General features: G+C 38.7%; 2 protein-coding genes across 6 annotated transcripts; one reads left to right on the top strand and one right to left on the bottom strand.

The window, feature by feature from the left end:
* The first annotated feature begins 22,881 nt into the window (after nt 1-22,881).
* Nucleotides 22,882-51,105, top strand: mark4a (MAP/microtubule affinity-regulating kinase 4a). 5 transcript variants are annotated; one of them, XM_048186986.1, is made up of 18 exons: nt 22,882-23,558; nt 27,136-27,333; nt 29,649-29,702; nt 34,319-34,367; nt 34,510-34,575; nt 34,815-34,885; nt 35,016-35,072; nt 35,487-35,723; nt 36,902-37,021; nt 38,646-38,745; nt 38,896-39,005; nt 39,093-39,264; nt 39,349-39,560; nt 40,115-40,218; nt 40,325-40,609; nt 45,826-45,908; nt 46,338-46,406; nt 47,169-51,105. In XM_048186986.1, the coding sequence occupies exons 1-18, from the start codon at nt 23,508-23,510 to the stop codon at nt 47,540-47,542; spliced, it is 2,412 nt and encodes an 803-aa protein (XP_048042943.1). In that variant the 5' UTR covers nt 22,882-23,507; the 3' UTR covers nt 47,543-51,105. The 5 variants fall into 5 exon arrangements, with proteins under 5 accessions (XP_048042943.1, XP_048042942.1, XP_048042941.1 ...); XM_048186985.1 differs by having other exon boundaries at nt 46,338-46,382; nt 47,200-47,399; XM_048186984.1 differs by having other exon boundaries at nt 39,337-39,560; nt 46,338-46,382; nt 47,200-47,399.
* Nucleotides 51,106-51,338: 233 nt separating this feature from the next.
* Nucleotides 51,339-55,595, bottom strand: ckma (creatine kinase, muscle a). Its single transcript, XM_048186987.1, has 8 exons — nt 55,444-55,595; nt 53,925-54,133; nt 53,642-53,796; nt 53,260-53,392; nt 52,946-53,117; nt 52,256-52,379; nt 51,979-52,168; nt 51,339-51,862 (listed from the first exon to the last, which is right to left on the bottom strand). Exons 2-8 carry the CDS (start codon nt 54,115-54,117, stop codon nt 51,684-51,686), a joined length of 1,146 nt encoding a protein of 381 aa, XP_048042944.1. The 5' UTR covers nt 54,118-54,133; nt 55,444-55,595; the 3' UTR covers nt 51,339-51,683.
* Between the last annotated feature and the right edge of the window lie 9,895 nt (nt 55,596-65,490).

Below are 65,490 nucleotides of genomic sequence, written 5' to 3'. Positions count from 1 at the left end.
TATATGCAGTTTACATTTATATGCACCTTTGCACTCGTGTAGGCTATACCAGGCTTGAACAAACTTTCCTTGAAAGGGACTGTTTTATATGGATAATGTTTTCAAAACACTTACTTACGTGCAATAGAGAGTGGGTGTTGATACGGTTTCCTGTGCCTTGTTACCGACAAGCCCTAAAGGATAATAAAAAATAAATGTAAATTAATATAAATGTAAATACAATTTAAAAGTTCATGTAAACAAAATATAACCCTGCTCCTGGGGCCCCACTGTCCTGCAGAATTTAGCTCCAAATCTATTCAAACACACCTGAAGTTAATCAAGCTCTTCTTTGCAGGGCAGTGGGTCCCCAGAAGAGAGAAAATCGGGTCAGTGTATATTAAAACTACTTGAACACTAACAGACCTTAATATAATTTCTACAGAATCACACGACAACATTTCAGGAATTATGCTGCCGGCTGGCCATTATCGTAAAATAAGGTGAGATCAGGATTTAGGACCTTGACACAAACTGGCCAACACATTAGTTGAAATTCAGAATGTATACAAGAACAGATACAATACAGATCATTTTATATGGTTTAAATCAATATAAATGCTATTACCTGAAGTAAAGCATTGGTTCTTCATCATGATTTGAAAGTCTTTGTAATTTATGATTTACTGGTTAAGGATAGTACTGTAGATTTTAAAAATATTTTTACTCAAAATTTCTAATCAATAAAATACACTGAACAAAATTATAAACGCAACACTTTTGTTTTTGCCCCCATTTTTCATGAGCTGAACTCAAAGATCTAAGACTTTTTCTATGTACACAAAAGGCCTATTTCTCTCAAATATTGTTCTCAAATTTGTCTAAATCTGTGTTAGTGAGCACTTCTCCTTTGCCGAGATAATCCATCCACCTCACAGGTGTGGCATATCATGATGCTGATTAGACAGCATGATTATTGCACAGGTGTTCCTTAGGCTGGCCACAATAAAAGGCCACTCTAAAATGTGCAGTTTTACTGTATTGGGGGGGTCTGAAAACCATTTGCCTCACGCAGTGCAACACATCTCCTTCGCATAGAGTTGATCAGGTTGTTGATTGTGGCCTGTGGAATGTTGGTCCACTCCTCTTCAATGGCTGTGCGAAGTTGCTGGATATTGGCAGGAACTGGAACGCGCTGTCGTATACGCTGATTCAGAGCATCCCAAACATGCTCAATGGGTGACATGTCTGGTGAGTATGCTGGCCATGCAAGAACTGGGATGTTTTCAGCTTCCAGGAATTGTGTACAGATCCTTGCAACATGGGGCCGTGCATTAACATGCTGCAACATGAGGTGATGGTCGTGGGTGAATGGCACAACAATGGGCCTCAGGATCTCATCACGGTGTCTCTATGCACTCAAAATGCCATCAATACAATGCACCTGTGTTCCTTGTCCATACATACGCCTGCCCATACCATAACCCCACCGCCACCATGGGCCACTCGATCCACAACGTTGACATCAGCAAACCGCTCACCCACACAACACCATACACGCTGTCTACCATCTGCTCTGTACAGTGAAAACTGGGATTCATCCGTGAAGAGAACACCTCTCCAGAGTGACAGACGCCATTGAATGTGAGCATTTGCCCACTCAAGTCGGTTACGACGACAAACTGCAGTCAGGTCGAGACCCCGATGAAGATGAGGAGCATGCAGATGAGCTTCCCTGAGACGGTTTCTGACGGTTTGTGCAGAAATTCTTTGGTTATACAAACCGATCATTTCAGCAGCTGTCCGGGTGGCTTGTCTCAGACGATCTTGGAGGTGAAGATGCTGGATGTGGAGATCCTGGGCTGGTGTGGTTACACCTGGTCTGCGGTTGTGAGGCTGGTTGGATTTACTGCCAAATTCTCTGAAACGCCTTTGGAGACGGTTTATGGTAGAGAAATTAACATTCAGTTCATGGGAAACAGCTCTGGTGGATATTCCTGCAGTCAGCATGCCAATTGCACGCTCCCTCAAAACTTGCGACATCTGTGGCATTGTGCGGTGTGATAAAACTGCACATTTTAGAGTGGCCTTTTATTGTGGCCAGCCTAAGGCACACCTGTGCAATAATCATGCTGTCTAATCAGCATCTTGATATGCCACACCTGTGAGGTGGATGGATTATCTCGGCAAAGGAGGTGCTCGCTAACACTGGCCTTTAGTGTGCATAGAAAAAGTCTTAGATCTTTGAGTTCAGCTCATGAAAAATGGGGGCAAAAACAAAAGTGTCGCGTTTATAATTTTGTTCAGTGTATATTAGGATTAAGGTTGAAGAACTCTGATCTAGTCTATCCAACCTCACGGGTACATTTTTTGTTGTTACGTGATGCTGTTTAAACTATAGAAACCTTTCGTCCCTAAAGTGTTAAGCCCCGCCCTGTATGAATCCCTGCCTTTGGTTCCAGCTGACAACAAGTTAATTAGCCTACTTCATCTGACATTTTAATCAGTGGCTGTTAGCGGCAACGGAATATAGGCATATTACAATGGATTTCCCAGAAGCAGCGTTCCTTTCATTACGAATGGCTTTGGAGGAACTGTCAGTACCTAACATGTGTTTGTTTTGGGAGTGCTGCTCACCTTCAGGCTTGGTCATGAACTCTCCTTCCCTTCTACCCAAAGGTACACACACATATTTAGCTGTTTGTTTGAGTGTTTTGGAAAGATCTGTATCAGAGTCTTAAAAGCACACATGCATACATGCAGGCACACAGGAACACCCAAACAAGCTTGTTGAATAACATGACATGATATAACCAATTGCACATGCATGCATGCATGCGCGCACACACACACACATACACACACACATACACGTGCATTCCACTCTCCTGAGGATAAAAAGTCAGTCAGTTGTTCGCCTCTGTGCCACCACTTATGTTGAACAATGGAGGTGTGTATTCAAGCAAACAGGACATCCTTATTTATCAGAAAAAAATTCACTTGCACACACACATACACATGTTGTGTATTATGTACGGCCTCCTGCTGTACAAAGTATTTAAAAAAAAAAATGCTTTTTACATTTGCACATACATCAGACAGCAAATATTTTACTACAATTAAGAAGTCCCAGTCATATATTGTCTAATATTTTGCTTTATCAGCACTGATTCTACATCTATGTTTCATACAGTTTATCTTGATATTACTGGATTATATAACCAAGTAAATGTGTAAAGGATGTACTCATACCTCATTATTATAGTAAATAATATAATTAGAGATGCACCGATACTAAATTTCTCTACCGATAGCCAAATATTCAGAGTGATATCTGCTGATACCGATAGTTTGGGGTTCTGCCTTTTATACCTTCTTTTAAATTAATGATAATTTCATTCTAATTATTAATCATTATATTTGTAATTATTATATTTTGAAAGAAATGCAAATAAAAACTTTATTCTCTCCATTTCATCAACTTGTATCAGAGTAACTGGTGTCAGTTATAAACAAACACATTACTCAAATTAATATTAACACACATTAACTAAATTCTGAGGAGTAAATTAATATTTCTTAACTTTCTGAATGTTATTAATTAATATAATTATTATTAATATTGAACATTAAACTGTTTTCTTAACATTTTTTTCACACAAAGCACAAATTCAGTGCATTTTCCTGGCCTTGTTTGATTGACAGGATATATTGGCCATGGCTGTTTTTAAACTATTGGCTGTCGGCTGAAAATTTGCTTTTATCAGCCAATACCGATTATTGGCCGATATATCGGTGCATCTCTAATAATAATCATAATAAACAACTATTACTGTTTAATTAGAAAATACATATTGTATTATAAATAAATAAATATAACAAGGAAATAATGGCTTTTGAATTAGTTTGTTGTTAATTATTTTGTTTTGTTTTGTGATTTGGAATCTGATTCATTCTCCAGGACTTCCTTTATTTTTCATCTAATATATGAGACGCGCATCCCTTTCTGATGCATTAGAATTGAAAGACAGGAATAATAGTGACTAACGCAGGCACATGCTGTCTGGGCGTACAACAGACAAGAGCTCCATAAATAATGATGGTGATGTCAGAGACACCATAAACAGACGGTGAGGTGGCTGATGTGTCTCTTCCTTTGAATAAACAGTGGTGACATCTGAATAACCATGGGAATACAGCACACAAATGGTTTATGTCTCTGTGTGCGCACAAAGAGCTTTATTTATGACAACACATCCCCTAAGCCAACCTGGCGGGCAACAAACTTATATACACACAGGACGTAAAACACCCGCATCTGAAATATGCCACGTACTATTTTAATAAACACACCAACTGTACAACAATGAACAAACACTATTGGTATAGGATGTCAGAGTGTATGACTTACTGCAAAACAACTCAAGAGCTCCAAGAAAAATGACTTGAAGATCCTATAAATAGGTGATGTAGCTGCAGAAAGAAGGTGAGGGTGTGTGTGTGTGTGTGTGTGTGTGTTTGGTGGGTATAACAGTGGACAGAAATTCCCACTGTAGAGATTTCTTAGAACAGACAAATGGGAGAATGCCAAATGGCATAATCTCTCTCTTCCTTTTAAGAGTGAATACTCTTAATATTATATAACTGTGTAATAGGTCATCTTAAATGTATTGCCCTAAAGTCAGTTTCACATTAGTTTAAGTCAACAGGAAATTATAGAGGTCAGTTGTGTGAGGACAGTTCTGTTTTCTCAAACTCTATCTATATCACTCTTTCTCTTTGTCTCTCACACACAGAGCACCGATACAACTTCCCTTCTTTTCTCTCAGTCTCAAGACAACATACACCTCTCTTATCTCCCTTTCCTTTCTGTGCTCTGACCTTTGCCCCTTTTACACCTGTAGGCAGATGAATGTGTGTAGTGTTTGTCTTAGGCTGTCAATCTACAGGAAGACAGACCGCGTCATCAGCACATCTCGAAAACACAGAAAACACCCAAACCCACTGAACTCCTGCAAAAAGTGAGACAGTGTATATACTTGAACGCTAGCAGACCCTGATATAATTTTTACAGAATTATACAACATGTCAGAAATGCTGTCAGCTGGTCATTTTTGTAAAATCAGGTGTGATCAGGATTCAGAACTTTGACACAAACTGGTGCACACGCTATATATATTTAGAGTTTTTCAAGACTGTGGGCAACCTGGTTCTTCAAAGACAAAACACATTATTTTTTCATTATTGAGGGGGTAAATTAAAATGAGAAATATCTTGATTTTTTATTCATCTTGGTTTATTGTTTGTTTTATCATATTTTAAATAATTTGAAGCTATATTGAGGTCCCTTTGAAAGTTTGGCCCTCAAATTGGCCCCAGTGTGCTGGTTGAGGCAGATAAATTCCAAGGAATAAAATATAATGCAATTAAATGTTATTAAGGTTTGAAGATTGGGCTAACAGACTAAAGTCAATTACTTCAGTACATAAACATGAATCTTTACAGGAAACTAATGGTAAGAAGATACTGAGTAAGAAGATACTAATGGTAACTGATACTGATACAATAAGCTTGTTAAGCCCTTATGGAGCTTAATGAAGCAATATGATTGGTTAATATGGTTTATTTTGATGTGATTTTATATAGTTGGTCATTAAGAAGAGTGAGGTTAGCTGGAGGTTTGTGTTTTGGGTGGTTCTTTTTTACTGTCCTTAGAACATTCTAGGACCTATTATTTAAATATACAAGAATAAACTCGGAAGAGCTCTTATCCTGACAAAGACCTTTTGTTTAGTTGCATTGAATTCAAGAGCCTGAAAAATTGCAAGTAAACAGACACTAATTCAAACACATATGCCATTTTCATGACCTTTGACAGTCCACCTGAGAGCTGAGCACAGCCAAAAACATGTCTGTGACTTAGAGTCATGTATTAATTTATAGTGTCTCAAGGGTAGAAGGAGAAGGAAAGCCTTCCTGAAAAGAAGTGAGGGGAGAGGGGAACAGGGAGGACAGGGGAGAATGAGACAGAGTAAACGAGAAAAAGAAACAATAGCATGCATTCTGAAATATTGCATTGGGCGGTTGACCTCTGCCCCCTTCACACAGGACTTCATGGATATTTACGCAAATGGGCCCTTGCTTCATCATCCAGCCAGTCAGGAGGACGTCCCGCAGGAAACGTGGGTCTGAAACAGGACAAAACTCAAGACATTAGGCACACACACCCAAACATACACTCATTTACACATCACCTCATTACACTTAGCAATATACAATAAATAAACTGCCACTACACACATAATAACTACAAAAGGACATGCCATGCACACATGTAAAGAGATTACACAAAAGTAGGGCGGACACAATTACACACGTCATTCTCTCATTCTTTAACTAGTCTAACACACTCTCTGTTAACCTCAAAGCATACAGTTCACAGCACAGGTTACTAGTTCGAGTCCCAAATGAGCACTCTGAGGATGTTGACATTGTGTGCCCATAAAGATGTGGGATCTGCAGGCGAGAACGGCTGGTTCTCTAATGTCACTGGCCTTCCTTTGTTCACTGTCATCGTGACCTAGAGCAAGGCACTTAACAGAGGGCTTCCTGCAGGCTAGTCCTGCCATTACTCATGCAAGGAGCCTATCAAGGCAAGTGGATCAAAATATGTTTGTTACTGAGCACAAACAAATAGGTTTACAGTTTTCTCCTCTTTTTACATTTATTGTGAAGATATGGAGTTTAGATTGTCTCAAAACTGTACTTGCTAATGTTTTGGTCCAATTTAAAGTACCCCTATGAAGTGTTCACTATACACAGTGAACACATGATAGATAAGTTTACTTAATTTGATCAAAATTGTTCAGTTGTAATTCCTTGCAATAATATCAAACACAGGCAATAAGACAAGAGTAGAGGTTTTGAGTATGATACCAATACACCAATAACAATGAGTGTGTGTGTGTGTGTGTGTGTGTGTGTGTGTGTGTGTGTGTGTGTGTGTGTGTGTGTGTATATATATATATATATATATATATATATATATATATATATATATATACAGTACAGTCCAAAAGTTTGGAACCACTAAGATTTTTAATGTTTTTAAAAGAAGTTTCGTCTGCTCACCAAGGCTACATTTATTTAATTAAAAATACAGTAAAAAACAGTAATATTGTGAAATATTATTACAATTTAAAATAACTGTTTTCTATTTGAATATATTTCACAAAGTAATTTATTCCTGTGATGGCAAAGCTGAATTTTCAGCATCATTACTCCAGTCTTCAGTGTCACATGATCCTTCAGAAATCATTCTAATATGCTGATCTGCTGCTCAAGAAACATTTAATGTGTACAATTGTACAAAATATTTGTGTACAATATTTTTTTTCAGGATTATTTGATGAATAGAAAGTTCAAAAGAACAGTGTTTATCTGAAATCTAATCTTTTGTAACATTATAAATGTCTTTACTGCCACTTTTGATTGATTTAATGCATCCTTGCTGAATAAAAGTATTCATTTCTTTAATTTCGTTTCAAAAAAATAAAAATAAAAATTCTTACTGACCCCAAACTTTTGAACGGTAGTGTATAATGCTACAGAAGCTTTGTATTTCAGATAAATGCTGTTCTTTTGAACTTTCTATTCATCAAGGAATCCTGAAAAAAAAGTACACAACTGTTTTCAACATTGAAAATAATCATAAATGTTTCTTGAGCAGCAAATCAGCATATTAGAATGATTTCTGAAGGATCATGTGACACTGAAGACTGGAGTAACGATGCTGAAAATTCAGCTTTGCATCACAGGAATAAATTACTTTGTCAAATATATTTAAATAGTACACAGTTATTTTAAATTGTAATAATATTTCACAATATTACTGTTTTTTACTGTATTTTTAATTAAATAAATGTAGCCTTGGTGAGCAGACAAAACTTCTTTTAAAAACATTAAAAATCTTAGTCATCCCTTCTGACAACGTGGCTCCCCAACATTGAGTACTAGTGATGGATTTGCGCTTGGACATCGGACAACATCGGCACCTGCCCACAGTCCAGCCCATATCAAATGGTGGAAACTCCCAAGATACAAAGGACATCTCAAGGCACGACTCGACCAGCTGGACATCGACCTCAGTCAGCCAGCGAAGACGATTTGGGATAACATCACCGAACAGATTCAAACAACCGCCAATGACGTACTAGGACAGACCAAACCGGGTACACGCTTTATCGAGAAACAAGTTTGGTGGTGGGACAAAGAAGTGCAGAAGATCGTCAAGGAAAAGAAGGCCGCGTTCAAGAACTGGCGATAGTCGCTTGCAGACACCTATTACCAACATTACAAACTCTGCAAGTCAGCGGTGAAGAGAGCAGCTGCAACAGCGAAATTAGCACATTACGATCAGCTTTACACCGACCTCAACACACCAGAAGGGGCAAATAAGATCTACCACCTCGCGAATGCACGCCACCATTCAACGCAAGATATTGGCCAGATCAAAAGCATCAAGGACGACGACCACCAGGTCCTACGAGATCCGCCTGCCATCCTACGGCGTTGGAGCGAATACTTCTCGGTGATCAGCAACCAAGAATTCTCACACCCGCCAATCGAGAGCGCTGCCCCTGTGTTTGGACCTGTACCACCTATTACACTGGCCGAAGTAGAACTGGCCATGAAGAAAATGAAGAATTGTAAAGCAGCTGGACCGGACGACATCCCAGTTGAAATCTGGAGGCTTCTTGGCCGCCAGGGAACCGACATCTTGGCAGTATTGTTCAACAAAATCGTCGACACTGGAGAAGTCCCCTCGGCTTGGTCAACCAGCGTCACAGTACCCATTTGGAAAAACAAGGGAGACGTGACTGAATGTTCCAACTACCGCCCTATCCGCCTCCTATGCCACGTGATGAAGATATTGAGCGAACTATCAATGCCCGACTTCGGGAAAATCATCACGATCACCCCAAACCAATGCGGCTTCGTCCAAGGAAGTGGAACAACCGATGCTATCCATGCCGCCCGCATCCTCCTGGAGAAGCACAGGGAGAAGAACCAGACCGTCCACATGGCATTTCGCAATCTCGAAAAGGCGTTCGACAGAGTTCCCCACGACCTCATCTGGCATTCCCTCTGTTCCCATGGAGTCCCTGAGGCCTATGTCGAGTGGATCAAACTTCTCTACAAAGGCGTCACCAGTGCAGTTAGGTGCGCAGCCGGACTGTCACCGCCCTTTCCAATCAACGTCGGAGTCCACCAAGGATCGGCTTTGTCACCCCTCCTTTTCATCCTCTGTATGGACACCATCACAGCCGACCTGCAATCGCCCCACCCCTGGTCACTCCTCTTCGCCGATGATGTTTTCCTCGCTAGCGAGACTAGGGCAGTGACTGGGACAGTGGAAAGACCGGTTAGACGAATATGGCCTACGACTTAACATCAAGAAGACAGAGTACCTGGAGGGTGGCCCCCAAACCGATGGTACCATCAGCATCGACAACGAAGAACTGAAGAAGATCGAAGAATTCCGATACTTGGGCTCAGTCATCAGCTATGACGGAAGTGTCACTGCCGATGTTCGAGCAAGGATACAAGCAGCCTGGATGAAATGGCGCCAAGTGACCGGTGTCCTTTGTGACTGACAGATGCCGGACAAGCTCAAGGGGAAGATCTACAAAACGGTGATCCGCCCAGTAGCCCTGTATGGTTCTGACTGCTGGCCTGCTTCGACCATTCATGAACAGGCCCTCAACACCATGGAGATGCGTATGCTCCGATGGAGCTTGGGAATCACACGATGGGATCACATTATGAACGAAGACATACGGAAGCGGCTAGGCATAGCCCCTATCAAAGAAAAAATGCTCGAATCGCATCTTCGGTGGTATGGTCACGTGGTCCGAAGTGCCGAGGACTCAGTAGCCAAGATAGCCATGCGGATCAACCCTGTAGGCCATTGCCCCTGAGGTCGACCAAAGAAACGGTGGATGGACAGAATTAAGGAAGACTTGAAGATCGTCAATGCATCCCCAGAAGACGCCTTGGACAGACCCAAATGGAGACGACTTTGCCAAAGTGCGGACCCTGCAATAGCGGGAGCAATGCCAGGATGAAGATATATATATATTGTATAAGGTGCAATTTGCTGGGCCTAAATATCTAAATGTTCCCCCTACGGTCTAAATATCCCTGCCTCTGCTGAATTATTTTTGTTCCCCCCCTCAACAGTGATCAATGCTGCTTCACCAATAGACCATATAAAAAATATCTAAAATAAAGAGGATGTGCAGCTTTGGACAGAGATTTGCAGGGAGGGTGGGATTGTATGCTTTCAATAGAGTATGCACGTGACGTCACTGTCAGCCGGAGTGACTGCGGGTACTCCCACCGAGTAGCAAAAGTCTGAGTTGCAGCATTGGTTCTCAGCGTGAATGCCGCAAAAAACACACAAAATACATATAAAACAGGAAAGAGCTTTGCGATTGATTGTACAAATAGATTTGACAAAAAACTCACAAATTTGCCTGTTACCGCTTTATATAAATACAATATAGGTAGGTCTAAATCCAGGTGATATATATATCATCCAGTCCTAAAACTTGTATAGTTTTTGTAAGTGTTTATTTAAAAACGCCCAATTATGCAGAATATCAATACAATATATAACAATACAATATATAGGGTGTGATTTTACCTCAAAATTCAACATACTGACAAAATGATAACTGTAAATCCACATTTCTGTGGACGACTGTGATGTTATGTGCATACCCTAACAGCAAGGCTAAAGTTAGCATTTCCTAGATCACCTACTACACCTTTAATAAAAATGTGCTTTTCACTAGGCTACTCCCATAGTATGATTGCATAAAAAAAAAAAAATAATAAATATATATATATATATATATATATATATATATATATGTTTTTATTGAACATTGATGGAGCAACATATTTTAAGTTAAAATAAATCATAAAAATGATTTGTTCTTCATAAATCATATAAGTGATTCGAAATCTTATAAATGTAGAGGTGGCAAGGTGGACCTTTGCCTTTTATCCCACACACAGAGTAAAAGGCTCACCAGCATGGGGCAAAAGGCACAAATTTTTTATACAAATACATTATCTAAAATAAAGTTATTTTTTTATAATGTCTAATACTTCAAAACAATCACTTTAGCAAAGTTTGCTTTCTGTTTATTTTGATAAATAAAATAATTTATTTTTGTTCAGAATTTATATTTTTGTTAATTAAAATATGTAAATATAAAAAATATATTTAAAAAATACAGAAACAAAGTTTTTTTTTTTTTTTTTAAAGTAAAGACTCTGAAAGCATTGAAGGAAATCCCACACCAATTTAATATATATTTACAGTAGCAACAATAAATTATATTTTATTATATGATATTATTATGGGGTTTCAGGGTTTCATTATAAATATGGTGATTATCTCTAAGATGGACACTCAACTTAATATATGATATTACCATCTGAATCTAACCATGTCATGTCAACAAATGGAAAATTCAGCCAGCTTTTTAATATCATGCTAATTATTGTGCCTTTAGCTTCAACAGTAGGGGCACTTTTTACCCCAAATACCATACTGTTACATATTCTTCTGTTAGAAAAACTGTTGTTTAATCACCTTGAACAAAAATCTTGAAAATCTTGAAAGACCTTTGTCTCAAAGTATGTTTGAGAATTTTAGCGAATCTCATTAGCCTACATAAATCTAATGAGTCACAAAAAACTAAAAACCCATCAAATATTAAATCAAATTAGCACAGAATCAACTTTGTGCTGTTGTCTGCAATCCGTCAGCGATCGGCCAATTTTCCATATGCATCTTAAAAAGCGGATGTTTGGGAAAGTGCTGCATCAAGTTTTTGTGCCATCTAGTGGTTTAGAGAAAAATAAAATCAACTGCCCCTTTTACCCCGGTGCGCCTTTAGCCCCGTTGTACACTATAATTGGGAAAATTATTTGTAAACGACAAGGAAAGACAGCTAAAACTTTGAAATTATTAGTAATACCTAGTTACAACTAATAGCTTTGTTTCTGCTCATGATGAGAGTGTTTTCATCATTATGTGAATTGTTTGTTTATTTGTTTTTAATATACTTATGTAAAGCAAATATAAAAATGGTCCAGACTTCATAAGTTTTATACACTTTAAGACTACAACATCACGGAAGCATATAGGCTATGACTTCCACAAAGATTTAATTAAATGTATTAAACTTTTTCATACTTTTATTTCACTTTATTTCTACCTTTTAAGTTTATCACTGTTTTATTTTATGTATTTGTCTTATTTTTGTTTATTCAATGTGGGGTACATTGCCAAGGAATAATAACCTGAGAGAGAGAGATATTTAATTAAATGTATTGCATGCATTTTTTTAATCTTTATATGTGCTTTAGACAGTTCACTGGGGCTTTTGTGTGGTCACGCAATCAGAATCACTCTTCATATGTCAGAAATTTGCTGAATGTAATTTGAGTTTAGCACAATGAGCACTGCTGATTCTACAAACATAAAGTGACAGTATTTAGCTCTTATTTCTCTATGAACATGAGCCATAAAGAGCCTCCATGGACAAAACTCACCTGGTGGGATTAATGACATGATATTAGAACTCCATCTAGTGGTGTTTTGATGGTCTAAACCTACTATCAAAACTAATGGAACATTCAGTAGCCTATAAATAAAAAATAATCTCACATTCATGTTGATTATCTCTGGTGTTAAGAACCAGATAGGAAGCTGATATTTTCACAGATATAAATCCTCTATGGCTGCATTAATGTAAAAAGTATGCTTACAGATCTAGGGATAGTAGAAGACTGGGGAAAAGCCTACCTAATTCATGTCAATTCAGTTCATACATTCAAAGATGTACTGTACTATGAACCTAACAAATAAAGATGAATAGTGTATTTTACAGTTATTATGTTTATCAATGAGGTCTAGAAGTGTTTTTTTAAAACTAGGAACTAGGTGGATGGTGCCCACTAGGGGGCCCCGGCAAACTTCCAATGGGTACTTAATGGCCCATTTTCAAAGACAGGGCTTAGCCTAAACCAGGATTAGGCCTTAGTTCAATTAGGGCTTTTAAGTAACTTTTATAAACGTGTCTTAGAAAAAAATATTACTGATGTGCATCTTGAGACAAAACAGTTTCACTGACATATATTTTGAGATATCTCAGAGCAAGTTTCTTTCAGTCTTTCAGTCTAGGACTAGCTTAAGCCTTGTTTGTGAAACCGGGGGATTATGTCTTAAAATGACATAGCAAGTGGAACACTTGCAGTGGACCGACTCTTGTGTAAGTAAGTTTAAAATTTCAAAGACATAAATGTGCAAAAACTGTACGAATTAGCATTGAATTATGTTAAAAAGATATTGGGGATAATTGTGTTAAATATATTGGATTGAATGTGCTTATAAATTTTGTTGCAGGATCCTCATTAAACTCCTGAGCCACTCTGAGGTGATTTTAGTGCAGCAGTGAAGAGACCTTGTTTGGATAGTTTAGGTCCTTAGTGATTTTCCTGGTTCTTGTCCTGGACCTCTTGAATTATATGCCATATAAGGTGGGAGAACATCCCTGATGATTCACTCAGTGAAGCGTTTCAATCTCTGTAGGGCCTTGCAGTCCTGAGATGTGCTGTTTCTAACATAGGCTGTGATGCTGCTGTGTAAGAGAGTGCTTGTGGTGTAAAAATAACCTTTCTGAAGGGGAATCCTGAACTTCCTCAGAAGTCTGAGGTGGTGGAGGTGCTGCTGTGGTGGATACGATGTGTGGCTGTGATGTGAATAGAGGTCAGGGTTGGGTTGTGTGGCTTGATGACGCATTCAGGGTAGTGAAGGTCAAGGCTTTTGGCAGCTGTGTAAGCAGTGTCTTAAACTTGAACTTAATTCTAAAGAAATCACAGCAAATGCATAAAACTGGAGTAATAATTTGACATAAGATATTTAAAAAAAAAACGTAAAAAAAAAACTTTAAAAAGGCTATTTTCCTTTTTAGGAACTAAGGAGGCTTTTCTACTTTAGTGCTCAAAGTGGATTTTCCTGTCTGTATTACCTTTGTGGGCTTTCTAATGGCTGTGATCTGCTCTTTGCTCTCCATACTGTCCTGTAAAAATAAAATAAAGAAAAACCTACATATAAAAAAGGCAATATTTACTTTTTAGCAGCACATATTACTAGTCTTGTGGTGAACAGTTAATCAAAATATCCTTAACCACCCGACTGCCAGTTTGCTGTGAGGCAGAGATGCTGAGGAGGTGCATTAAAATCAAGCTGTGGCTTTTTTCAATATTCCGTTTCACCTGTAATACTGAAGTAAAGTTGGTCATAACTTTTGTTTCATATGGACATAATGGCTTAACAGGAAGTGTATTTGTCTTAAGGAAAAAGACTAGGTGTCTTTCTGTCATTCCACCTCAGGATGTACCTGATAAGGTTTCAGACATAATCATGCCTCAGACAGCATACCCATGTTTGGTGTAGGGGAGAGCGGGGCTGGTTGGGTCAAGGGTTGGTTGGCACGCAGTTAAATCCCAGTACACTATAGGGCGCTGCCACAAAAATCTAACATTAAAATGACTGCCCTCTTGACCAGACCACACCCATTTACTGAAATCATTCAACTGTCACTAACTATTGAGATGAGGACAACTTTTCTATTTTAGAGTCTCAAAACAAAAAAAAGTTCTCCCCACTAAATATATTGTAGAACGGTGATAGATAGAGATATAAAATGTAAGGATTTCAGTTAATAGAGATAGGAATCATCTATATTTTGACAGGAAATTTACAAGTTTCTGATGAGCTATGCAATGTGGCTAACATCATGTCAGTAAAGAGGTGTATAGTGGGGAGAACTTTTTTTTTGTTTTGAGACTGCATTATTTCTGTTACTCCTAATACTACACATGCATACACACACACCCCACACATAGCCTACAAACTGCTGTTTAGTTCAAATAAATATACGATCTGGTTTGTTATGAGTTTTATAGGAATAGCCGGCCTGGGGAAGTTTGTCTTCAGTGCCACGCATACACACACACACACACACACACACACACACACACACACACACACACACGTACAAACTGTTGTTTAGTTCAATTAAATATGGAGAAAATGGGCTGAAATTCTGTTGAATGTTTTTCTGTTTTGAATTAAATTCTCAAGTTTTTCACATTTGTCACCTCATTCTTTGTAACTATAGCATCTGTGCCAACCAACCCCATACTGGGGGCTGGTTGGCACAAGTGCACAACATGAATTAATGATGAATTTTAAAGGAAATAGGAATCATTCGAGAATATTAAATATATCTGTTGATTAGTTGAGATCATAACCTTTCAGTTGATACTGGTTAGACTATTTTCACATATAACATGACTGAGAAATATGACAGAGAGTGAAAAGTGTGCCAACCAACCCCGCTCTCCCTTATATTGCTCACAAAAATAGCAAAAGGTTTTCCAAATCACCAGGTCCTACAGATATGATTGAATTTATGCAATTTCCATGTGCACAGGTTTTATGCTGGGGAAATGTGGTTGTTTAAGCTCCTACAGTGAGGGCACTGAAAAATTAATTGGACTTGACAAAAGTTGGTTATGATTGCGTCATCGGATTTAAATGAAATCCATGCTTAATAGCAAGCCAATGGAATATCCTGAGCACAGCTGTGTATTCCTCTTTGTTATGTCTGTGACATAATCACTACTTTTAACTTTTGGGTGGACTGTAATTCTGGCCACAAAGTTTACAAATATTTTTCACACATTTCTTTACTGTTGTTTGTGCAATAGTTCCCTGGACCTGTTACATTATTTGAGTTATCAGTTAAATTTTTGACAATATAGTACATTAATTTCATCCAGTTACTCTTGATATCCTTAAAAGTTTGACAAAATAGCTAAATGTACGATAGTTTGGGCCAGTAAGATTTTTAAAAAATAAACTAATACTTTTATTCAGTAAGGACATATTAAATTGATCAAAAGTGACAGTAAAGACTATTGCATTGTCAAAAAATGAGTCCCACTTTATATTAAGTGGCCTTAACGTCTCGGTTATGTATATAACCTTAGTTCCCTGAATAGGGAACGAGACGCTGTGTAGTCGCTATGGGAACGCCTCTGCGTGATGTCATCATGAAGCACGTATGAAATCTGTCCAATCAGGAGATAGTACGTCATAGGCGGGTGACGTCACTGACCAGGAACTATAAAGCCGGCCCAAACACACTCACATTCAGCTTCTGAAATACTGAAGCAAGTCATTTACGGGCATGCTGGGAGTATGGCATGGCAACGCAGCGTCTCGTTCCCTATTCAGGGAACTAAGGTTATATACATAACCGAGACGTTCCCTTTCAAGGGAACTCGTGCTGTGTAGTCGCTATGGGAACGACAATACCAACTTTGCCATATGAGCAAGTGACCGTACGCGTGTAACCAAGGCGCACACGTTACAGAAGCACCTGCGCCCCTGGAGTGGAGCAGAGGTCTAGTTTATAGAACCTTATGAAAGTATGTGGTGATGACCATCCTGCCGCATCACAAATGTCAGATAGGGAAACCCCAGAAATAAAAGCCTTAGAAGCAGCCATACTCCTCTTAGAGTGAGCACTAACAGCCAATGGTGAAGGCTGTCCAACTGACTCATAAGCAAGTGTGATAGCCTCAACCACCCACTTGCTCATTCTCTGCTTGGACACTGGGAGACCTTTTCTTGGTGCTCCAAAACACACAAATAGTTGATCACATTTTCTCCACATGGCAGCTCTGTGGACATAAGCATCCAGTGCTCGAACTGGGCACAGCAGATTCAACTTCTCCTGGTCCGGTGATGCAAACGGAGGTGGACAGAATGCCTGCAGCACAATAGGTCTCACAGGATTAGTGAGGACCTTAGGAATGTACCCTATCCTGGGATGTAAAAATGCTTTTACATTCCCAGGCGCAACCTCTAAGCATGATGGAGAAACCGACAGGGCTTGAATGTCTCCAATTCTCTTGAGAGATAAAATGGTTAAAAGAAACACTGTTTTAAGTGTTAGAAACTTTTCTGGCACCTATTCAAGGGCTCGAAGGGTGCCATAGACAGGCCCTGTAACACAACGACCAAATCCCAAGCCGGTACTCTCGTGCGCACTGCAGGTCTGAGCCTCAAAGTGCCACGAAGGAAACAAGATATATGTGGGTGTCTCCCCAGAGATACTCCACTGAAAGGAGCATGGTAAGCAGCTAAGGCCACCACGTACACCTTTAGTGTGGAGGGGGATAACCCTGAAGAAAATCTTTCCTGCAGGAAATCCAGAACTGCGCTGATTGGGCAGTTAACAGGATCCCACTGGTGATTTTCACACCAAGAAGTGAATAATTTCCACTTCATACAGTTTTCTTCGTGGAGGGAGCTCTGGATTGGAGTATGGTCTCAACAACCTCAGTTGAGAGACCGGAATCTATGAGCTGTGCCCCCTTAGAGGCCACGCCCACAGCATCCATAACTCTGGGTGGGGGTGCAATATTAAACCGCCCGCCTGAGAGAGAAGGTCCCTCCTGATCGGAATCTCCATCTGAGACCCGTCGAGAAGGGATATCAGGTCCGAGAACCATACTCGGGCTGGCCAGAACGGGGCTATTTATAATAGACGGGCCCCGTCCCGGCGTACTCTCTCCAGAACTCCCGGGAGCAGTGCAATCAGGGGAAATGCGTACAGCGGTAGCCTCGGCCACGGCTGTACCATAGCATCCAGCCCAAGAGGTGCTGGGCTTGACATTGAGAACCACAGTGGACAGTGAGTCGTCTCTCGAGGCTCAAACAGATCCACTTGGGCTTCGCCGTAGTTCTCCCATAAGAGCTTCACCACCCCGCCATCATCTCCAGACAATTTATGTGCCACAAAAGATGATGGTCCTGCCACAGACCCTGAGTCGAGCGACCACTCATGATCGCCCCCCAGCCCGTGAGGGATGCATCCGTCGTTAGCGTGACGCGACGACTGATAGCCCCCAACACAGGTCCCTGGGACAGAGACCAAGGTTGCTTCCATATGTCTAGAGCACGTAAGCATCGCCGTGTGACTCTGATCATACGAAAAAGATTCCCCCTTGGTGAGAACCCCTTGGTTTTGAGCCACCACTCTAGTGGTCTCATGTTCAGCAGGCCAAAAGGTATCACGTTGGACGCTGCTGCCATAAGACCTGACAGTCTCTAAAACTGTTTGACAGTGAGTGACTGGCCTAGTTTTATGTCTGAGACAGTCGAATTGATGTCATGCGCACCAGAGATAGACAGGCCCGCATAATCATCGAATCCCATACCACGCCTAGATAAGTGGTCCTCTGAGCTGGAGAAAGCACACTTTTCTTTGCGTTTAGTCTCAACCCCAACCTTCTCATATGAGCGAGAACCACATCTCGATGTTGAACCGTCATCTGCTCTGATTGAGCCAGAATCAACCAATCGTCTATGTAGTTCAGTATGCGGATGCCCTGCATATGCAAGGGCGCCAGAGCCGCATCTACACATTTGGTGACGGTTCGAGGTGACAGTGCTAGGCCGAAGGGAAAAACCCTGTATTGGTAAGCTTCACCCCCGAAAGCAAACCTTAGGAACTTCCTGTGTTGCGGAAGGATTGATACATAAAAGTATGCGTCCTTTAGATCTATCGTGACAAACCATTCCTCGGATCTGATTTGTGACATGATGTGTTTGACTGTCAGCATTTTGAACTTGAGTTTTGCTACTGTCTTGTTCAGCTGATGAAGATCTAAAATCGGACGCAACCCTCCGTCTTTCTTTGGCACAATGAAATACCGGCTGTAAAACCCTGACTCCCTGCTGGGAGGAGGAACCCTTTCTATAGCCTCCTTTCGCAAGAGTGTCTCTACTTCTTGTGCCATCACCAGAGCCTGCTTGGGGCCCACCACTGTGGGTAGGACCCCATTGAATTGGGGTGGGCGTGTTCGAAACTGAATCGCATACCCTCTTTCTATCGTGTGCAGGACCCACTGAGATACTTTTGACAGATTTTTCCACTCTGGCAAAAAATCTACTAAGGGAACCAGCCTCTCGAGGCTGGTCTCTGGTGGAATATGGGCAGCCAGCACAGTGCCCTGAAGCGGAGCCCCGGCAGGGAACAACTGAACTGACTGCAGAGAAAGCGCGCCACCCTCGGGTGACACGTGAGGAACTACTGCGCCCCGGCTTATCGGCGGGGTTAGCAGAGCGCCTCCCTGAGGGCACCGAAGATTCATGGGCACCAGTGGAAGAGGTGAACACCGTTTGTCTCCGGAGGTGACCACCCTCAGGATCCTGACGCTCTTGGTGTCAGGATTTCTTTGCCAAAGCCCTCAGATCTGTCTTGCCCTTAGAAGGCTTCGGCTGAGAGCGTCGCTCCGCCTCCCAACTCCTCAGAGGGGGAGTACGGGTAGCAACACTCTGCTTCTGTTGTTGCCTGTGTTGGTGCGAGGAGCTCGTACTCAGCTTCGGCTGCTCCCGCCCAGCAGCCAAAGGAACTTGGGCACGGCGAGGAAGAAACTGCTGCATAGCAGCAGCCTGCTTCCTTGCCTCCTGAAACCTCTCAGTGACGATGTTGATAGCGTCACCGAAAAGGCCAGACGGATTCAGTGGGGCTTCCAAAAGAAAGGACATATCCCTGTCCTTGATGTCAGACAGATTTAGCCACAGATGGTGCTCTGTGGCCACCATGGCTGCCATAGAGCGGCTGATGGATTTGGCCGTCTCCTTAGTGGCACGGAGCGCTAAAATGAAAATAAGCGTCTCTTCCGCTCTTGGCATCGCTCCATACCCGTGTTTTCTCATACCAACCACATTACTGTAGGTGGAGGTTTGAGGGGTGAAAACACGGGATGATACCGGTCTCTTTCATGATCTCGACACCTCAGTGTGGAGATCGGGAAAAAAAATGGTAGCGCCCGACGAGGCTGAGCAGACCTTAATGGTAGGAAGTGTTCATCAAGTTTACTTCGGGTCTGCTGCTCTTGCATCTCGGCTGGCCAGTCAATGTTAAGCTTGGCAACAGCGCGAGTAAGCACCTCCATAAGCTCCTCGCTCGCGGGAGAGGGAAGTGGCGAGTCTTCGGTCTCTCCCGTTGTCACACTAACAACATCCAGCTCCTCAGAACTAGACGCCATTAGTGTGACTGTGTCAACCGGAGCAGAAGAAACCGCAACGCATGCTTCCTGCCTCCGAATTGACACAATGGATGCAGCAGGTGAGGGCAGAGATAAGGCTGGGCCCGACTCTAACCCCACTGCTACATCCATCTGCGAACCCCAGGACATGAGACGCCACCCTGCCTCAGCAGAAGCGGGGCCCGAACCCTGATGAGCGCGAACCGAGCCACCCTTCTCAAAGAGGGCTCGGCAGGAGCGCAGCGCACAGTGCACACAGGCAGCCCCCTCGAGAGCTGACTGGGCATGCTGCACTCCAAAACAGGCAACACAAAGGTTGTGTGAATCCCCACTCGTAATGAAGTGAGGGCAGGAATGAACACACTTCCTAAACTGCTGCTGTTGCTTGCTCACCATAATACCAGTGATAAATCAACGATGGTAGACAGACAACACTAAATAAGACAGAGAAGATCACACGTAGCGCTTGCTGAAGACACAGAAGCTGAATGTGAGTGTGTTTGGGCCGGCTTTATAGTTCCTGGTCAGTGACGTCACCAGCCTATGACGTACCGTCTCCTGATTGGACAGATTTCATATGTGCTTCATGACGACATCACACAGAGGCATTCCCATAGCGACTACGCAGCGCGAGTTCCCTTGAAAGGGAACTACTATGTACTTACATTTAAATTAATCATTTGATGCAATGCACTTAACATGCATGTTTTTACATTGTACTTATATTTTAAAAACACCTGCATGTAATTACATCTGTAATTAATTTCTGTAATTACATTCATAATTACACTGTTGACCCATCCCTTACACCTTAAACCTACCCTTACCACCAAAGCTTTCCCTAACCTTACCTGTATCCCACCTTAATAGCAGCAAAAGTGTTTTGCAATTCATTATGAACCCAATAAGTACATTGTACTTATTTTTTGATGTAAGTACATAGTAGTTAAGGCCAACTATTTATTGCACACATCCAAAGTGCAAGCCCAGAAAGCCGCTTCTCAGACGGCGTGTGGATGCTGAATTGAGCTCTCCTTCATGTCTTCTTACAATTGAACGGACATATTCACACAAAAAATGCCGGTCTCGGCGAGGATCCTAGTAAACATAATATGTTATATCTTAAGTGAACATAGTTGAGAAATAAAACACATGTGTAACAGTATATTGGATCTGTGCAGCCCTTAAAGTGACAGCAGCCTAATAAACCTGCTGCTGTCTTTGTTTTAATGTTATTCAAACAATAAAGGACAAAGGAAAAAATCACTCACTGCTCTTGACTAAATAACTTTTGTAACTTTAATAAGGATTAATCTTAAGACTATGCAGTGCTATTTTACCTTTGATTATTTGTTTTCTCTGACTGAAAATTACTGTTAGACTTATCTGAAAAGCATGAAAAGGATATTTTATTTATATGTATGTTCTATTGTATTTGTGCTATTGCTTGTAACTTTATTATTTGTTCTTATGTTATTATTGACAGTTTAAATGTCTTTAACAATATTTTTAATTTATATGAGTTAGGCTAGTAGTTTTTGGTGTCACATGGGTAAAAAACAACTAAAAAAAATTACTTAGCGTTGAGCCCTGAGAGAGCGTTATGTGTTGTATCGGTGAGTATTACATGACGTCATGTGTATTACTAGAGGACACAACAAAGTGAAAAATGGTGGACGGAGAGACATCTACGGATATAAAAAAAGCTAACTAAAATTACAATCGCAATACTTGTAGAATCACAATTCTTAAAAATCACAATACATATCGTATTGGCACCCAAGTATCGTGATAGTGTCGAATTCGGGAGATAGATTTTCCCAGCCCTAGAAGAAAATAGTGTCATTGTCCAGCTTAAGTAAGTTCAGTGTTGATTCATTTCTGTTGTAAAAGTCATTAGTTATTAATTTAGTTCAATTATATATACACCAGCTCTGGAGAAAACAGTGATGTCATTATCCAGCTCGGTTCAGTTCTCATACATAGTGTCAGTGCAGTTAGATCAGTAATATTGTTGAATATTAGGTGTCCCCAACTGAGCAAGCCAGATGCGACAGTGGCAAGGAACCCAAACTCCATCAGGTGACAGAATGGAGAGAAAAAAACCTGGGAGAAACCAGGCTCAGTCAGGAGACAGTTCTCTGGCTAATGAACAAACACTGTATGATTATGATTCAGGTGGCATCTATGTCTGGTGATCTAAGACCCGAAACACCATACAACCCTGGGGTCATCACTGATGATGTGTTCATGTGTGTGTCCACCCTTGGGTGTTTCAGAAACCAATTACTAAAATGGAGATACTTGACTGACGGCGTTTAATCACATTGCTTTTATTCAGTCAAATGCTCAGCTATACAGAAACAGTAAACAGTCATCAGAAGTCTGTTTCATCCTTTAGTTTTTTATAATCTTGTCCTTTGCCACTGGCCTGATATACAGTTTTGCACTGTCATTTATTTTCATTACAATTTCATTACTTTTTATAAGAAGATTGATAGCTGCAACAGCTTTAGCTATTCCCCTTTAGCTCTTAATAGACATTTAAATAAGTAATGCTTATGAAAAATAAAGATTAAGAGTTTAAAGACTTCTACAGTCACGGAGAATGTGGACATAAGTAAGGTCTCTATCAGTCCGCTTGTGTGGAGCTCTTTAAATCGTCCATCAGTGCGCGCGCGTGTGCGTCCGCGCGCTTGTGTCAGTACCGAGACGAGCGCTAGCGGAGGCAGCAGTGGCGCATCTCACATATCTGCCGCTGGAATATAACGGCTGCTTTAGGATGTGAACGGGTTTCGGCCTCGTCACCGGCCAAAGCTTCTGTTTTCCCATGACAAACAGATGCGACAAGAGAGCGAGCGCGCGCAAGAGTGTGCGGTACAGGGGAGCGGATAGATAATCGGTATTATTATGAGAAAAGAGGACGGGGTTGTCGGAGCCGTATTTGTTTTGCTCGCGGAGATGAGGCGGGGGGTAGCGAGTCGCTACAAAATCGTTGGGCTCCGGCCAAGCATTACTCTGTTTTAGCACATATATACCGCCGCGCTTGCGTTTATATCGTCAACAGACGCGTTTGATCGTCACGGTTTGCATCGCAGAAAAATAATGCAGCTGTCTCGAGGACATCTGTGAGATTTGCGGACTGCTGTTGCCGCTGCCATGACAGACGCAGGCTTTACCGAGCAGGCGGTGTGAGACAAGCACGGCCCCAGCTGCAGCAGCACGGCCGATGTGGGCAGCGTTTACCGGGGGAGATTAAATCTGTAAATACTGTTCGCGCTATTCCTCTTTAATCGTTTGCAATCTCAGGGAAAATGTCCTCTCGGTCTGCTTTACCGTCTGCGAACGACCGGAGCACAGATCATGTAAGTATCATCATTACAAATGAATTATTATTGTTGTAATATATCATCTCTGCGCTCCGTTCATACACATATTCTACAACGCCCAGTGCCTAAATAACGTCAGGTGCACGGTCATTTTTGCAGCCGGGATTGAATATGAATTTATTGCCTGATATCGTTCATGGGAGGATGGAGAGACAGGATATAGTGGCCCATGTACGCGTAGCAGGTTCTTTGGCGAAATGGGCCGCATCCTTGAATGTGCAAAGCAGCAAAAGAGGCGCTGCGAAACGCTCAGGCAGTAGAGCGCAGGCCATCCGCATAGTGTACACATCAGCGCATCATCTGCGCACGAGCGCCATGCTCTCTCAGCGCGCGCTCCTCTCCCAGAGAGCGGTTTTGCTTCATTGGCAGAATTTGCGGGAGAATAGCAAGGAACTCTAAGCACTCTGTCTCGGCATATTAGAAAATGAATATAACCATTTTGGGCACCAGAGTCATCTAGGGAGGGTGGGAGTGAGGTTTTAGCGTTAGCTGTGATCAGCCGTCTCCGTTGCTTGCTCCATAATCAGACGCACTGGCTGGTGTAGTGGCCTAGCAGTTCTGCGCCATCGCATTACAGTGTGGTTAACTGACCTACACTTGTGTTGGCTAATGTATTTAGTGTTTCTTCAATAACTTAGTAAACTAAATCTAAAACAGCTATGGTTTTACTTAATCCATTTACTTATTAGAAGAGTTCATGTAAAATAAGTAGGGATTCAATTTATCTGATGTTTGACTACTTGATTGAAACAGTGAAAAACCTTGTCAAAATGATGATAATAAAAAACAAACTCGGCTGATGAATATAATTTTTATAACGCTTAATGAATATAATTTTACTTGCTTTAAATTTTAAAGCAAGCACCAAAGTAAACGTTTTAGGTAATTCATTAGGGTATGTTCAACTAACCACATTTTATGTAAAGAATCAGGTTGTTGATGGAACTGAGAACACGGTTTTGCATTTGGACAGTGTCTGCCTCACAATTAAAAGTATCATTACTCCAGTCTTGATTGTCATTGATCCTTCAGAAATCGTTGCAATCAAGAAACATTTATTATTATTATCAATGTTGTGCTACTTAATATTTTTGTGGAAACAGTGATACGTTTTTGATGAATAGAAAGTTCAAAAGAACAGAATTTATTTGAAATAGAAATCGGTTGCTGTTTGATCATCCTTTTGCTAAATGAAAGTATTATTTTTTTTACTGACCCCAATCGTTTTTAACGGTAGAGTATATAAAAATTACTCCTTTCTTTCAAATTCTCCCTCAGTCAGCATTGTTATTCTTTAGACCAACTGCTGAAACATGCACAGGATTCTGGACAGCAAAGGATAAATCTATGTCATCAAAAACCAACCAGATGAAGACATTTTAGTAAATAGTATGTGACACAAATGTTGAATATGGATTTTGACTTCTTACCTTTTGTGTATAAACTGCAAATGCAAAAGTTTTCAGACAGTCTTAGAGAACAATAATCTGGTGGTTATTACAGGTAACTCTGTTGCAGATAATGCTTCCTTTGACATGGGACACAGTTTTAGGATACAGAGTTAAGATAATGTGCATGGTACATTTTACTGAGCAAATATGTTTTGACCATAATATACCATATGTTATGGAAAGTTGGGGCATTACGAGGTCTTTGTGCAGGATGCATAAAATAAAACAACCAGATCAGAAATATAGTGAAAATGTGTGCCAGAACTGGACTACACTTGCTTAACACCCACCCAAGTGCCGACACATGCTCTCTCACGGTTGGGATTCTCCCAGCAGACTCTTTTCAAATAGGACCAGTCTATGCTATTTTTATTTGGTTAGAATTTTTCGAAAATGAGAGTGAAACCTGTGTATATAGTTTAGGACACTGTGTGTGTGAGGCAGAGTCCAGTAAGAGTATGGCAGGGCATCGTTAGTAATTTATTCAATCCCTGAGCTGTAATCTTATGGTTGGCGGTGCAGATGGGGACCTGGGCATGTTTTGATTTCTGTGTGAGCTCCTTCCTCTCCCCTCTTAAGGAGGGCAGTTGTAGCCATTCAGTAAATTTTACCAGATGTTAGTTTGAGTGTTCAGGGCTCAGTCAGGTTTAAATGTGCTAATCTAAATGGAAAGTTTAGTTTCAGCTGCGACAGACTAAAACCTCCATGGCAAAGTAAGTTAATCCTGTATTATAGAGCAGAATTACTCACACACCAATGCTGACCTCCGTTTTCCTGCACGCTCTCGTATACCATCATCACATTAGCGATCTAAATGATCATATGATTTCAGTCACCATTTATTAAGGTTGTGCTTGTGTTTGTATGTGAACAGCTCTGTGTGTTTGTGTTTCACTGTGAATTTTTAAAATTATTTTTATTATGACAATCAAGCTGAATTATCTAAATTTCCATTCAAATTAACATATTTCTAAATAATTTCGGACACTTAAAAACACACATAGGAAGGCTAAGAAAGTTATTTATTTCTTTTTTAAATTATGTTTTAATTCTATTATTTTAGCACCAACTGTTTGCATTTCATTGTGTGTATAATCAAAGCTGTGAGGACTCCGTACTCAATTTTTTTTGTCTTTAAAAGCAGTAACTAACCTTCTCTGTAACTGTGTGAACTAGTGATGCACTGAAATTTGTTTACCAAAACACTGAAACCAAAATTAAAGTTTTCATTTAGCCTAAAAACTAAACCTGAACATAAAGTTTGAGTAATTAAATTTAGCAAATTGGGTAATTGAACTTAATATGCAGTCCAGGGAGTCGTGTTTTCATGTGATAAATTAAACCAGTCATAGTAAAGTAAAGTTGCTATAGCATTCTTTCTGGTCACGAGTGCATCCACACTGCTGACATGTTTACCTGTTGTCAGTTTTTCATGTTGTGTGCACGAAATAGACTCTGACATGGCTGAAACACATCATCGGAGAAACACTAAGGAAATGTCACTTTTTCAGTGGCAGTGTTATTGGCCCACCAAAACTATTTTGTCTGAATATTTTAGGTTGCCGAAATTCCAGTGCATCACCTGTGAACATTGCCTAATCCCAGATTTGAGCAACACAACTGTGACATTGGTCTTTTTTTAGAATTGTTCACACTATAGTTGAATTAATCAATAAAAAACAAAGTGTCGCAGTGGCCAAAGAAAGCAAAACATTGGTATTATAAAACACTAATTACTAGCTACTACAACAGTTGTGTGGCCATCTGCATAAGAGTTGACTGATTTTTGTCAGTGTAGTAAGAGGCTTAATCAGTAAATGAGGATTTAATTCAGAAATCTGGTGCAGTCGGTTAGTGCTGTAGTATTAGTCTGTTTTTCTATAGTTTCCTTCTTAAAACTTTCCTATTCCTCAATTAAATTCTGCTTCTGAATTTCTACATGCAGTTTCTGCGATCTGAGCTAACTACTCGTCTTTTTTAGGTCATTTTTTTTCTGTTTGCTTCAACATCAACATGTATCCCCAGTTTAATCCAATCTAATTGTTACAACTTGAATTTAATTCATCTTAATACATTTTCTCTGTGTCTGTCTCTCCGTTCAGCATGCGTCTCTGGTGGCGAGTCGTTCAGAGAAGGGGACGAATGTGTCAAGTCGTTCACTGGGTGCCAGATGTCGTAACTCCATGGCCTCCTGCTCAGATGAGTTGCCACACATCGGAAACTACCGGCTCCTTAAAACCATCGGCAAGGGCAACTTTGCTAAAGTCAAACTAGCCCGCCACATCCTCACAGGCAAAGAGGTGAGAGAGAGAGTTTACATAGGTAAAACCAGAAAAGTGTGTGATAAGATGAAGGTACAGGAGCTGCTGTATTATGTTTATTCTCATCAGAACACTTGTGAGCTGTAATTCTTTGGGTAGTATATTTTTAAAGTGGTCCAACTTAAGTGTGAAAATTTCCTTGCCCACGTTTACTTTTTATAAACCAAAGCTGATATAGTGTGATTTAGGTGGACTTGTTAGTGGGCAGCAGAGAGCTTTAATAATCTTCGATAATAATAGAATGTGATGTTTAAAGAATTGTTCCAGCATACAGTGTTAAAATATTTAAAGTTCTACAATTTTTATAAAACTCTAGAGTTTAAATACCATTATAGAAAGTTTAAAAACTCATGCACAATTAGTAGTGAACTTATGTGTGGTAGTCTGGAGCCACGTATACACTTTTGGGAGTGACAGCTGCATTTAAATGCAGATGGGAATCCCCTAATTATGGTTATGTGTGTGTGTACGGAATACAATTGTCACTCCCAGACTTACAATGGTTGACACAACCACTGTTGTGGCCATAAATTAGGTAACATGGATGGTAAAAGTTTTGTGCTCTTTTTGATCAAAGTAATGTTAGTGATCAGATACAGGTTTTAATAAAATACCCATTAACTGTGTTGCTTTGTTTATACTCTTTAAGTTGCTACTAACAGCATGTGCTCTGTCTGAAGTGTACCGTATGAGTTACTCCTAGACCACATGGCTGGTGGGAGTAGCTACGGAAGAGACAGACTGGCATGAGAATTTGCGAATGAGTCAAGACACATGGCTCTGTCTCTGACTTGCGCCACACGAGAAGAAAAGAGACATAGACACACACGATACATCACTGCATTAACAACTAGTTTTACAGTTGGGTGCTGTTCACACTACAAATTTAATGATTAAATTTCGTTATCACTACCGGAATTTTTTAATTTATTCAATATGGTTGTCACTCCTGAAAATGACCAAAACTCTGAACTTTTAAAACCTTGACACAGATTTCTCTTCATATGTTATATTATTATGATATTTTCTTATCTATTTTCTGTAGTATGCTAATAATAGAGTCAAATACACACAGTACTGTTCAAAGGTTTGGGTGTGGTAAAGAAATTAATATTTTTATTCAGCAAAGATTGATCAAAATTGATTAAAAGTGACAGTAAAGACATTTATAATGTTACAAAAGATTTATTTTTTAAATAAATGCTAAAAATGTAAAAATGTATCATGGTTTCCACAAAAATATTAAGCAGCACAACTGTTTCAACATTGATAATAGTAATAATAATACTAAATGTTCCTTGAGCACTAAATAAGCATTTCTGAAGGATCATGTGACAGTGAAGACTGGAGTAATGATGCTGAAAATTCAGCTTTGGAATAAATTACAGTAACAGTGTTTAAAGTTCAGGGAAGAAGGAGGTGGGAACCGGCGAATGTTCTACATAATTTTAATAATAAAATAAACAAACAACAAAAGGAAAGTAAAGCAGCAGCCCCTCACGGACGACTGCCGCATACAAACATAATAAAACACGACATAAAGTCCAGGCCTAGTCCTCTCTCGTCCTTCACTGTCATCACTCCTTCACGAGCTCCTCCGTGAGACGTGAGACTTGAGACCGGTGTGGCATGCAGGTGACACTCATTAGCAATCGCGCCAGTGGCCTCACTCCTTCCCATGGCTCTTGTGCTGCATTTACGCAATTGCGTAATTACCGTAATCTTGAGATGACAACACGTGATGCTATATTCAGAGCTGTTCACGTCCTCGGACTGGAAATATGCGTTTCTATGGCACCACTATCAACGCCTAAATGAATCTACAGCGGCCATGTGGTACATGTGGGAGCTTTCAGAAATCTCCCAGCTTACAAACTGTAATTACAAGCTCTACAAGGACATGAATGCTTTTTACGAGCCAGAATCATGCAGTTACAGTAATTACGATATGGTGTGAATGCACCTTTGGCCCTGCCCTGCTTGCCACAATAACAGTTTAAAATATATCGAAATAGAAAACTGTTATCTTAAATTGTAATAATTTTTCAGAATATTACTGTTTTACGGTGTTTTTGATCAAATGAATGCAGCCTGCATATGAGACTTCTTTAAGTATTAAAAAAATTGAATGGTAGTGTACATATTGTCATTTTTCATAACCAAGAATTGTTTAAACTGGTTTCCAGACCCTCTAGCAAGTTGTCATTTACTAATGAATGTCAAATGATCTACCTGGCATAGAGAAAAATGTATGTTTTGGAGGTCAAATCACTAATTGTGCATTGCATATTTAGGTTGCAATAAAGATTATCGACAAGACACAGTTGAACCCAACCAGTCTACAAAAGGTAAGACAGTTATGTAAATTTTTAGTAATTATGTTTTCAAGACATTTTCTTTATTAAGACAACTGTCGCAATGCCAAACAATGATGTCATTTTAACACATTTAGTACAGAAATGGGAACAATATCCACACCCTATATAAATACCACCAGGTGTCCAGAAAATCCATGTATCACATATTAAGTGCCTCAAGTGAGCAGTGTATATATAACTATATATGCTGATCTAGAAAGGTGTGAGGCTCCTGAAAGTATTGCAGTAATGTGTGTGTGGTGTTAGTGTTTATTGTCTCTGTTGAGTCTGTGCTCTCTCCTGTATGCCAGTGACTCATCTGTCTCGTAATAGATTATCTCCGGCCTTCTTTCCTCCCATTGAAGCCCACCACTCCAACACTGCTCTGAGTTTGAGCATACAACAAGATTTTTTATTGATTATTGACAAACCTATGCTTGATATGCTTCTGTCTTTGAACACACTTGTGAAATCAGTGGTTTTCAATCATCTGGATGGACTAACATTAAATCTTAGCACAGACAACTGTGTTTAATTCAAGGGCTCCGCCTTTGTGTGCAAAATTCGAAATGTAGCATCGGACATCAGTGATACCGCATGAACTATCTTTTTTAATGGCAAGCATTGGTGTGCGAGTTCATTAAATATTTTTCTCTAAATATCTACTGTATTTCCATGCACTGTTTAGTTTATAGTATGTATATTTTATTCTCAAGTCCTTTGGCTTATCTCTTTGAATCTGGCCATAGGCAGTCTTGTTTACAAAGTGCATCATTTGTTTGTGTGCTTAGTGTATGTGTTGGAGAGGAGAGGTCGACAGCTGCGGTTCTCCACAGGCCCAGAATGCCCCACCGTGATTAAGGCTCAGCTCTGTAACACACAGTTAAACTGTACACAAACCGTGAACCACTCTTATTGAACATAAGTCATGTTTGGTTTTCTAATCACTCAGATGGCTGATATGAGCTGTTATAATGCTGGAATCACTGTTCAGCTGAGGATTTGCCAGTTGTCATATTAAGTGTTTGTCCCATCCCTCTTTTCTTGCCCTTTAGTGTTGCACATAAAGAAAAGCTTAGAGATTTGTCCTGCGTCATATTGTGTCATGATATGTATGCACCAGGTCAAACTTGCATTGTTGAGAGAGAAAAAAAACAGATAATTTGCATCGGTGTGTAAGTCGCATTTTATTATTAGATTCAGAAATAATGTAAAATACTGGTAAATAAAATGAAATGTTAAGTCTAAACACTATAAACATGTATTTTACTTACCCTCTCTCTAAATCCTTTAAATTTAATGGTAGGCCTATTCAGAAAAGAGAAAAAATTCAAAATATATGTATAAAATAAAAATCCCAATGTCCACATAAAATAGCATCCTTCACATATGCAAAAAATGTGTTTGGAATAACACTACGGCATGCTCACACAGCCTACATATTGTGCAACAGACAAATTAAATTGAGTATCTGAATAACTTTTCTATGTTTAGTTGTCTTTTATGTTTAGTTTCTGTGTTGAGTTTAGGCTGCGATGTCAAGTTAGCGATGCGAGAAGAACTGATGTTGTGTCTGTGCGTGTGAGGCACCAGCATGATCACTTGTGGCGCTTTTCCACTGCATGGGATGGCTCGGTATGGAATGGTACGGCTTGCTTAAATAGTACCAGGTGGAGGTTCCAAGCGAGCCGTAACAATGCTAAATGTGACGTGTAAACACTGCAGATCACTGATTGGTCAGAGAGAATCGTCACTACCAGCGGCATTGGATTTGAAACACAAGACACCAAACCTGCTAGATTTAAGTGCAGTCTCACTACCCACTTTGAAGCAGTACTAACTGCAATGGAAAAGCAAACCGAAAGTAAAGCGAGCCGAGCCGTGCTGTACTGAGCCGAGCTCAGCAGTACAACGGAGTGGAAAAGCGACTTTGGATTCCTTATATCAGCGGAAACCATTTAAAATACCCTGACAGATAAGAGTAAGACATCATTCAAAATGATAAAGGGTCTATTTTAATTTGTGTACCTTCAAAATAACAGCAAAATGTCATACTTTTGTAAAATAAAGAAAATAAACAAAACAAAATGCTCCTGAAGCACATAAAAAAATGAACCAAGACTCGGCAGTGAATACTGCCTACTTTTCACACAGACATGAGAAATATATAGAATATAGAAAGTGTCTACATTTTGCTGATTTGACGTTAAATGCATTATATAAGTCACTTTGGCATATAAATTGTAGCATGTTTCAGATGATTAAAAAAAGTGACTTGTAGTCCAGCAATACAGTATAGCAAATTATGTCACGGACCCCACTTTGAAAACCCTTTGTGCTAGATGATAGTTCCTGTTTTATCACCCATAAAATAAGTAATTAAAAGTATGTTTACATGTGACATGGCTCACTACAGCATTCATTTACAGTATGTGGCTGTCTGCAAAAGAGGTATTTTCTAATCTTTTTCTGGTCTTCTGATTTGCATATTTTTTCAGTTAATTCAAACATCTCTGAGCTCTTATGTCAACAAGACAGTTTTAAACTTTAAACATTTTTATTTTATGTCAAGTTGCAATATAACAAGAGTATCTAAAAGAAAAAAACATAGGACTAGGGCTAGGAATTTGTTCTATCTACTGGTTTTTGACTGGATGATTGAATTGTGGCAGATCTAATAATAAGAGCTTGCAGTCGATTGTAAGAACGGAGTGGGTTTAAATGGACCGAATAATTGGAGAAGTCCAGCATACGTCACCAAAAAGAAATCTGTCGTTTCACTGTACAATTGAGTTATGACATTTTGATTAAGCAAAATTACAAGGTCAAAAAAAAAAAAACATACATACATAGATGAGTCGTTCACAATAAGATCAATAACAAACATTAAGAAAATATATGAATTTTCATTTCATGCCAACTTAAACTGACAGTAGTGGTTATTAAATAGATTTAGTGATTTTTTTTTTTGTTTTAACACAATATTGTGCTTAGTCATTATGAGAGAATGAGGCAATGTGATAAAAAAGTATTGTGATCGGCTTACAAGTTGAAAAGCCTCAGTAAGTCACAGAAGTGAGGAAAACAGCTGATATGATCATTCTTGTGATATGATTGACAGGATTAGATATACGAGCTCCTCCTAAATGTTTGATTATGTTTGATTAGACCTCTGTATTGACTAGCAGACACACTGAATTGATTTAATCTGTTAAATTTTCACTTGTGTATATGTGTGTGTGTGTGTGTGTGTGTGTGTGTGTGTGTGTGTGTGTGTGTGTGTGTGTGTGTGTGTGTGTGTGTCTGTGCCTTCATGTACATATATGTATTATTTAATAGCGTGAATTAGAGAAAGAGGGGTGTATCAAAGCAATTACTTCTGAACACACATCTGTGAGCTGTATTATGGGAAAGATGCAGATTGGTGCAGGTGCGTCCTGGGGTTTCCACAGCAACAAGAATGGTATATTGGGTACTCCCTACATACTGAGAGACAGTATATATTCTATTTGGATTTTACTGTCCTGCCTTAAAGGTGCCCTAGAATTAAAAATTGAATTTACCTTGGCAAAGTTGAATAATAAGAGTTCAGTACATGGAAATGACATACAGTGAGTTTTAAACTCCATTGTTTCCTCCTTCTTATATAAATCTCATTTGTTTAAAAGACCTCAGAAGAACAGGTGAATCTCAACATAACACCGACTGTCACGTAACAGTCGGGATCATTAATATGTACGCCCCCAATATTTGCATATGCCAGCTCATGTTCAAGGCATTACACAAGGGCAGCCAGTATTAACGTCTGGATCTGTGCACAGCTAAATCATCAGACTAGGTAAGCAAGCAAGAACAATAGCGAAAAATGGCAGATGGACCAATAATAACTGACATGATCCATGATATTTTTAGTGATATTTGTAAATTGTCTTTCTAAATGTTTCGTTAGCATGTTGCTAATGTACTGTTAAATATGGTTAAAGTTACCATCGTTTCTTACTGTATTCATGGAGACAAGGCTGTCGTTATTTTCATTTTTTAAACACTTGCAGTCTGTATAATTTGTAAACACAACTTCATTCTTTATAAATCTCTCCAACAGTGTGTAATGTTAGCTTTAGCCATGGACTCATTCAGAATCAAATGTAAACATCCAAATAAATACCATACTTACGCGATTAAACATGTTGCATGACGAACACTTTGTAAAGATCCTTTTTGAGGGTTATATTAGCTGTGTGAACTTTGTTTATGCTATTTAAGGCAAGCGCAAGCTCCAGGGGCGGGGAGCACGAGAATTTAAAGGGGCCGCAGCCTGAATCGGCACATGTTTAATGATGCCCCAAAATAGGCAGTTAAAAAAAATGAATTAAAAAAAATCTATGGGGTATTTTGAGCTGAAACTTCACAGACACATTCAGGGGACACCTTAGACTTATATTACGTCTTTTGTTCTACGTTCTACGGCACCTTTAAGGCTTCATGTTGATGATGATAAGAATATCAATATATTCTGGGAACAGAATTAAAATGCCATTTTTTATTGATAATCACTGAAGAATCACACCACCCTCTCTTTCTTACTTTCTTTCTCTTTTCTCTTGCAGCTGTTCAGAGAAGTGCGGATCATGAAGACTCTCCATCACCCCAACATTGGTAAGATCTGCTAAAATGCAACAAATGCATGCATGCATGAATGCTGCTTTTATAATACTGACTATGCAAAATAATTAGCTAATGCTGTTTAAATGTAAGCTTTCCAAAAATATTTAATCTCAGCTACTCTTGTATATTACAGTGCAACTCTTTGAGGTTATTGAAACAGAGAAGACGCTTTATCTTGTGATGGAATATGCAAGTGGAGGTGAGCTCTAAAGTACATACTGAAGTATAGAGTATTCTACATTGTGTAACTATAAACTAGTAAATACTATGTACATACAAAGTACTTTATGAGGTGTGTGTGTGTTCACTATAGGGTGGTTTATTTGTTTTTTTCTCCAGAGCTGAAACATAATGCAAAAAGACCTTTGATACTCATAACATTTATAGGTGCAACTATGATATTTTGGGACATTATTCATGTGTGATTTGGCTTTCCAGGTGAGGTGTTTGATTACCTGGTATCTCATGGGAGAATGAAAGAAATTGAGGCTAGAGCCAAATTCAGACAGGTGAGACATTTACCTCATCACTACAGCACATACACAAGGTGTTGCATCACATTAAGCCCCTGGTTTACAGTTTCAGCTCCAGTTTCATGTGTTTTACCTGGGTTGTAATTTTTTTTAAATTATGTTTCAGATTGTGTCAGCTGTTCATTACTGTCATCAGAAGAATATAGTTCACAGAGATCTGAAGGTATAAGCTGGAATCTTTACACTGCAAATCTGCATTTTTGTCTTGTATTTCACAAAAAATATCTTAACATCCCTAACACAATTTTCATTTTACTTGAGAAGCAATTGTGTGAGAGAATATATCTTGAATTATGCAGATTTTCCAAACCCCCATTAAATCTTATTCAGTTTTGATATTAATGAATAATTTTTAAAGATACAAAAAAAGTAAAAATTAACAATAATAAAAAGCAAATTTGTAACAACTGGACAAGCACTGTACTGTAAAAGTATAAAGTAGTATTAGTGTTTGTAGTATGTGTTTATATCATTTTCTGTCCTGTTTGTTTCTCTTTGTTTTTCTCTCCTTCACACAGTTCATCTGTACAACTCTTTTTTGCCTCCTTCACTCTTTCATGTCTTTCTGTATTTGTAGGCAGAGAATTTGCTGTTGGATGCAGATGCTAACATAAAGATAGCAGACTTTGGCTTTAGTAATGAGTTTACGTTGGGGAATAAGTTGGACACCTTCTGCGGTTCCCCGCCTTACGCAGCTCCAGAGTTGTTTCAAGGGAAAAAGTATGATGGGCCAGAGGTGGACATCTGGAGCCTGGGTGTCATCCTCTACACGCTGGTCAGCGGGTCTCTTCCTTTTGATGGACAGAACCTCAAGGTACAGTTACTTTGTTCCTACACTCACAATGATACATTACTGCAACTGACACCAGTTACATTGGTATTTACAACAAAATACACTACCATTCGATAGTTTGAGGATGGTAAGTTTTTTTTTATTATTGTTTTTTAAAGACATTTCTTTTACTCACCAAGGCTGCATTTGTATAAATTGTAAAGTATTCCTGAGTTGGCAGAGCTGAATTTTCAGCAACAGTTACTCCAGTCTTCAGTGTCACATGATCCTTCAGAAATCATACTAATATGATGATTTAATGCTCAAGAAACATTTCTTATTATTATCATTGTCAAACAGTTGTGCTGCTTAATATTTTTGTGTAAACTACAATCTTTTCCAGAATTCTTTGATAAATAGAAAGTAATAAAAAACACATTTATTTTAAATATATTTTTTTATAACAATGAAATTAACTGTTGCTTTTTAATCAGTTTAATGCTCCCTTGATCTTACCGAGGAACTTTGGAACTTTGAATGTGTCTTAACTTTGGTTTTAAACATTTTAATTTAAAGTTCTTTAAATCCTTATTTCTAAATTCTTTAGTATCTTACTGTCTGTGACACACCAAGCCAAAGTCATAGAACTAGTGGCGACTGAAGCTGACTGTTTTGTCACCTCTCGTCGGCTGTATCTCAAGCAAAAAGCTGCGCTTGAACACACTGCAACTACTACAGGCGACTGTCAACTAGCACATGCGTGAACCTGCGTGTAAGGAAATAACTGTCTATATCAGTGGGTTTCAATAGTCTATATGCGTCATTCAATAAGAGAAACCAAAACTGGGACTGCAGATATACAAACTTTCAAAGCGGCTCTTGTTTACCATTTTGAATATCGATCATGCTGATCAGTTTCTTTATTCCATGTGGCTCATGCTGTTATGAAAATATTTGCACACTGGAATGCTCAGGTTAGATGACAAAAAATTAGAACAGCTTTTGTCTGTGCTGTCTTGACTTCTTTGCTCACTTTTTCATCATTTTTAATTTTTAATATACCAATTCAACATGCTGAATAAGCCAAAAACTAGCCCGACAGATGCTCACCGACAGCCCGATGTTGGTCGATGGCCAACTGTTGGCTTGGTGTGTCACGACCCTAAAGACCACACTGATTTCTCTTTGTCACACTGTTTGCTGATGCATGTGTTTTCCAGGAGCTGCGTGAGCGAGTGTTGAGAGGGAAGTACCGTGTACCCTTCTACATGTCTACAGACTGTGAGGGGATTCTGCGCAGGTTTCTTGTGCTTAATCCCAGCAAACGTTGCACTCTAGAGGTCAGTGATGCCGAATTAGTAATGCAGGATTGAATGTGATAAAGTAATATAATAATGTATAACTACTGCTTATCTAAAACATGGGAAATTCAGCATTTAAAGCATGCCATAATATAAGGCTGGATGATATGTCCATAAAAACATTTCTCAGTATTTTCTATATTTTTCTATTTGAATTTTAAAAAAAACTATTTAATTAAAAAAAAAAATTATTTAACAAAAAGTTATTTCACATCCTGCCTCATATTGTCATACAAACAATGTTCAAATTGAACATAATTAATGTAACCGGTGTAGTCTATGCTATATATTATGTGCAGAAAGAGGGGTCAAATCACATTACATTCTAATATTGTAACATTACAATCTAAAAACAAAATAATGCTTTTTAAAGCAGAAGTTAAATTTACTAAACTAAAAATGAAAATAAATAAAAAAAATAGCCTAGTTGTAGGTTTGAAATTCTACATATGGCACATTTATGTTCACCACAAACAACAAATATTCCACAACAAATATTTTAGCAAAATGTCAGAATTATTGCGCTCCTATTCTATTGCGCTCTGTCTGTTTGGCGCTCGTTCACTGAAGTTTGTGCTAGCAGAAGGCTTGCAAAATGGAAATATGGAACATTTACAGATGGAGAATGTAACACAGTTCATAAATGTGGGAAGAAGGAGGCGGGAACTGGCGAACGTTCAGCAAACCTTTAATACCAAAATAAACAAAGAACAAAACGAAAGTAATGCCGGCAGACCCTCGCGGACGTCTGCCGGCCACACAAACATAATAAAACATAAAATAAAGTCCAGGCCTGGTCCTCTCTCGTCCTTCACGATCGTCGCTCCTCCTTTTATGATCCCGGAGCTCCTCCGTGAGAGACTCAAGGCCGGTGCGCCTCCCAGGTGATGCTTGTTATCACTTGAATCACCGGCCTCGCGCCGTTTCCTCACGGCTCTCGCCCGCCCTGGTCGCCACAGAGAATATGCCTGTGAAATGTAAGTTATGCACTGAGGAAATTATTGCATGTCACTTCAGCTTAAAGATTATTAATAGAGGTATGTTTGTCGGCTGTTTGTTCCCACCAAACGCTGACATAAGCACGTTGGTGCTAGCCCTCCCGGAACCCATAGAGATTGCATTGCAGTGCGTGCAGTTTGAAAAAAAAATCTTTATGTAAGTCTATGAGAACACTCTGGCGAATCGCCCAAAAAGGGGCGGCACTCCACAGAATGTGACTTGACGCTGATTGGACTATATATCCAGAGGCAGAACAAAGAGTCTAGAACAGTGATAGCTAGTGTAACTCTGTGGTTGAATGCGATTGAAAAAAATCTGTCCATTTCAAACTTTTGGTGGTCGGTCGCCCTATCGACCTAATGAAGAAAGTGCCTCTGCTGGAGGTGCCTACTTTCACATTCATTGATACACTCTACCATACCAGATACATTATATGACCCCTCTCTGCTGTGCTATATCTCTGTAAAATGTCTGTGCTGTAGGATGTACAGTGTGCATTTGGTGGAAGTCGCTGAAATCTATTATTAGTATATGAAGTCAATGCAAACAAATGACTGAGCTAAGAAGTTTCTGTGTAATCAGGATGCTGGTATTTTCTCCACAGCAAGTGATGAAGGATAAGTGGATGAATGCAGGGTATGAGGGCGATGAGCTGAAGCCCCACATTGAGCCAGCAGAGGACTATAGTGACCCCAACCGCATTGGTGAGCAGGTAGACCAGTAAGAAACTGGTTAACGTATTTTATAACTATTACTATCTAACTGTTCTGTTACAGTGATGCATAGAATAAAGAGACTGATTGTGTCTGGAAATATTTCTTTCTGTTCTCACTAATTTCTCTTTGTCTTTCCAGAGATTATGGTTGGGATGGGTTTTACTACAGAAGAAATTAAGGACTCTTTACTCAATCAGAAATATAATGAAGTCACGGCTACATATCTACTGTTGGGCCTGAAGACTGAGGTAATACATAATACATGAGGTAAACAAAGACTTGGATTCTGAGAGTTTATTTTTTATTTATTTATTTTTATTGCCGTTTGGTCATAGGATGGCGCTGAGTCACGAGTTAGCGGCAGTATGACATTGCCACGGGTGCGCCCAAGCCCAATGACCAATGGAACCAACAAACACACCTCTTCATCATCTTCGTCATCCTCACACAGCAAGACTCAGCGCAGCGCCTCTACCTACCACCGTCAGCGACGGCACAGTGACTTCTGTAAGAGACACTTGACCTTCAACTCTAAACACAAACATACTCTTAATAGTTAATGATTATAATCATTACTAGTTTGTTCTGCAGGTGGTCCTAGCATGCCCGTGATGCACCCTAAGCGTAGCCCGACCAGCGGTGGAGATCGTGAGCTGCGTGAGAGCCGCATGCCGCCGAGGAAGGCCAGCTGTAGTGTAATGGGCAGCCGAACTCTACCACCATCTAGTCCAATGGTCAGCACCGCCAACAACCCCAACAAGGCAGAGATACCTGATCGGCGCAAGGAGATGACCGCCACCACAGTGAGAGAAATTTCTCTAATTTAATCATTATTTTATTATATATACACTATTGTTGAAATGTTTGGGGTCAGAAAGATTTTTTTTAAATTAAAACTACTACTTTTATTCAGCAAGGACACATTACATTGATCTAAAGTGACAGAAAAGACATTTATAATGTTCCAAAAGATTTCTATTTCAAATGAAATGTGTCATGGTTTCCACAAACAAATGTTTCTTGAGCATCAATAATAATAATAATATAGTAAAATACAAAAGTTATTTTAAATTGTAATAATATTTCACCATTTTTATTGTATTTTTGTGCATAATGATGAGCATAATAGATTGAATCCTAAATATAAAAAATAATAATTTTGCATCATAATTCTTTTTTATTTTTATTTAACACTATAACTTTGTTCATTTTAATTACATTTTGATTCCTAGATTTTCAAGATGGTCTCAGACTGTTGGATCCCATTTTATGTGTATATGTGTAGCATTTTATTCTGTATTGATATTCTTTATTTTGTGGGGGATTAGTGAAATATCGTGTGCCGTCTTCCTTGCAGAACAATATCCCAGGAAGTACTATGACCCGCAGAAACACGTACGTATGTACAGATCGTTCCAGCACTGACCGACACTCGTTGCTGCAGAACGGCAAAGACAACAGGTGACAAACACACACATTCACAAACACAGTCACACTCTGTCACTGTGCTGCATATTGCAGTGCACTGTCTGGCTCTCATTCACTGTCTGTGTCTGTCTCTCCTCAGCTCTCTGTCTCACCGCCTCCCTCCCACCTCTCCCTCCACTCTCAGTATTGTTGGAGCGGGAGCATCTTCCTCCTCTTCCTCAGGTGAGCGCTGTCGGCTGACACGTGGATCCACCATCCGGAGCACCTTCCACGGGGGTCAGCTCCGTGACCGTGTACCGCCCACCTATGGACCTCCGCCCACGTCGCCCACCCTCAGTCATGACGCTGGAGCGCTGCCGCCAAATGCCCGCAGCCGGGCCACCTCTAACCTGTTCAGCAAACTCACCTCCAAACTCACACGCAGGTAAGAGGAGAAGCTCTCATCATACAAATTAAAACGTATGCATAGTTAAAATATCTCACATCACGACAGAAAACAGCGTTAAGCTTAATTTAGAATGGAAAGCTGTCTCTGATCCAGAGATTATAAAGCTGTTTATAGATTGTCAAAGATTTTATTGGTCAAAGATTTTATTGGTTGAGGTCACTGTATTTTTATTTACTACCTGGCATTTGGGCTGCTGGATGCAACAGTGTGTAGTGCATTATATCATAACCAAACCAAAAATATTCAGCTGAAACAAAACTGTGCAGCCAAAACCGTTTTGGAGGGCTGAAATGATCAAAACAGTGACAGTTTAACTAACGTTTTTTTTGTGCATACAGTGGATAAGCTACAACAGATAAGCAATGTGGACACATTTCACCGTGACCAAAAAGGAGGTTAACCCTTTGATGCATAACATGGGTCAAAAATGACCCGGCTGAGTTTTTATTTTCTATATCTTTGCAAGAAATTAATTTCATCATTCAGTATTCCAGGTATTCCTCAATTAACTTGTTTTTGATCATCACAAATCCTCATTTTAATTTTTTCTTTCTTACTTTTTTAATAAAAATCATTTTTGTATCACTACCCTTCTAATGCGCAACATGGGTCAAAAATGACCCGTATTCATTTCCTATGTAATTTCAGTCATGACTGAGTGTTTCTTCACTGAATCTTTTTAAAGAAATGTATTTTATCATTCATTTATTCCAGGTATTCCTTAAATATCTTGTTTTTGATTGACAAAAATCATTATGTTCATTTTTTCTTTCTTACTTTATAAACAAACACAGTTTTTGTATGTCTACATCAATTTTACACACATGGGTCAAAAATGACCTGTATTCATTTCCTATGTAATTTCAGTCATGACTGAGTGTTTCTTCGCTGAATCTTTAAAAGAAATGTATTTTATCATTCATTTATTCCAGGTATTCCTTAAATATCTTGTTTTTGATTTTCTACAAATAATTGTTTATTTTTTCTTTCTTACTTTATAAACAAACACAGTTTCTACATCAATTTTACACACATGGGTCAAAAATTACCCATATAGAAATCTTTAAGATTTGCAAATTTTTGCAAGTAGGAACATATTTACTGCAGACAACTGTTCATCTGCCACACATTTCATATCTTAACAAGGCTACATTTGTATATTTGATGGATGATGTATGTCTTATTATATTTAATATATTAGGCTATATATTTCATAATTTTTAATTTTTTGTCATAAATCAATGCAATTGGTCACCCTTTAAGTCTGTCAGTGTTCCTGAAAAGTAACAGTTTTGGACATATACAACATGGGTCTAAAGTGACCTGAATGAGTTATTACTTTCTATATCGCATATATTACAATGAATTAATTTTATCATTCATTATTATATGAATGATATATCTATTATATCATATATCTATTACTCAATAAACAAATCCTTATTTTAATTTTTCCTTTCTTTTTTGAAGGAATTTTTTTTTTGTGTCATTACCATTCTAAAGGCCAAAGTATACTTCACTTTTGTATGCGTATGTGAGGATCAGCATACAGATTTTTGTAACTTTTTATAATTTCCGCCGGATTTCTGTAACTGTGTATGTGCAACCTGCACGTACACATTTAAATTGCGTTTGTGCGCAAAGTAAACTTTCAGCTTTTTTTACAATGATGTCATCATCCACCTCAGTTCTGTTGAGGACCAGCCACTAACACTCTAGATAAAGAAAATCAAAAGCACTGTTGATCAATTCACTTATTATATATTTTCACTGTTGGACAGAAACCTTGTTCAAAACTGTTACTTTTCAGGAACACTGATAGATGTAAAAGGTGACCAGTAGCATTGGTTTATGACAAAAAAATAAACACAATGATTTGTTAAAATCAAAAACAAGATATTTAAGGAATACCTGGAATAAATAAATGATAAAATACATTTCTTTCAAAGATTCAGCAAAGAAACACTCAGTCATGACTGAAATACCATAGGAAATGAATACAGGTCATTTTTGACCCATGTGTGTAAAATTGATGTAGACATACAAAAACTGTGTTTGTTTATAAAGTAAGAAAGAAAAAATGAACATAATGATTTTTGTCAATCAAAAACAAGATATTTAAGGAATACCTGGAATAAATGAATGATAAAATACATTTCTTTTAAAGATTCAGCAAAGAAACACTCAACCGTTATTGAAATTATATAGGAAATGAATACGGGTCATTTTTGACCCATGTTGCACATTAGAAGGGGTTTTCATAGCTTGCGCATCAAAGGGTTAAAGTACAGATATCATGGCACAGCGCTAAGGATTTTTTCAAATTTTTACTTGTACTGCCCAAAAAATTACAGAAAGCTCTCGGATTTCATAAAAAATATCTTAATTTGTGCTCTGAAGATGAACAAAGGTCTTACAGGTTTGGAACAACATGAGGGTGAGTAATTAATGACAGAAATTTCATTTTTGGGTGAACTAACCCTTTAATAAATAAGACACCAAAAAGCCAAAAGCTATTAACCTAACCTAAATTTTGAATATTAAGACAAGTAAACAGTAATAAAATACAGATAATCAAATTACAAGCAATAGCACCAATAAATACAATAGAACAAACATAAACGAAATAAACGGTGCATTGATTTTTCAGGTAGGTCTAACAGTTATTTTAAGGTACAGAAATTGTATAAAGTCAATTGAATGTAAAACAACACTGCATATTCTTCACTGTAAAATTAACTGATTAACATTAGTGACAGACAGCAGCAGGTTTATTAGGCGTATGTCACGGGTTGCCATTTCTTAATTGCGGTTATTATGACATAGCATGAACACAGCATAAGCTCATTGTTTTGGTTCTGGAGGAACTGTAAAAGGTGGCTGCAGTTTGTTTGTGGCGCTCGGTGACTGTATACAACTCTGCATAGCCTTACAGAATGCACTAATGATGTGTGATGTCTGTGCGAGCAGGGTGCACGGAGGACGTTTTAATATTTAGACCACTTGTGTTTTTGATTGCTATCAGGATGTTATAACAAAAAGTGTTTATGAAAATCATTGCCTACCCTACCTTTAACACATAACTGACTATGTTTACTAGGATACTCTCCAATATAGGCATTTTCACATAATTTTGTGTAAATTTGTTCACTCAAGTTTAAGCAGATGTGGATGAGAGGTCAATTAAGTATTTGTGCGCTGTTTGAGGTGCGACTTTCTGTGCATCGGATTCAGATGTGTGTTGCGCGCACAAAAATTCACGCACAGTGTGTGAGTACAGATTGTGTTCTCCTTCGGGTCTTGTTGCACTTGAATATTTAGATGGACAAGGCTATCGTAACGATGCCAGTGCTGCCCGATCGGGCAAGTGACTGTTCCATGTTCTGTCCCAATCGTCATTCTCGACTGTTGTCCTTATTGTCGAGCCCTGGATATGTAAAATTTTATTTTTGGTTTTGACTTTCTGCTAAATTTTTATTTTAATTGTACAAAAATTTATTTCAGCACATCACTAGTTAACTTCCTCCATCTCGCCTACACTGAACTACAGTATCTGACAAGAGACAGATCATGTGCTCCACTATCTTCACTCTTTAGTAATCATTACATATTGCTCATTTGCATAAATGTAAACTTTTCTCAAATGAATCAAATCGCTGGCACTCTTGTAACAGGAAATCAAGAACTGTTAATGAAAATTAATGACTTCTGGTTACTTTGTCAGTCACTGCAAGTTGCACTTAGTGTGAATGGTTACATGGGCTGCTTGGCTGCAGTTGGCTTTTAGCTAATACTTGAAATGGTTAAATTTGTAAATATGATTTTGACAACAAATAAATGCATAGACTTGATGGGTAACACATTACAAAAAGGTTCATTAGTTAACATTAGTTAACTACATTAGTTAACATAAACTAATAATGAACAATACATCTACAGCATTTAGTAATCTTTGTTAATGATAATTTCAGCATTTATTAATACATTATTAAAATCAAAAGTTGTATTTGTTTTGTCAAGAGCTGTATTTTTATTAAAGGGTAGTTATCACACACAGTTTCTACCAATCTCATGTTAATCTTGAGTACATATAGAGTAATGTTGCATCCTTCATATCTCCGAAAAGTCTTTAGTTTTATCATATTTATAAAAGATAGATATACCGTTCCGAGTCTTTCCGAAAAAGCCGAGCTCCTGGAGGTGTGCCTGCCGGCAGAGCTGAAGAGTCACAAGCGCGCAGCTTTTGTGTAGAGATCGTCTGCAAGCTGCGACATCATTATAAATAAAAGAGGAACAAAAACTTTCATGTGGTTTACATTGCATGCACTTGTGTGCCGATTGCCAACAAAACACAGACATTTGATGCAGTTTTACTCAACGCCCGCGATCTGCAAATCCAGCGTCGAACTGGGACTTGTTTACAAAGCATTCATCACCGAAATTCCGGGAACAAACAAACATACATGCACAACTCCGTTGCTGCCCTGGAAAAAAAAACTCCACTGTTCCCTAACACTGGGTTCTTTTTCGAAGCTGAAAAAGGTAATCTTTCCCTCACAACCAAAAACACACTCTTTTGGTGATACAAGGAATTCCGCCCTTTATTAGGTGATAAAGTGCCACACTCGAAAAAAACTCCCCGAAACCGGAAGTAGTGTATTTGGCACAGAAATACTCCGTCATATGTCCAACTCGTGTTTTGAAACTTTGGCCATGTTTAGCATGAGAATGTAACTCTTTAACAGTGTAAATAAGTCAGAATGCACTTATCCCCCAGTAACAAATGTATTGCTCATTGTTAGTTTATGTTAGTTAATGCATTAACTAATGTTAACAAATGAACCCGATTGTAAAGTGTTACCACTTGATGATTTTTCCTCAACACATTACTGCAGCAAAAAATGTGATTCCTTTAAAAAAAGTGCTAGAATGTTACTTGTCCAATAACACTGGGGAATTCTCTCAGCTTAAAAGTTGGTTTTACACTCGCGCTTCACGCCTTCATCATTCCTTGGCATTTTGCCTTTTTTCAAGTTTTCCAAGCTTACAAATGTGTACCTTTCCTAATCTCTCCCTCTTTGTTCTTAATTCTCTGTTACCTTTCTTTCTCCCCATTTGCTCTTACTATCACTCAATCCTTCTGTCTTTGACTTTCTCTCTCTTGCTCTCCTCATTGTGCTTCTCTCTTCTAGGGTCAATCTTGACCCCTCTAAACGCCAGGGCTCTAATAAATCAGTGTCGGGTTGCACTCTTCCACAGGGATCCAAAACAGTTAGTAAGTTTCCCTGTATGCCTCTGTTTGCCTGTCTGTTGCCGCTGCACGTCCGTCTGTCTCTTCAAAGGGCATGCTCGTCTGCATGCAGAATTGTGCGTGTCTGATAAATATGTGGGGGTGAGGATAGTCTGGAGGATGCTGCATGGAGGTTTTGTCCCTAATCAGTTTGCAACTTTGCATGCATCCAGAAACATGCAAAAAAAAAAATATTTTATTCGTTATGACCCGTTATACTTTGCCCAGGTCAACATTGGGTTAGTTAGTTATATTGACCTAATTGCAAATTAAATTGCTGGGTCATCTTCATACAGTACTGAGAGATCCAAATACGCATGTTTGTCTTTTTGTTAGTTATGTTGGACTTGTGTTGCATGGATCGGACATTGTTGGGATAATGCAGATCATCTCAAGATGTGTACTTCTTTGCAGGGTCACAAATGAATCTGAGGGAGTCAGCAGATCTTCGATCACAGGGTGAGTCCTCATATGATACTACAGGTTAAGATCAAGAAATATCCAAATGAATTTTCTTTTCATGCCGACTATAAGAACAGACTTTGTCAACAAATTGCATTGAATAGAATAATATAAACTTTAGCTGTGGATATTTTATAACATAATTGGGTCCCACTTTATATTAAGTGGCCTTAACTACTATGTACTTACATCAAAAAATAAGTACAATGTACTTATTGGGTTAATATTGAATTGCAAAACACATTTTCAGCTATTGAGGTGGGGTACGGGTAAGGTTAGGGAAAGCTAAGGTATGGGTAGGTTTAAGGGTAGGGGTAAGGTGTAAGGGATGGGTCAACAGTGTTATTATAAATGTATTTACAGAAATTAATTACAGATGTAATTACATGCAGGTGTTTTTAAAATATAAGTACAATGTAAAAACATGTATGTACACAATAAGTGCATTGTATCAAATGATTAATTTAAATGTAAGTACATAGTAGTTAAGGCCACTTAATATAAAGTGGGTCCCATAATTGTTATACATTTAAATAATGCCAAAGCACATACACAAAGTGACGGAATAAATCTTCCAATAATTAAAAATAATATTAATAATTAGTAATAGTAAATAATATTAATAGTAATAAAAAATAATAACATTATATACAATTACATAAAAAATAAAATAAACCAGAATAAAACAATGGTGATGAAAGCAATGACTTCTTTCTGAATATGTGAATATCAAATATGAGTTTTGCAGCAACTTGTTTTGTAAATCTATATCGGTCTTTCTAGTTCTCATGCTCTCTTTCTCTCTATTTCCTAGTGGCCATTTATCTTGGGATCAGAAAGCGTCCGAGCCCTGGGGCGGGGGAGGGGGGTGGGATGTAAGGTGTCGTATCTCTCGTCCCCCCCGGGCCCCTGCAGAAGTGGTACTGGCCTTGCGTGAGGCAGCGAGGGGATGCGGCTGCCAGGTCCGGCACGCTGGCCCGTTTCTGCTGTGCTGCAGTCATGGGTCAGCAGGGTCAAAAGTCGCATTCCAAGCTGAGGTGTGCCAACTGAGTGTGGGTCCCGCAGAGGCAAACGGAGTACGCTACACACGCCTGTGGGGGGCCCCCCTCGCCTTCAGGCACATTGCATCGCAGATCTCTAAAGAGGTGGAGCTCTGAGGGGACTGGGGAGGAGACTCGTAGACGTCCCCTCACTATATCCGCTGTTATAGCGAACTGACGTTGACCCACCCCACCTATGTGTTATAGACTTAAAACTAAATCTGATCCCTCCTCCAGTCAACACTGAACACACATACATGTAAACAAACACAGTCACCTTAAAAGCACGGGACACTCAATCCTGACAATATGGAAATCTAAAGTACAAAAACAAGCACACCCCTACCATGAACAACATAAACCTGAGCGCTTCTTAACACGGATCCACATACACACACACACACACACACACTCTGAACAGCCTCATTCACTGGATCTGGATTGAATCCAGTTTAGTATTTTTATTCTCATTATAGTCATGATATTCTTACTTCAATAATTGATGTCATTCTTTTTTTTAACCACTTTTGTATGTTTTCAACAAGTCTTGACATTTTAAACGGGTCATCATTTTTATGTTTTTGTGATTTGATGTGTCTTACATTTCTTAATACAGAGTCGAACATTGAATCATTGACAATGTAGGACTGTAGCTGCCAATGAACTATATGCACAAATGTGAAGTTGGCAAACGTATCCTAACTTCATCATAGCTCACAGTGCCCACCCAAATCTACATCACATTCGCTGGCGACCACAAATTTGATCAGGCTGCAAGCCAACCATCTACACTTTGTTTTTGAGATTGTCCAAGCTAAATTTTATTCCCTAGAAAATCTGTTTTTCTGATGTATAGTGCCAGTTTACTTACTTCCTACCATTTTTTAATTTAGAAGAGACATTTAATGCCAAATGACTTTCCCTGACCCTTCTCGAACAGGCTAGTTGATTGGTTGGTTGTTAATCCTTCATTTCAACTCCTATTTAGGGATCCTTTGCAAATAGTCACCTCTCCTTTTACCCGGTCTTAGTGGAGTTGAGGTTATCACATGAGTGATTTTAGTGTTCAGTGTTATAAAGAAGACACGCTTCCTGCATTGTAGATATCTGATTAATTTGTATGCCTAGAAAAACACCTTTCCTATTCAATATTATTTAATTGTCAATCTAGGTATTCAGTAGAAAAATTAAAAATAGATTCTCCACCACCTCGAGTATTAATCACGTACAGAAATGGTGTGGCTTTGTAATTGCCGACATTAAATCATAGTCAGCTTTTTGTCATTACAATTCCCAGGATTTACATGACTAAATTAGTATTGAAAAAATCTTTTGATCCCAGATATCTAAAATGCAGGATGTTTTCATGCAGGAAGAAGTTCAGTTCTCTTACTAACGAAATGTTTTTTGGGGCAAATGCACCAACAGGGCTTTGAAAAAAGTGATTTTTTGATTGAAGATCAGTTGTACTTGCAATCTTGTAATAATATGGCATCTATATGGTTTTCATTGCAAAATATTAACAATGCTGTGTAACACAAACAGAAATGCAGTTTAAAAATGGACGTTGCGTCATGGACTGGCCGTGTTTTCGCTGTAACTCATGTTGGTTTTTAGGCATACACAAGTTTGTCTCTTTAACAGATTGTAAGAATGTTATTATCAATTTATCAGAGATTTAATTTGCAGGTTTGAGACCTGAATCGAAGATATATGCTGCTTCAGATTGTTTTTATGGGTAGAAATAGGTTTGTTTGTTTGGAGCTGCAAATAATACTCTTGGCTTGCTTTTTGACCAAACCAGTTCTGGTTTTTGTTGTATAACGAGGCCTAGTTTTGCAATATTTGTCAATTTGCCAAGCACAAAACGAACAGCAATTCACAACCGAGGGTGATCAAAATGTAATTGTGCAATAGCAATAGATGTTACTGTCATGTCTAGAAGTTGTTTCTACCTTAGTGTAAAGCCATGCTTTGGCCCTGTTGGTGCTGCCAGCCTGTGGACGGTGAGATATTGAGCAAGTACATGGGTTTAAACAATTTGGTTTTTAGTAAGGAAGGTGTATAGGACACTTGCTAGTTCAGTTTGGATAAACATGTTGATTTAATATGGTTGGTCTGTTACTTTTTGATCGAGCAGTCGTCGTGCTGTCATGTGTGAAATATGTTGTAGATACTGAAGGATTATATGCCACTTTCTCCATTTTTGTGATGGCATCTCCCTCTGTTCGTGAGAGGGAGTTGGATTATGGTACAGAAAACTTGATTTCGATTTTGTCTGCTGCAAGTATGTCAAATGCTTTGACTGACTCCACAGGTATTGCTGTGGTGCTTCACCTTTGACCTTTAGCCAGACAGTGAGCCTCCCAGCCCACCTTGCAGGTCTGCCATCTCATCGTCCATCCACTTTTTGTTGTTCACTTTGTTTTCTGCCTTTGTGCCACACATTCACAAAGACACCCAGTTTCTCCTCGTCCGATTGCTGAGTCACTGGAAATCCTCGTGTCATTGTTCTGTCTGCTCTGCGACTGGACTCCTGTTGTGGAGACGCTTCCTGTTTCAAACCGAACAGGGTAAAGACTGCACGTCCTGGACCAGTCTGACCCGGTCTCCGCATCAGACCGGCTCTGTCTGGTTTGGACTGCTGAGATCTGTATCTGTTCGACGTCCATTAAGACCTCTGTGCACTCATGTTGACTTGAATCAGCTGCATCCTACAGCTCTGTGGGTTTGTACCCATGTTTGGCCACTGGAAGGCGCCAATGTCTTAAATGTGAACACTTCGATTTGTGTATATTTGCACAGGTACTTAATTTATTTTCTAGAATAATTATCTTGGGAGAAAAAATACATGGTTTATATCAGTCAGACTCTGGCTGTATATAAAGATTATGATACTGATGATAATATTGTGAGTATAGTATATACAGTATTTTAGAATTCCAGGTTAATTCATAGCTAGAGCAGAGACCCTCTGCTAGCTCTCCAGACGTTTCTATGTGTGCTGAAGTGAAACACTAACCTGCAATCCTGCATGATTCAGAGCAAGGATGGAGAAAGAGAGACTACATATGTGAAATAACAGAATGGGCAAAAGCAAAAGAATTTGAGGGAGAGAGAGAGCGTGTATGCGTGTGCATGTATGTGTGAATGTGTGCGTCTGTGTATTGCGCTACTCTTTTGCCCTGCCTCCCTCTCTCTCTCTCTCTCTCTCTCTGCTGGTAGGAAATGTTTGTGTGAGAGGATTATGGCAGACTTTTGCTCTGGCAGCCGTACTTGACCTGGAGTGAAAGTGTGTCCGTATGAATGAGCTTTTCTTAATGTCATTTAAAGGCATTAAAAAGAGTATTAGGGAGAATTGTGAGCTGGTGTGCCGTGCACGTCACGTCTGAATGGCAAATCCCTCCAGTTCAGTGTTGTGCTGTCTGTGACGTAAACTGTCTGCTGTGACTTTGGGTTTCTCATGATGCATTTAGCTAATATGCAATATGACAAGACAGACGTCAGGTGGACAAACTATATACATATGTGAGAGCAAGAGAGAGACAGAGAGATTAAAACATTGATGCTGTTTGCAGAAAGTAATTTTTTTTCCCCCAGAGGTGTGTTTGCACCTCTGGCCAAATATTAAAATGGAAACAAAAGATCTTGAGAGAAAATAAACTTCACTGATGTTGGCATCTTTGCTTGTGTTCAATTATTGTTTGGTGTTTGTGTCTTATCCTTTTCTATGGGCACTTTATTTGGTACCTGATTAGAAGAGATGGAATTATTTTTATCATGGTTATGTTCAATTCAATTCAATTCAATTATTTTTATCTAAACTGAACTCTCATTAAAAAAAAATCAGGTTATAAAAAAGGTTATAAAGAAATATATATGCTCACAAATATGCTAAAATACAAAATGTGTATGTGTTTTATGGGGTATGTTTATTTAAATACAACTTGATTGATTCACATTTTACAACCAATGTTGAAATTGAGGTGAAGCCGCGACAACAGGCACTCGCACCTGCGCCGGGAATCTGATCCCAAGATGTTACCGACTGAACAGGAAACAAAGTGGAAAAAAATTGATGGCAAAATGACATTGAAAATAAAGAAGAAGGGGAAAAGGAAAGCAAGACAAGACTATGCAAAGGCTAGACTGTCTTTTTGAGCAGCAGTTTCCTCTGCATTGATGTCAGATCGCACTGATGGACTGTAAAAAAAAAAAAAAAAAATACAAAGACGAAAAAAATCGAAGGGTTCCCGCTTTACTTCTGGGCAGGGATCATGCTGTCGATGGACTCGCCCTTCTCCAGCTTCTTCTCCATCTCGATCATCAGCTTGACGCCATCAACAACACACTGCACCTGCTCAACCTCTGAAGAGCCCAGACGGTCAGCATTGGAAATGTCAAACACTCCACCAACGGAAGCGGTGTCCACACCACCTGAGAGAAACAAATGAAGATGGAACAAGTGAACAACTCAACAGATGACACTGATGTTAACGTTTTCACATTACTATGCCTTTGCATTTGTATGAGTATGTTCTGTGTGTGTATACCTGTGCCACGCTTCTGCAGGCGCAGTCTGGTCAGGATCTCCTCAAATTTGGCATGTGTGCTCAGCTTGGGCAGCTTGACGTGGACACCACCACGCAGTCCTGTGCCAAGGTTGGAGGGGCAGGTCAGAACGAAACCAAGATGCTCGTTCCACATGAATCCATGGTTGTGCTTCTTGAAAATTTCCTCGATCTGTCAAAGCAGAACACACACATGCTCACATTCTGCAGGTGACAACAGGTTTACGTGTCTGCATTTATGTGTGCATGTTCTCCATACCCTCTGAAGACCAACGCAGAAGCGCTTGAACACTTCCTTCATGTTGCCACCCTGCTGCATGGAAATGACACGCAGATGATCCTCCTCGTTCACCCAGACCAGGAAGGTCTTGTTCTCATTGTGCCTGTAATTGAAGCATATCCATTTACAATACAAAACCTAATTTATATCACCCAGCTAATAAAAATGGCCTTCTACCAGACCCCAAACATGTGGCATTGTCCAGAATTATTTTTGTTAAAAGAGTAAAAAACAAAGTAACTGGCAATATTTTCTAAAGTGTGAGTTACTCGATATTAATGTTGATATTACACTCGCAGTCATGCTGTTGGTGTGGCTATCATCACGGAAACTGCATTCTATTTATTCTACATTCTATATTGATTAATTAAATAATATATTACCTTTGTCTAGTCATATGACTAATATGATGCGTCTCATTTCAAAGGTCACATTTGTTGGCCTCATATGTCATTAAGGCTGCCTCATTTCAGAAAAGTAACCATTATAAAGATGGACTGTTATTTCTTTCTTACTCTGGAATGTAAAGGTTACATTTCTAATGTGAGGCAGCCTCAAAATAATAAAGAAATATGTCATTTTTATAATGGTTTCCTGAAATGATAAAACCTAAACAGTGTGCAACCTTTGAAATGAAATACAGCAGTACATAACTATGATTCGACTCACCAAATGCCTCTAGCATCGGGCCAATCACGGGCCATACCCGCAGCCAGCAGCAGGGGGGAGACGGGTTTGTCAAAGAGGAAGTGGTCAGCGATCAGCTGCTCCTGCTCGGCATCAGTCATGGACTTCAGGGGGTAATACTTGCCCTTGAACTCTCCATCCAAGCTGTTCAGAGCTAGAGAAGTAAAGAGTGCCTAAACTTATACTGATTCTTATGCATTCTTCAGATTTCATTGTTATTTTCAATGCTATTCAATACTATAATAGTGTATAATAATACTGAAATAACACAGATGTGTGCTGTGATGATGGCACACCTTCAACAGACAGCTTCTCCACAGCTCTGCGCTCTCCACGGCTGTTGTGGGGGGGCAGGGCGTATCCCTTGATGCTGCGGCCGGTACGCACACGGCTGCTCAGAACGTAGTTGGGGTCCAGGTCATCACCACCCTACAAATAGATATTTAATTCATTTCAGAACAGTCCCAGTTATTGTTAAATAATACATTCTGATTAGTTTAGAACACCCATGTGGTTTGAGATTGATTTTCATATTTATTTGCTAGCTTCACTAGCTTCAAATTATTCAAGTAAATGAACAATTGAGGTCAAGAAGACTTAATTAGTTTACTGCTGTCTCTTCTCAAGGATCATCTGTAGCCTATGTATATTGATATTAACTTTATTTCTGTTCTGTACCTTCAGGTTCTCAAAGTTGAGGTCGGTCTTGTGCTTGTCAGTTGCCTTGTATCCATTGTGGCGGTCGGAAATGATGGGGTCAAGGAGCTCCTTGAAGACCTCGTAGGACTCCTCATCACCAGCAACGCAGCCGACGGTCATGATGAAGGGATGACCTGGAGAAAAATATCATCTCTTCAGTATGTAGGCCAAAGAAAACATGTTGTCCTTCTTGAACAAATCCTGGTTTGTTTGAGGTAAATACTGTATGTGGTAAGGATGTGAAACTGATGTGTTTGCTCACCTGGGTTGTCAACACCGGTCTGGATGACATCATCCAGTGTGTACCCAGTGGGGGTCTGCTTGTCCCTAAGCTTGGCATAAATTTCCTTAGTCAGCGCCTTGGCCATGTGGTTGTTATGCTTGGTAAGGTCTGGATACTCTTCATCAGCTGAATAGTTCAGCTTGAAGTTGTTGTGGGTGTTTCCGAAAGGCATGATTGCGTTTCTTACACTGCACATTGGACAAAGAGAAAGTGAGAAAAATTATTTGCATTTGATTTCTTGAATTTTCACATATTGCTTCCAAACATGCACATCTCACTTGTCCGACTTTGTCTCTGACCTCAACTTAATTTTACTAATTCTGCTTAGTCAGTTTGGATGAAAAGTTTCCTCAACCAAGTGTGTTAAACCTTGCTGCCTGATTGCCGCAAACACTACAGCTTCATGTTTATATATATAAAAAAGTAATAAAATTTCTATTTTAGTATACCCAAGTGGTTTCAAAATGTGTTTACAGCATTCAGTGCAGAACCATAACTGCCTAAACATCAGCTTCCATTGGATTTGGAAGAATGAGACACCTGTGAAAAACAGCTGCACACATTAAAACAGTCTGCCTGGTGTCCTGGCAACCCCCACTTGAGGTCCTCACTTGTTATATGATATATCTGATTGTACCAGGAATGGGAGAGACGCTCTCAGGTCTAAATCTAGGCAGATCTATTTTTACTGTGGTGTTCACTCCCTCCCATTACTTTCACATAATCTCGAACCTCTGCAAAAAACATTGCAATGTATTCCACATAAATTGTCACATAACTTTGTATGTGTTATTCAAGTATTCCTACATAGTCTGACCAGAGTTTCCTCATGTTAATCGCGTCATGGTTGAGTAATAATAACATTTAGATCAAATAAAGTCATGTGTAACACATACAAAACATAACATTGTCATTTGAATTCTTTTGAATTCATTTCTGTTTTGTGGAATACAACTATCAGAATATTCTTGCATGATTACCACGAGATTTTGTTTTAAAAATAGCCAGCAGAGGGAACCTATCCCATATGTGTCGGTAAGAGAAACAGAAGCACATCCCATTTTTTTTTATGGCTGTATCTGATCCGAGCTGCTGCATATCACAAGTTTGACATCTGCTACCACATTTAAGCACAGGTCAATCAAACCGAGAGCCCTCATCCAAAATATTTAAACATGCACAAAATTAAAAATATATTAACATTTTCATAGTAAATCCAGATGCCTTTGAAAAAGAGCATGCATCTGCTGTCATGTTGGTGTGTATCATAACAGTAAATAGGTTATGTTTTAATCAAAGAGCATCTGACTATGAAGATTTTAAAATTTTATGCAGCCCCATAAATCACTTACATTTTGCTTTTCTATTTTATGGAGTATTCCACTAAAATAGTTCTTACGTTTTTCTCTCAGTCATTTTCTCTTATTTAATTTTAATAATAATTATTATTATACTTCTCTCCTTGCAGTGAATGATGCTTATTCAAGAATGTCTTTACCTGCACAGTAGACAACAAAAGTGGTAACAGTCCTTGGGATCAGATCCTGTTCACCAAAGCCGAAATAGGGGTCACCCAAGCAAGAACAGTCCGATTAGGGTTTATATACCTCCAAACCCTGCAAGCCATTGGCTGGCCCATTTTAGAGCTCACCGAAATATGATTGGCTGGCCCCGGTCTCCTATGCCCTGTTTAGTGTAAGAAAGGCTTCAATTTAGATCCCAGGCAACTTAGAAGAGGTGGCAGCTGTGGGTTGTGTCCCCCCTCCACTCGCATATCCATTTACACTTCCCACCCCATACATAGCTTTCCAGTAGGGTTTAGGTTGGAGGAGGGGTGATGGGGCATGAAGGGTCTGCCATGCTAAAAAGGCTGAGCAGCACTTTTGCCAAACATACCATGGATATCAGAAGTGCTCACGTCAGGCCAATGGCTTTGGAAAAAATCACCTGGTAGGCTCAGTCCATCACATGATTCTTGGTGCAAATTCACTTAGCAGTTTTGCAGGTGAAGTTTGCTGCAGTGTCACATTTAATTCACTTAACTGTTCATGTTAGATGCAGTATGTATGCATTGGGGGTAAAAGGTCATCATCTGACACATTAGAATGAACTAAGTGTATCAAGGAATTAAGTCAATTTGACACAACACAAGCAAAAAGTCCAACCCCTAACCCTAACCATGACTGTAAATTGAAAAAAAAAAACCCATAAAATGTTCATATGATCAGACGAAATCATACGATTGTGCCACCTCGTGCAAATTATTACAGATCTAATTGTTGCAGAGAGAGTGTTTTTATGAAATCCATCAGTATCATAAAATATCTTGAACTCAGTGTTTGTTTTATTCAGACACTGTTGTGTCTTTTTTAAGTTATTGTAATTCAAACAGAGGTATTTCCATCTCTCAAGTTTCTGTCACTCACACGCATACATGTTCTCCCTCAGGGAGGCACCGATAGTGTCCCCAGCACTAGAGTCTCACTGGATATTATGGGTAAACCCCTCCCACAATGTATCTGTCTAGTAATACATTCAGCTGCATCTTGTATAATGATACAATGTAATTCATTGTAAAGATTTAAGTTTAACAGCATTGTTTCATTTTATCTCTGTGCCATCGCTTTAGGTTACCCAGGACTCTAATGCTAGTCTAAGTGTCTCCAACATGGCACCAGTTGTGAATAACAGGCCTGCCATGGCTCACATGCTCCCAGCAGCTGTCAAGCATGCAACACATACACATATCAAAACAGCTTATCATACAGAGATGAATGTTTTAAAGTTTTTTTATTTGCTCCTCATACTGAATTCCTGACTCTGACTTTAAGATATAAAGTCGGCATGAAACAGAAGTTGCGATAGTCTTTTCTTCCCGTATATAGGGTGGTAATTGATTGATTAGAAATATTGCTATTGCTGTGATCTCATGAGAGTGACAGGTTGTCCTGCCCTCACACCAGTAAACACATCATCAGAGAAGAGAAAAAATGTCACTGGAAGAGGGAGGAGAATTTATTGTGATTAAAGATTTAGGACACATGAATTAAAAAAAATATATAATGGCATGCATTGATAAATCATTAATAATAAACACTGTAATATTCCATAAAAAAATTATTGATTTTGATTTCATGGTAACTGTAATGTGACTCCAGACATATTTTTGAAAAACAGTTAATATTTGAATAACAATATTTAAAGACTGGTTGGTTGGGGAGGGCCGTTCACCGTCGCCTTGCCCTCTGGTGTCACCCCATGTCCCCTTACTCACACAGCTGTCTTCTGTTTGTCCTGCACAAATCAATCAATCTATCTATCTATCTATCTATCTATCTATCTATCTATCTATCTATCTATCTATCTATCTATCTATCTATCATCTGTCTAATCATGTTAAAATTACATTTATTAAATTAAAACACTTTTTTTTTAGAAGTATTAAGAAGTATTTTAGAGGTACACTGACATTCAAAAGTTTGAGGTCAGTAAGTAATGTTTTTTGAAAGAAGTCTCTTATGCTCTCCAAGGCTGCATTTATCTAATCGAAAATACAGTAAAAACAGTTATATAGTGAAGTATTATTACAATTCAACTTTTTTTTATTTTAATGTATTTTATGTATATTAAATGTAATTCCTGTGATTTTTCAGCAGCCCTTACTTCTTCAGTGTCACATGATCCTTCAGAAATCATTCTAAAATAGGCTTCTGATTTATTAATAGAATGTTCAAAAGAACAGCATTTATTTGAAATATAATCTTTTGTCAAATAAATTCTCTACTCTACTCAGTTTTGATCAATGTAATGCATTCTTGCTGAATAAAAGTGTTAATTTCCTCAAAAAAAACAAAACAAAACAAAAAAACAGCCCAAATTTTTTAATGGTAGTGAATGCGATGCCTTCCCATCTTTGACTATTATTTAGTTGAGTATTTTCTGTGTATAGTCATGTCTTCTCTTTCTAGGCCTGTGAGGTGGTGTCAGAATGGTGTGTATGTGGGAGAGGGGGTAGGTTGTGTAACATTAGTGTGCTTGCGTATACAGTGTAAGAACAGAACCGCATTACAGCTTCAGCTACTACAGGACAGTTATACAACAAAAAGTGAAGACAGAGAGAGTTTTTTCTCATTTACATTTCTTGCGACTATGTACTGGAACATGCTATGAAATCCTAGTGTGCAATATCAGGTTTTACTTTTTTCTAAAGTTAACTGAGAAACATAGAACCACACTAAAGCCTCAATTTATCTGTGTAAAACATTGGCCAGTAAAGAAATATTGTCACTAAGTGGTGTAAGATGCATGGTTAGGTAATGAGATAGAAAGTCGTTTATGACACATACTTATTACACATACAGAATGTGGAAGTGGAAGTGAGACTTGGACTTGAGAATGTCTTGCATGGAATCTCCATGGAGAATTATATGTTGTGTATATGTGTCTGTGGGTCCGGGGAGGCCATGTCATCATCATGTTCTGTAGTCTCTCTTAACAAGCAGTGGTGGCTAATAATATACTTGGCCTTTGGAAGGGCAGCAGGTAACCTGAGTCTAAACACTCCATATGACCTTCAGCCAAGGCTGGTTTTTAAGGTAGAGCATGTATGCATGTCTGTTCTAACTTGTACTTTTCTGCACAATTTTGCTTTGTCTCCTTAGGATGAATCACTTCATTTGTTGCATAATTATAATGAATATGTGTAAATGTGCATGTATACTTGTACATGCTTGTACAGACGGTCGGGTGCTGAATGAGCTGAAGGTCTCACAGGTCACCTGGAATGGAGTGGAATTTAATTTTCGATTCATATAATAATCAGACACAGAATTGGAAGGGATAAAATATGCAAAACGGTACACACTTTGTCTAATTGCATTACAGTTTTTTTCAATTGCTAACAAGCATTTGCCAATACTTACCTTTTTCTAAACTCTTAACACAGCAACACACCCACATCACAAAATTAGCCAAACAGTTAATTTTCTGCCCAAAACCATATTTTGTTAAATACAAACTCTACATTTCAAAATGCTAAAAACCTTTTTCTACAAATACTAACTCTTTCAAAACACAACCTGATTCAAAATCGAGTCGTTCTGCCAAACACTAGCACTAGTTTTCTATCCAACATGAACATATAGTCAAACATAGCGCAATGACTGTCAAAATACTAACATTATTATGAAAACTGCATTACTGTCATGTTTCAGTTCTACCTGCAGAAAATATGAAATCTATTGTTTTTAAAATTCAGTTTCCTTTTACTGCAGTAAAAGTAGAACGATTACATGTAAGCCATTCTACATTTTGGTTGAGTGTTAAATGTGTGCATTCTTGGCAACATACTATCTAAAAGTGAATGAGTCATTACTTTATAGAATGTACAGTAGAAAAAGAAGAAGAAAGTAACAGAATTGCTCTAGGCCAGTGGTTCCCAAACTGGGGTACGTGAGGTGACAAAAGGGGGTATGCGAACAAAATGCTGAGTAGTTCATTTAATTCTACCTTAAAATAATAATAAAATCGAGCATGTATTTCTAACTTCCAAAATGTCGTAAATCCAGTACATTTAATCAAATTACCTCATCATTTGCAGTCAAAAATTGCTGTATCCACCATAGACTGTAAAACAAGCAGCATGCAAATGAGATCGCGTGCCGAATCTGCTGCCTTAAATCGCGCAAAATTACTGTCGTTCTCGACAATGTAGGCTACCTTTGTAAAAGTAGAGATTTAGCACGTACTCGCATGCAGAACAAATATAGATACAGATAATGGATTAATTTCGATTTAAGACTCAAACTTCCTCCGATACAAAAACATACCTTGTTTGAGTTGTATTTAATTATGATAACGAGCAAGAATGCAATTGCTCCCAGATATCCACATGACTGCAAACGTGGCATTATTATACAACAGGTCAAAAAAATAAAACGTAAATTTTAAACACAGTACTGTCAGTATTTACTCTATTTTGCAATGAAATAATAGTTCTAACGAAAACCAGAGCAAAACTACAACACACGTGTTTCGCGAACAATTCTACGGCTTTGAACGAATCGTGAGAGTCAATGATTCAATGATTCATTCACAGCCACTTGCTTCGTTACTGAATGAATGACTCGATGACTCACTCATAAAAACAGTGACTTGCTGCCACCTACTGGCGGTTTTCGTTTCATATTTAAAAGTTTTACTTAGTTTTACCATCGTTGCATATTTCTCTGTTGGACATTTTTTATTTAAAACCTTATTTATTTTATAAACTTATTCATAAAGCTAAAAAAATGCACTGGAAAATCAATTTAGGGGGCAAATATTGTCCCTTAATGGTAAAGGTGAGACTGCAGTCGAAGTGGAAGAGAGGGGGTACGCGGAAGGATGGTAATCCCTTCAGGGGGTGACCACTGCTCTAGGCAGCCACTGGTCAAATGTGTCTCCTATGCAGAACTTAATTTGGTTGAAATCTCTTTCTGGGGGTGGGTGTGTGGTGTGGTGAAGCTTATATTGAAATGAAAACATGAAATTGCTGCCATTGATCGACAACAAATCCAACATACATGACCTTTGATTATAGTTTTTTCAATTGCGTACACACATTTTCAAAACTTTGTCTCTTTTTTTTCAAAACTTTACACACAAATCCAAGAATTGCACACACAAAATGCAAAATGCCTCACATATCTTGCAAAATGCAAAAAACACTGCATTCAAAATATCACAAACACATCTCAAAAGCAAACATTTGTCTTACTTTGCAAACACATTTGCCATAATATTCTATTTTTGGATATATCATACACACAGTTATTCAAAGCCTAAAGCTCTTCTTTCATAAGCTGCTATGTACATTTCTGTACAAGATTGAAAATAAGATGTTGATAAATTCATGGTAAGCATGAAAGCAAGATTGAAACTTTTTTTTTTTTTTTTTTTTACTGAAAGCATTTTTGGTTGTGAATCCAGTATTGCACAGTACAAAAGAAAATACAGTTTTTGCCTATTGCTTGAAAACTATAGACCAAAGTTACAGAACTTGAAGCTTTTGTTACTATACTTAAACACAGTGTAACCATACCTTAAACAAAAGTGCTGCTTTGGACTTCATTTGCAAAACTGCAACACACTTGCTCCTGCACACTACACACTATTTCATTCATAAGACACTTCGTTCATAAATGGAATTTCATGAGTACCATTGGGAAAACACATCTATTCAAAATACAAAACACATTGGGTGATTGAAAACACTTAGACACACACCTAAAAACACTTACTTACAAAACTGATCACCAATCAGCCAACCACAAATAGGCCTCAGTTGAGCCATTTTGAGAACTTTGCAAGCATGGAGGCAGGGAAAGCTAGAGGCAGAGGAAGAGGAAGACGAAGAGAGAGAGGAGTAGGACATTGTCGAAGAGGCTATGCACTGAACAATATTTCAGATTATATTATAGCAACGTTGGTGGATCATGTGGCCAGGCCCAAACAGACGGCAGGATTTGTAATCCCGCCCATGCACAATTGGCCTGTTTTTCTGTATTTACAGTAGTGTATTTTGTTTTATTTTTGTATTATTTTTGCGTTACTGCATTTACTGTATACTGTACTGTAAAGTATAGTACTGTGATGTACAGTATTGAGTTGATGTCATTTGTAACCTTTCAGTACTTTCATTTTTGGTTGTTGTGAAAACCTTTGTTGAAAAAAAAAAACAGAACAAAAACTGTAAGTGTTGCATTGAGCTTCACAGAATGCTAACTGATGAACTGAATAAAAACAGTGAAAATTAAAGACTGCAGTGTTTTATATAAAGTACACTAGTGTGTTGCTGCTAATCTGAAAGTGTATTCATACGATGCAAGTGTGTATCATTTTGTCATCAGAGTGACATTTTGACAAAGGATTGTTAGGTTTTGATAGCAGAGTTTCAGTTCGACAGATGTGAATGGTTTATTTCCCAGTGTTGTGTCTTTTGTGCTTGTGTGTAAAGTTTTGACACGAGCTGAAGTTTTGCAAAAAGGGTTCAAGCAATAGACAAAAACTGTATATACATCAACCATGTGTAGTTGGACCCAAAAAAAAAAAAAAAAAAAAAAACTAGCAACCATAAAAACTAGCATAATTTTGAAGGTGAATATTCCAAAGGAATGGTGCATATGTGTGTCCTGGTAGGGGACCAAATGTCCCCACAGGTAAAGTAATACCAGTGCTTTCTCTCCTCCTGACTGGGTCCAGCCACAATACTTCATCCACGTCACATACTATATTTTCTCTTGCATATCCAACCTTGGATGGAAGCAGGGTCAGTGTCTCTACATGCCTCCTCCATTGCCTGAAGTGTTATGTTGACTTAGGGACGACGATCATGCACTTTCCAGCACCATGTGGTGAAAAAATCCTCAATAGGGTTTAGAAATGATGAATATGGAAGCAAGTAGACAACAGAAAAGTTGTTCAAAACCTATAACTTGACCTTTGGCCTATTTATAGGCCTATTCTAAAGCCATGATTGGTTGGTGTAAAGTAAAGCAATAAGTGTTTGCGCATGTAAGGAGTTAGTGTGAGGCACTGATGAATTAGTGTGGCATTTTGATTGGTTGTGTTTGAAAAAGGAAATCTGTTAGATATTTGTGTGTTATAGAGAATTGTGTGTTGTGTTTTGCAAAAAGTGTTTTATGAAATTGAAAAATGAGTCAAAGGCCAAGAATTTGTGTGTGGTTTTGCAGATTTGGTGTGTGGTTCTGCTGTTTGAGTGTCAGGTTTCAGAAATTGTGTGACAAGTAAGGATTTTGTGTGTAAGCGGTTGAAAAAAACTGTATTATGGAAGCTTTTTTTTGCCACAGAATAAAAAAGCATAAAAAGTAATTGTGACTTCTATTTTTTATTTTGCAATTGTAAGTTTACATCTCACAATTCTGACTTTGCTTTCTCAGAATTGTGAGATATAAACTAGTAATTGAGAGAAAAAAGTCAGAATTGTGAGGTAAAAAGAAACAATTAACTTTTTTATTTTCTATTCATGGCAGAAATAAGCTTTCATGGGTTCCACATATGTAAGGGGTGGAAACAATAGAGATGCACAATCCAGCACACATTCTTCCTCCTCTCCCATACCTCTTCTTCTCCCTTGTCCTGATCCAACTACTCCTTTACTATTCCTCTCCCTCACCTAGACACTTTTTCTCTCTGCTCCTCTGTGTTGTTCTTCATCCACCAGTGATGCGCGGATCAATGTATAAACAACCCGCACCCGACCGACGTTTTCAACTAACCCGCCCGCAACTCGGACCGCAAAAAAAAAAAAAAAGAAAGAAAATATTGTACCCGACCCGCTTCCTTACCCGCATTTTTTAAAAGTAGTAAATGTTCATCGTAGCGTCATTGGGCCATATTTGGAAAAGTGTGACAGCCCTTAGGAGCGCAAACTGTTCTTTTTCTGAATGCTGTATGATATAGCCTAGTGTTATGTAATAAAGGCTTGATTTATTCATTTATTTCGTATCATTTTCTTAACAATTAAGATGCTGCATGTGTTTATCCAGTCTAATCGAAGTGTGCGTCTCTCCCCCGACTTTCCCAACAAAAATTCCGCCCCCTCTGCAGAAAATACATAAAACTGACATTACTGAGCTATATGCGTTTAAAAGTAGCCTATTAAAATGGTGCAATGGCTCAGTTCAACGTGTTGGGAAATCTGGCATTTTGTCCCGCGCCAGCATTTATTCAAAAGTTAATAACGCTCAACATTAATAATGTTACTATTTCATTCTTTCATTATTTCGGCAAATGTCTCCCACACTTTGCTCTTTCTATTTGTGTATTTGTGGAGCTTCCACTCCCCAGTCTTCACCTTGTCTCTTGCCGCTTCCATCTCTACCTGCAGACTGAGCTCGTGCGTCATCTTCGCGCAAGTTATTCAGCCAATAAAGTCTAGGCCTATGTATTTCATAGAAAATTGTGTCTAGTACTATATAAATTACAAAGGTTTAATTGGCATCTTTATTTCAAACGACCCGACCGACCGCGACCCGAATATCATTAAAAATATTTTTGGATGACTCGTAACCGCGGGTAACCGCGGGTGACCGCAGGCACCCGCTCATTTTGGATCAACCCGCGCATCATTGTCATCCACACTGAACAAATCCGATTCAAAGAGTCCTATTTTACTGTATGTCCATGTAAAGGAAAGTACTTCAACACCTGACTATTTCTCCTGAGACTGGAATCTGCTATTTCTCAATATTTCAGTGATCTGCTAATTAAAAATGCTTATCAATTGTTTCAGTATATGTTTTAAATATTTTTTCAATACTTTTGAGCTGCTGCTGTTGTTGAAGAAGTACAGGTTTTATACTATATTTAATGACTGGAACATTAGGTCTTCATTTCTGACTTGCTGTGTTTAAGCATTTGTAAATAAGATGAGAAAGATCCATGATTTTGGCATGGGGTAAGCTTTTATGAAAAGAAACTTTAAGCATTTTAGAAACGTGTTAATTAACAGCATTTTGTGTGAAATTACATGAATTGTGTTAATGGTATGGTCACAACAGACGGATTTTCTGCTAAATGTGTTTAGGGTTTTGAAAATGTGACTACAGAATGGACAAAAGTATGTTAGCAATTGAAAAAAAGTAAATGCATTTACTTACATTTTATTTCCATTTAAATGATGGGACAGTTTGTTCAATTGAACATATGAAATATAAGCTGATCTATACTAACCTGTTATGCTAGACCAATTTACATTTTTATGCAACTTACTTTAAAAATTTATGATAAATTTTTAAAAAAAATAAATAGATGACTAACATGTAACACTAGTCTAGGCTGTGTATACAACCGGCCATGGAACTGCAGCAATATCTGAGAAACAGTAAGCGTTCATATTTATTTTGTGACTGTTTCAAGCATGTGGCATCAGAAGGGTGGTGTCTCTCTCTCTCTCTCTCTCTCTCTCTCTCTCCCTCTCTCTTTACAACCCTCTTCCATCTCATCCTCCGTCTCTCTGTCTCTCTGGGTTGTATTGCATTGACTCAGCAAAGGACTCAATCAGTGAAGTTGATATAAATCAGAATTTGATGCTTATGATTAATGGCAATACTTAGCATGATGCATATGAATACAGTTTAAGTAAACTATTTTAAAAAAAAAGCAAAATGATTGCACACTATGTTTTTAATAATTGTATAATTGTAAAACTGTATTAGAGTGCTTTAAATGACTTTCACTCTACACATGTGCAGGTGATAGTTCATGAACTTGCGAACAGCAAAGCCGGTCTGAAAACGTCTCATACATTACAAGAATATACTCGCATACAGAGAGAGAGATATTCCCCTTTCATATCCATAGTAGTGTGAGTCTGCTAATGGACCCACAGATAATTATTCTGACACCTGGTTCATACTGTTTCACATCTCTAAGTGTGTGACTGCAGTCTAGCCACTTACATAAGTACATAAGGAGTGTATCGTGTGTACATTTGGCATGTGTTGTATGAAATGCAATATGACTGTACTAATGTGCAACTCCC

The sequence above is a fragment of the Megalobrama amblycephala genome, linkage group LG4, assembly GCF_018812025.1.
Source record: "Megalobrama amblycephala isolate DHTTF-2021 linkage group LG4, ASM1881202v1, whole genome shotgun sequence".
NCBI classification, from domain to species: domain Eukaryota; kingdom Metazoa; phylum Chordata; class Actinopteri; order Cypriniformes; family Xenocyprididae; genus Megalobrama; species Megalobrama amblycephala.
Note: the sequence above shows the minus strand (reverse complement) of the source record. Positions and strands in the feature narration are given on the sequence as shown.

Excerpts from the sequence above, each read along its gene's own strand:
- ckma (XM_048186987.1), bottom strand. The coding sequence starts at position 54,117 with ATGCCTTTCGGAAACACCCACAACAACTTCAAGCTGAACTATTCAGCT. Across the intron at positions 53,797-53,924 it reads GACCGGTGTTGACAACCCAG|GTCATCCCTTCATCATGACC; the intron begins GTGAGCAAACAC and ends ATTTTTCTCCAG. Across the intron at positions 52,169-52,255 it reads TCTGCGTTGGTCTTCAGAGG|ATCGAGGAAATTTTCAAGAA; the intron begins GTATGGAGAACA and ends CTGCTTTGACAG.
- mark4a (XM_048186986.1), top strand. The coding sequence starts at position 23,508 with ATGTCCTCTCGGTCTGCTTTACCGTCTGCGAACGACCGGAGCACAGAT. Across the intron at positions 29,703-34,318 it reads ACCCAACCAGTCTACAAAAG|CTGTTCAGAGAAGTGCGGAT; the intron begins GTAAGACAGTTA and ends TTTCTCTTGCAG. Across the intron at positions 40,610-45,825 it reads ACCTCCAAACTCACACGCAG|GGTCAATCTTGACCCCTCTA; the intron begins GTAAGAGGAGAA and ends TCTCTCTTCTAG.